Here is a 72089-nt window from a genome sequence, read left to right as displayed (position 1 = left end):
CAATGCACACTGTGCGTGTGCGAACCTGACTTTGTGTATGGCCAGGGGCGGAGTGGCCATCGGGAGCACCGGGATTTTTCCCGGTCGGCCGGTAGGCCAATAATCTCTCGAGAACCAGCCTGCAGACCGGCCTTGGCAGCCGTAGCATCAAATTCATGAGCGGCCTATCGAATTTGAATATACGTCAAATCCTGGTCTCGGGAAAATCTCTAAGTTCTCCGAGAGTTACAAAATTGAGCAGTCCAACTATTTAGAGCACTATTTGTCTCTGTACATCACACCTATGGTGTGTGTCAAACTCAATCCCATCAATCCAACCTTCTGATTTTTGTTTAGCCTCCTATATTGATGTAATTCTTTTTATTCAGACGCTCCATTACTTTCATGACCACAAATATGAATTGGCCAGCGATTTAATTCTTTTTTTTTTGTTGAATGTAGAATAGTCGGAGCAAAGCATCATGGGAAATGCGTATCGTTCTGCCTTTATCAAGTGAACCTAGGGAGATAAATTAGCGGCTATCAGGGAGAGAGAGCAGGTGAAGCGGACCTGATGGAGGGACATAAGAGAAAGGAGAAAGGAGGGGGCAAAAAGGCCAGACTGAAAAAGAGGCGGATGCTGGAGGAAAGTGCATCAAAATGTACAAGAATTACGGATTTATTCAACCAGCCGTCAACTAGGTGCGAGTGAGTTGACAGGACACATTGTTGCGAATTAGCATAACATTTGAGCCAATAAGGGACGCGATTTGTTCCGTATTTCCAGAAGTATATACAAATACACTGTCACTGTCATGTCTGTCACCCACACATCAACTCTAAATCTAACAATAATGATCAAAAGCCGCCCGTTTCTTTCTGTAGTTGATATATGGGAGGTGGAGGGGATGCGGGTTGGGCCAGTTGTGGGCACGTTGTGGGCACGTTATGGGCCGGTGGTGGGCCGGTGCAGTCAGAATTGTCCCGGTGGATTTTTGTGTACCACTCCGCCCCTGTGTATGGCCATTATGTTTCAGCTTTTACACTGGAACAGAATGTGAAATATGCATGAAAGTTTAGGGGGACGGCAACTTTTTCTCAGTGTGTACACATAATCTAAGCAGTAAAAGTCCAAAGTTAAAATAGTAGCCTACAATTTGTACATTTTTACTTTTACCTTCGTTATGAGGCTCTTAATGTAACAAACAAAACTGTAATTCACACCATGCATTCAAGTATTTTTCTAATTCGGATTTTCTAATTATCATTTTTATTAAGTCTAAATCACAGTATAACTCACCTGGTGGAATGAAAAGGGTTCCACGTAGCCCACCATCAGTCACGACCACCCTTTGGACACCTTCCTTCATGAAGCGCCTTTGGTGCGTCTCCTTGGCGAGGACAAGTCCAGCTCTTTCATGACTGACCACCTCAATATCCACCAACAAAGGCCTTGATGCATCCCACCATGTCAATTTATTATGAGGGGTTAATGGTGTCAACGACCAAAATAGTCCCATGGGCTCAACTCCAGTGTAGGTGCCACTCAGAGAGGGAGAGCTGTTCAAATCCACGTCTCCATTTTCAGTAGCCTGGTGCACGGCAGAGGACTGGAAGATTATATCTTTGACATCTTTCACTCTGGCTATCAAAGTCACAGTCTGTTTAGGTAAGAGCCCACGCACTATGACCTGTACTGGCTCATCGAAGTAAGAATAAATTGGTGACATGTGTACTGCAATAGCACAGACAGACATTATCTCCGATTTTCTGGTGACAAGTTCCAAAGGTTAAAAAAGCCAACCAGTAGACTATTACTCCTATCCTGTCAAATTCCCCCCTATTACTCCTATCCTGCCAAATTTGAATAACAAAACCCTATACCTCAGCACATACACATTTTGTATAAATTAACTTTAAAATGGTAGTTCAAAACGAGACAAATTAGCCATCAAACACATACCTCACAATGACAAACTGCATATGTCTATCTGTGCAGCTGTCTGACTGTTATATAATGTATACATTATATAACAGTCAGACATGTGCACAGATAGACCCCTAGTGGTGCCCAAGCACCTGCCCTTTTGCCCTCTACCTTCTGCTGGAAGTAGATTTTTTTTACTTGAAAACTATACTTGAAAAGGAACTATTAAACTATGAAAAACACACTGACTGCCAGTTTCTCACTATTTGATGTATGCTCTTTCTCTTAATGATGGTCAATACGTAGTAACTAAAGAAGCACTATTTCGATAGTTTATAGATCTTCTCAGTATTTTCAAAGTGCACGAGCTGTGCAAGAAAGGTGCGCGTTTATCATAGACCCATGCACATGAATGACTGGCGATTTAACTAGCGAGATTCAAAGTAATGTAGAGGCAAATCTTTTTCACACACTTCACGTAGAGCATAAACCCTTGAATACTCCATGAAATTGGTTGCGAAATGTAAAAGGTTATCGTGATTTGTATCCAGATAAACCGCAGCTCCTGGCAACTTGCGGTTGTTTGACACGTTTGACAGACCTCTGACGTCAGAGAGCTCCTGTAACAATATGGCGGCGCCGGCGACGCGTTTCGCCGAGAAGCAGTGGAGGCGGCGTCTACGTATACATGTCTATGGTGTTGAGCATAGTCAGATATCATAAATAGGTGGTGGGCTGGACCCCCGAATTGTGAATTTAAAACTTACCGTCCAGCTGTGAAGCCCATTTTTTTAAGGATGGATTCATAAAAATACACCAAACTGTATTTGCTTTGTTTCCACCTTCGTTTCGTGCACATTTGGCGAACATATCGTTGTAAAGACTCTGTTTTTTGATCGGGCGAATTTTCAGGGCAACTATTTGAGACCGTGCGTTTCAATGACAACAAGACGTAAGCAACCTCGGGTGTCGCTGTCTGGAGAAATAATTCTTGCTGAACCTTACCAAATACTCTTCTCTCCAGGGGAGATTGCAATTGGAGTGACATATTTGAGATAAGGCACATTATCTATAATATGTAATACATTATTACTGAATGTTAAAACACCATTTTCTCTACTTTAAGTCTTGGAGTAGGTGATGTTGCCTACATTTGCGTTTCCAATCATTTTCTATGGTTAAAAAGTAAAACCCCCTTACCTGTTCTAAAATCAGCGCAAAGCACGGACTCGCGGGGCTTATTGCTTTTCTAAAACTGTTAATTTGATATGGTTTCATAAGGCATAGCCTTAGTTCAGACCAGAGCCAACTTAATCTATTGATAAAAACACAAGCACACAAAATTCACTTGACAAAATTTAATTTATTTATTAAATGGGAACTTGCATTATCATACATTAAGAAAGTAATTGACGTTTTAACCATAAGGCTATGCCTACTCTAACATGATGGGTGGTCTTATCCCTTAAACAATGTAACAACATGAATTCATAACATGTATTGCATACACGTGGGAATGCTAGCAGTAGCAAAATGGGACAAAATTAAGTGCTGTATGCATTTAGTGCCTGGAGAAAAAACACCTGTAGTACAATTTTCAAATATAAGTTGGTCAAAGTTCCTGCAGTGTGCCCATTCATGGCTGAACCTGCAACCCTGCAAAGAGGGGAAGTGGCCCGAAATGCCCTAGAGGCTTTAAATCTGGAAGAAGACCAGGAATTGCCAGCTAATATGGCAATAGGATACCACCGAAAATGCTACATGCTGTTCACCAAAGCACACATTGAAAGAGCACGAAAGAAGAAAGAAAAGGCAGCCAAGGACAGTGAAGGTTTGTACTCAGAGTATGATTTCCTTTTCGCCTGTATTCAGTGGCGGACCTACCATTAAGGCGAACTAGGCAACTGCCTTAGGCCCCCACCCAGCAGAAAGCCGTCGACGAGTTGCCCACCCAGACACCGATGGGCCGATGGGATGGCCCAAGTATATAACCAACCGGCCCTCCCGCAGATGTTGTCGGTCGCGACAGTTTTCCTTGCTTCACAGAATACATTATATACCTCTAATGATAACCAATAGGAATCGCTGTCTGCTATTTATACTACTCCTAGTGACCTGTAACGCGGTCTGTATTCCTTTATTTGTAGGCTACCACTGTCACTTTTCATAGGTTGTACAGTGTGAATGTTCGCTTTTTGCCCTAACACTGAGTTCTTTTCTTTGTGAAGACTTATTTAGCTTTTGTTAGCCCATACTTTCGAGATCAGTCAATAAATATAGTTGGTTTTGACTTATATGTTGCCCCCTTCTTTACGTTGTTACTGGACATATTGTATGTGTCCTGTAAAGCTATGTTGCATCATACAACATTTGAGACATGTGGATAATGAAAAAGTGGGATAATTTAATGTGGAGCCAAATCATGTTTGCTTATGAAGGCTCCTGAATGTAACTTTCTTCCATATAACTAGCTACTGTAGCTATGTAGGTAGAGGGGAAATATTTTGATTGTGTGCTGCCATCTACTATACAAAAAGGTATTGCTGTATGAGTTAATCAGCCTACAAAAAAATTGATATTGCTTAATGTAGGATACTAGCCCAGAGTTAAGCATATTCATCTAGCAAACTACCTACCTTGGAGTGTTACAATAGCCAGTATCATTTTATTCCATGTGTCCATCCAGGCAAATTTGTGGATCCAAATGTTATTAAAAAACATATATAATGTTATTTCTTTGTAATCATCCAAAATTATGTTTAGTGTATGGGTATTTTGCATACATTGAGTGGGCAACGCGCCGTATATTAAGTGGGCCGCTCTGACAGACAACTCCCGGGCCACTTTTTCCCCCCAGTCCGCCCCTGCTTTGAGGTGGCCCTTTTTCTTTTGCATTAAAAGGACGGATGAAGAGGGCCCCTGGCTATGTTCGCCTTAGGCCCCCAAATGACTAGGTCCGCCACTGCCTGTATTATATGAGGTCTGTGTACCAAACAGGGTTTGAGCAAGTAACTCAATACATTGACATGACAGAGAAATGGTGTAGATGAAACTCCTTCATTACTGAGACATTAAGGTCCATGGCTTCCACACTGACACTGCTTGATCACCTCAGGGTGGAGGTTTCTGGATTTCCCCACTCAGCTGCAATGTTTTTGTTCCTGAACGTAAAGGACTTTGTTAAAAATATACTATAATATAGCAGGGGATTACAACAGGGGTGAGGAACAATTCATTTTAAATGTCATTTCAATTTTTTTATAAAGCCCCAAGGGCCGTACTATGGATACAAAAGGATTTTCCCCCAGCACTTTAGGCCTATATTGAACGTGGTCACCTTTACAACAGACCCCACCTTCACTAGATCCCCTAAAAATAACTTTGTTGTATTGCAACTGCAATTTCAAACATTGCTTTACAAACCATGTCATATTAAATGTGAAACTGCATCACAGTAAATGCATTATGTTGGCATGAGTTTGTTGTCTACATGTTGTCTGTGTTGCCATGTGGTTTACTCCCAGCTGGTTGCCTCATATGCATGAAAAAAAAAAAACAATTAAAATATGAAATAGGGTTTATCCTTTTTTTTTCTAACATGAATCTTTTTACAACCTACCTTGTTGTAGGCAAAAAGTAAAGTGAGCCCCCAGTGGTTAAATGATGTAACATTTCTGCACCACCTGAGGAAGGTGACCTGAATGTCCAATGAAAGTCCCATGGAAGATTATCTGATTGTGACCTGCACAACGGGACTGCACAGCTGGTACCGGCAACCTTCTGAACAGACAACATTTTCATAATTTTGGCCCAGTAATCTACCACAATGGGTTTGAAATGAAATAAAACAAGTGCAGACCTTCAGCTTTAATTTGAGGATATTTACATCAAATTTGGAGAAAGGGTTTAGGAATTGCAACAACTTTCATACCTTCATTTCAAGGAACCTAAAGTAATTGGACAATTGACTCAAAAGCTGTCTCATGAGCAGGTGTGGGCTATTCCCTCATTATTTCATTATCAATTGAGCAAGTAAAAGGTCTGGAGTTGATTTCAGGTGTGGCATTTTCATTTGGAAGCTGTTTCTGCGAATCCACAACATGCGGCCATATGAGCTCTCAATGCAAGTGAAACAGGCAATCATTAGACTGTGAAAAAAGAAGAAATCCATCCGAGAGATAGCAGGAACAGTAGGAGTGGCCAAAATCAACATTCCACATGCTTAAGACGATATTTAAGGCAGAAAAACAACAACTGAAGACTGCTGCAGTCAAGGACTGGCAAAGCATCACAAAGGGAAACCCAACGCTTGGTGATGGTTATTTAATTTCAAATCCATTGTGGTAGCCTACAGGGCCAAACTTGTGAAAATGATCACTGTCCAAATATTTCCGGACCTAACTGTATCTCCTCAGTCAACCTCGTGGGGAGGCTGCACAGCAGTTCACTGCCTTCCACAGTCTCTTAAAAAAGCCTCTGATGCCCTTTTTGGAGGCCTTGATTTTCTCTGGAGATTGGAGAAATCACAGAGATGGGTGGATCAGTTTGATCTCTACAGATGTAAAGTATTTAAGGGATACATATGAAAATGGGACATGTTTTGCACCTTCATGGCCATCTGAACCGCTTTCAATGAGCTGTTGTCTGTTGATGGCTCACTACTGATGAGTAAAATGTTCTTTTATTAGCACAAAGAGTATATTATCAACAATCAGAAATCTTAGAAATTAATGGAAACATAACTCAACCTCTTAGAAACCTATAATTTTCATTCACAGAATGGCACATTAAACCATAGTTCTCACTTTTGAAGGTGACTTACGGATCAAATAGGGCTGTTAGCAAAGATTCTTTAGCCTCCATATGTTCTTGCTCAATTTCCCGTTGTAGCCATCCAGCAGCTGCCTTCACTTCCATCATCTAAATTAAGGAAACATTATAGGCCAAACATTGTAACTTCATTTAAAGGTGTCAAACATATATTCTTTAATGTCTAGATTCTTAACAATTCATTGAAACAGTGTCAGCTGTTACAGACGGACTGTATTATAATAATATATATTATAGCGATCACTTTTGCTTACCAGACAGGAAACTGCCATCAACAGTGCCGTTCATTTGACAGGACCTAAGTGTAAAAGAGGAATACAAAATTATCTTTCTGGTCAGTTTCTCTGTTACAGCCTTATTCTAGCAGACTTTGGTATTTTAAAGGATGTGGTTTTTCTATCTGACCTCCATAGGCTTCTCTCTCCAGTAATTATAATTAACCCTCTATGGAACTTGTCATTTATAAATGACGCTAAGAAAAACTGCTTTTAAAAAAACACCTAAACCTTTGACTAATAATATTAACCTAAAAATGTGTCACATGACATCCCCTTCAACCAATAAAATCAAAAGTTGTTACATATCTTGGTGATGTACAGCCGCGGAAAAAATTAAGAGACCACTTCAAAATTATCAGTTTCTCTGGTTTTACTATTTATTGGTATGTGTTAAAGTAAAATGTACATTTTTGTTTTATTCTATAACCTACTGGCAACATTCCTACCAAATTTCAAATAAAAATATTGTCATTTAGATCATTTATTTGCAGAAAAATGACAATTGGTCAAAATAGCAAAAAAGATGCAGTGTCTTTAGATCTCGAAAAATGCAAAGAAAACAAGCTCATATTCATTTTTAAACTACACAATACTAATGCTTTAACTTAGGAAGAGTTCAGAAATCAATATTTGGTGGAATAACCTTGATTTAAAATCACAACTTTCATGTGTCTTGGCATGCTCTCCACCAGACCATAAGGATTGAACCAAAGCCGACTGGAGGGTCTCCTAGTTCGTCTTCTCTGATGAGTCCAATTTCACAGTAGGTGCAAGACTCTGTGGCTTGTAGGCCTCTCCAGGTCTCCGTCTAACCATCAGACGACCATGTGTTGGGCAAAGCTGAAAATTGGACTCATCAGAGAAGACGAACTAGGAGACCCTCCAGTCGGCTTTGGTTCAATCCTTATGGTCTTTTACAAACCTCAGCCAGGCAAAGTACAACGTTGTCCCGGAAGAAAAACTTGCTTCCTTTTGCTCTGACAATGTTCCCCAACTCTGAGAAGTGTTTTTTCCAGCAGGGCAATGCTCCATGCCACACAGCCAGGCCAGTAAAGGTGTGGATGGAGTATCACCAAATCAGGACCCTGTCATGGCCAGCCCAATTTCGAGACCTGAATCCCATAAAAAAAACTCTGAAATGTGATCAAGAGGAAGATGGATGGTCACAAGCCATGAAAAGAAGCCGAGCTGCTTGAATTCTTGCGCCAGGAGTAGCATAAAGTCACCCAACGGCAATGTGAAAGACTGGTGGAGAGCATGCCAAGACACATGAAAGTTGTGATTTTAAATCAAGGTTATTCCACCAAATATTGATTTCTGAACTCTTCCTAAGTTAAAGCATTAGTATTGTGTAGTTTAAAAATGAATATGAGCTTGTTTTCTTTGCATTATTCGAGATCTGACGACACTGCATCTTTTTTGCTATTTTGACCAATTGTCATTTTTCTGCAAATAAATGATCTAAATGACAATATTTTTATTTGAAATTTGGTAGGAATGTTGCCAGTAGGTTATAGAATAAAACAAAAATGTACATTTTACTTTAACACATACCAATAAATAGTAAAACCAGAGAAACTGATAATTTTGAAGTGGTCTCTTAATTTTTTCCGCGGCTGTATGTTGCTATAAGGAAGTATAGCAGAGGAGAGCACATGTGAGTCACATGCCGGAAAAGCACGGTGGTAAGTGCAGTTTTTAAGCAATATGACATAAAACACACCAACCAAAAAAATATTTCTTGGTAGCCTAAACTGTTTTCTTATTGTTTTTGCAATTTTATGTAGAGATATATTGAAATATTTGTGTAAAACCTTGAAAAAGTTCATGTCATGTATAACTAACAAAGTCCTATAAGGGGACAGAAATGTACGCAATTGCTCAGTATAGTTTCCAATTGTTGAGATACACTATCAGACAGTATACACACATTTACACATACTGTATGTCTTTTATGGAAGTTTTAAGTATAAGTTTTATGGAAAGGTGAGAGGGACAGCATTGCCAATTCCTGAGGGAAGTGAAGAAAGTCAGTCAAGCTGTGATGAGGATGAGGTAGTTAGAGTACAAAATGACAGAAGCAGTGATGCTGAGAGTGGTGAGGAAGAACAGGATGAGGATGATATAATAAATAAATGAGCAAAAAATGAGTGCAGGCTCTCTGTGGGCCTAGTGAGGGCTCCTGTGGGCTATGTTAGGGCTGCCCACGCAGGGCCATCACTGAGGGGCCAGCATTTTGCCAATGAGCAAAAGCTCAGGGACCCTGCGTGGGCAGCCCTCAAAGGGCCCTTGTGCCAGCCCTGTGGAGGCTTTCTTGCTGTGGGCCTAGTGAGGGCTCCTGTGGGCTATGTTAGGGCTGCCCACACAGGGCCAGCACTGAGGGGCACGCACTTTGCCAATGAGCAAAAGCTCAGGGGCCCTGCGTGGGCAGCCCTCAAAGCGCCCTTGTGCCAGCCCTAAGGGGGCCCATATGTGGCAGCCCGCACAGGCCCAGCATGGGTTTTCTGGGCAGCTTAAACTCTAGAATCTTTTGTTGGGCTATCCGGTGACAGCCCGCAGTGAACCCAAAGCTGCGGGCCCCGCTTGGGCAAGCCCACACCGGGCCTGTGTAGGACTGGTGTGGGCTGGCCCTAGCCCACAGTGCCCACACCGGGCCTGTGTAGGATTGGTGTGGGCTGGCTCTAGCCCACAGTGCCCACAGCCTGCCTGCATGGGTCCCGTGGAGGCTTGCTTGCTGGGGCCATTACCCACTTTTTAAGGTCAGACCTTTTCTTACCTATACACTTGAGAGAATGCAATGCATCCCACCTAGTGAACATCTCTGTGTTGATGAGCAGATCATTCCATATAAAGGAAAAAGTCATCTCATAATTGATTTTAAATGATGAATTTTGAGATGATTTATGATATGAACTTAAGTGTTTTTTCATTAAAATGTATAAAAAATATATATATGCCTCTGTGTTTTTATCAATGGTATTTTACATTAGGAAAATGTTATTTTTTTTTTTACCCTAATGGACTGTAGTCATTTATAAATGACGGTACCCCAAAATAAAGGTCAAAGGTCAAATGTGGAAAGTGAGCTCCAAATATTTATTCTAGACCTAAACACACTTAAAATCAAAGGTCTGTAAATTTTTTCCATTAATAATCTCCACAAGGCCCATATTAAGTAATGTTTAAAAAAACAGCCAAGATTAATAGTAGCTGATTAGTTTAAGAGATTAGTTGACAATAAAAAAGCAGAAAAACTTATTTCTGTAAACTCTGGCATAAATTGCATTCAATAAACTAGAAAATGCATTTCCTGAAGGAAATACCAGTGCATGAAATGCAAAGGTTAAGAAAGGAAGAAGAAAAGAAAGAAGAGTGAAAGAAGGAAAGAAGAAAGGAAAGAAGAGTGGAAGAAGGAAAGACAAAAGGAAAGAAGAGTGAAGAAAGGAGAGAAGAGCGGAAGAAGGAAAGAAGAGTGAAAGAAGGAAAGAAGAAAAGAAAGAAGAGTGAAGAAAGGAAAGAAGAGTGGAAGAAGGTAAGAAGAAAAGAAAGAAGAGTGAAATAATGAAAGAAGAAAGGAAAGAAGAGTGAAGGAAGGAAAGAAGAGTGGAAGAAGGAAATAAGAAAAGAAAGAAGAGTGAAAGAAGGAAAGAATAAAGGAAAGAAGAGTGTAAGAAGGAAAGAAGAGTGAAGAAAGGAAAGAAAAGTGGAAGAAGGAAAGAAGAGTGGATGAAGGAAAAAAGAAAGGCAAGAAGGGTGGAAGAAGGAAAGAAAAATGGAAGAAGAAAATAAGAAAGGAAAGAAGAGTGGAAGAAGGAAAGAAGAGTGAACAAGAGTGGCTCTGGATGAAGAGATAAAGAGAGAGTGAAAATATTGAAAAAAGGAGATAAAAATGTGAAGAAGAGAGATTGAGTGTGAGAGAAAGTTGAGTGAGAGAGAAAGATGGAGAGATGGAGAGAAAAAAAATAGAGAATGGATGGTGTCTTAATGTTCTAGTTACAGTTAAATTGAGAGGGACAGAGAAGAGGTTCCTTTGATTTGGCACAGGTGTCAGTAAAGCACAGGTGCAAGCCAGTTTAAAGACCCTATTATGATGTCATAATGGCCCAATGTAAGTCAGAAATTTATATTAGTTTTTCTTTAATATCTTAAAAAGTATAAAGTTTAGAAAAGTGAAAAATACATAGCATAAGTGTCGTTTACAAGACCTACGCAACAAAGTTTGAATGAAGTTTCTACGTTAAGAGGTTCGGGCTGAATTAATCGCAGAAAAAGGTAACAAGAAGAAGAAGAAGAAGAAGAAGCCTAGGAATAACAATACAGGGCATTTAATGCACTGTAATAACAATACAGGGCATTTCATGCACTGTAATTACTTCAGTGTGGCCTGCCATTTTTTCAAATCAAATCACCACAAGGTGGCGCCCTTACTCCACAACTGTCACGTTTGACTCACCTTTGACCAATCTCCACGCCGGGAGCTATGAGCTGGGTATCTTTTCGACGAAGACAAACACTTACATTGAAATGTTGTAATTCATATCATACATAGGACATTCACATATAAATGAAAGACTTATGATGTAATGGATTCTGTGTTTTGTTTAGTCTCTTGGGTTTCAGGACTTAAGAGCCAACTGGTATTAACCACGAGGGAAGTAGTCAGGCGTAGGCTAATCCAATATCACGGAGGTAGGCAAAACTCTTCATACCATGGTCAATTGTATCTTTGTGCACTGCATCTGAAATGTTATACAAAGAAAAGCGTAAAATAATGCGTCATGGTATTGCCTCCATCACGAACTTCTTTTCAATGCTTAGACTAGTTTGCTTCGGATAACGTTAGACTGTCAAACTTGTTGAGTTCAATTTAGCATACTGTCCATTAAGTTAGTCTTTATAAAGTTGGTGGGAACAGCATTTAAGAAAATTATTTGACACTCGACACCTGTTCTAAGTAAACCCGGAGAGTTTGGAAATTTGTGTTTGATCAATTATTTCTCTGTTGCAACACTGCTAATTGGCTAGTGTCCAACTTGTAAGATTGTGCCATTGTGGCATTAGCAGCACAGCTGATTATGTGGATAGCGCCCAAGTAAAATTGGCCAAAATGCTCTGCCAATGCTAAACAGTGTATTCTTCTGTTGGTATTGACTTTGTTTTTACTTTCAAATTGTACTTGGCCCCTACCCACATAATCAGCTGCAGGCTGCTCATCCCACAAATGCATGAGCCTTACATGTTAGACATCATTGTAAAGGTAAATAAACAGGCTTTCCAACAATATAAAATACAATGCCAATTAGCATTGTAACAACAAAGATATAATTATAAATGACCAAACACAGATTTCCAAACATATGTCCCAAGTTTAGCACATTGATGTTAGTGGTCGTAACTATTTAACTGAACGTCGTAACTATTTAACTGAACGCGGCTGCTCTCGCCGCTCGCTACATTGTGGAATACATACGAAACAAGTTTTCTGTTTTTGTTTGCTGGTTTTTACAAGTGAATGGATGAAATCACGTATTTAGGAACGTGGCATTTCATGTTTTGCAGGCCTATATTGGACCACAGGGTGGTCTGGCAGGTCTACCACCACTAGACATGGCAGGTCTACCACCACACTACACATTGGGAACCATAGAGGTAGGAAAAGTTAGGAATGCTTTTAATTTTATCTCTGCAGGCTACATGAAATACAGTGATATGCTTATCCATGCTGTACATGCAGTACAAAGGGCCTATGGCAGATGTTAACCCTGATGCTAGCTCTCAGCTGGACAGATAATCCCCCCCCCCCCCCCCCCCCCCCTTAGCCAACCATATAGAAGTGGTCATGTATCAAGTTATAGCCTAAGCTATTTGTATTAACCCTATACGCTATTTATTCGGGAGCATCTTGGAAATCGGACAATCAGACAATTGTTGAGGCTGTTTTAGTCCCATATCAGACTGCTCTCTGAAATCTCTTTGAAGTATTACAGAGTTATGTTAACGTTTAACGTTTAAATGTATCAGTAACTGTACACACACACACACACACACACACACACACACACACACACACACACAATAGGATGTTTTGCACCTGCAGAAACGTTTGGTTTGGTTTGGTTTATAGTGAACACTAGAGGGAGCAAGTGAAGCACTTGGCCACGCTTTACATTGTTTTAAAATAATGATTACGTAGACACACAACTAAATAGTTTACTAGTGAGTTTGTTAGTGTGAACTCTATGTTCAACTATAATACCCAGATTCTGTGAACTGTCAGGTTGGTTAACTGTATTAATGATGTTGTAGTTAACTCAACAAAATGGCTCTGTAGTAAGACCTAGTGTAAACTGTACACTAAGTGTCAATTAGGGTAAGTGCATTAATTATATGGTAGTTACGTCCACTTTAAACTTTGAAAAGAAGTAAGGGAAAACTGCCAGAGAAGTTTGTGTTGTCAATGAAGAATGAAACAGTACTGTTTGTCGAGGTCACATGACCATGTATTACAGACAGTTCTGCATTGGTGGTTCAGTGGTAGAATTCTCGCCTGCCACGCGGGGGCCAGTCGAGAATACTGGACGAGTCCAGCAAGCCAATAGGATCGACGCATTCGCGCTGGGTCCGTTCATTTATTTATTTATTTCTGATTCCCCAAAAGACGGGGTTCGTATCCCGATCGCGGTGTTATTGAATGTGATATTTCTGAGTAAAAAGCATTGAAAATACGTGGAGATTAACAATTAATTACGTTTTTGTAAGTAAAAATATATATTTTTGCAGTTTATAGAATGTAAATGCTACTACATTGAATATGGTGAAATACTACTTCAACATATTTCCAGTGTCTTTGTGGAGATCTTATAATGTTTTATTTCTGAGTAAAAAGCATTGAAAATACTTGGAGATTAACAATTAATTACGTTTTTGTAAGTAAAAATATATATTTTTGCAGTTTATAGAATGTAAATGCTACTACATTGAATATGGTGAAATACTACTTCAACATATTTCCAGTGTCTTTGTGGAGATCTTATAATGTTTTATTTCTGAGTAAAAAGCATTGAAAATACTTGGAGATTAACAATTAATTACGTTTTTGTAAGTAAAAATATATATTTTTGCAGTTTATAGAATGTAAATGCTACTACATTGAATATGGTGAAATACTACTTCAACATATTTCCAGTGTCTTTGTGGAGATCTTATAATGTTTTTTTTATGTCTTCACGTGATTGTAACAGTGTGTTTAATTATCATTAAAATCCTCCATTATTCATGACTCAGAACTTTTTGTCTTTGTGGAAATCTTTTAATGTTTTTTTTTAGTTCTTCACTTGTTTGTAACAGTGTGCTTATCATTAAAATCCTCCTTTCTTATGACTCAGAACCTATTGTTGTAGATGGTGTAATTAAGCTGAGATATAGATATATACATACTATATTGTTTTTATTTAAGCAGGACAAAAAGGCAGTGTGCAATATTTCAAAGAAAGTTCCAGTTTTATTTATGAACATGTGAAATAATGTATATATGACAAATGAAATAATTAGACTGTAAGTAAAGTTTTAGAAATAATATGGATAATTTAAGACAACAATTAGATATGACAATGACACAGTACATACATAGCAGAAACAAACACACAGATGAAACATTTCACCAACCAGGGACATGTCACCTGTGTGTCGGTTTGCCTGTTGCATGTTGCGGTACTTAGATATGTTTAGTTTTGCTGGCAATGAGCATTTTGTTCACACATTCATACATTCAGACATTTGTAAAATAAACAAATAAATAAAAAAAAGAGAACAAACCAAACTAGTTTCTGGTGTGTACATTTTCATGCATTCACACATAAAGAAAAGAAAAACAATATATGTACACTTTGTTTTACAACTATTCATTTGTAGTCTATTTACATACACACAGAAACAAAGAACCTGTACGTCTAGAGACATATACACAAGTCAAATAAGAAACATTAAGAACAAAAATTAAATAAACAATAATGATATCAAATAAAATAAAATGGGTACAAACAGTGGGTATACAGGGAAATCATTTCTTCCTTTCTTCCACAGTTCTTTGTCTCTCAGCCTCATAGAAAGGAGACTGCTGAAACTCGGGCCAGCTCATCTCCTTGGCCAGGCCCTTATCTCTGTACAAAGAGTACACCTTTGATGGGCAGTAAATGTATTTCCCTGCCACTCCAGGGAAGCCCGTGTGAATGTGAGGGCTGTTTGGTCCCTGTTTCAGTTCCAAGCGGCAGAATCTGCAGAGGCGGACTGTTGGTTGTGGGTGTGGGCGTGGGCGTGGGCGTGGGCGCGGGCCTGGGCGTGGTTGTGGGTCTGGTTGTGGGTCTGGTTGTGGGTCTTGTCTCTTCCTCTTTTTCTCCCTCTTATCATCCACCCGTTTTCTGGTCGCCTCCAGCTCCCTCTGAAAGAACTCTGTCTGCGCAAACTCCTCAAAGGACATTTTTGGGTCTGAGAGTCCCTCAGCAGCATAAGTCTGATGCACCTTTCTAGAGCAAAAGAAATAGCGCACAGACCCTTGCTGGTAAAAGTGGTGGACGGTGGATCCATCAGTTTCAAATTCAGACTTGGGCTGTCCACAGGCAAGACAGGTCTTTGTCTGTCTTCTCTGCTGCTGTTGCTGTTGCTGTTGTTGTTGCTGTTGCTGCTGGTACTGCTGCTGCTTCTTCAAAACATCCTCCACTATTTTCTCTATCGACTCTTGTGACAGATGTGTGGGTGGTGCAGGTGGATTCACGGTGGCGGGCTCCATGGTGACCACAGGAACGGTGGTTGTCTCACTCCCCTCTGTCAAAGAGTGCCACAGATGTTGAGTCTCCTCAAGTGATTCCTGGCCCGTGTTCAAAGATGAACTGATGTTCAGCAGTTTGGCCAGGTGCTTCACATAGCGGGAGATGTGTAGCTTGGTTGTGGGATGAAGCAGGCTGTTCGGATCTGTTGCGGCTTGATGGACCATGCTTGCATAATCTTGATCCACAAGATTAAGCATGTCCTTCTCCCCGTGGTACCTCTGCAGCAAGCCGTCGATGGCGGCTCTCATGGGTGCCGTCCAGCGTGTGTGGTCCAACACAAAAACCCGTCCACCTGTCTTGACGGGTCCAGTGCGGGCACTCCTCGGCGAGGACCGCTGTGGCAGGGCATATGAAAGTTCTGAAACACAATAAAGAATAATTAGTTCCTTAGTTAATCATTTAAAATCATTACGATGTAATACAAATATGTGTGCCCCAAACTCTACCCATTGCTACGGGAGGTTCCTGGCTTTCGTCTGTCGTCGGCATCTCGCGCTTTAGACGATGGCCAACAAATGGTGCTGGTCCAGGGGATGGTGCGTCAGGGTGCTGTGACCAGCTGGAGGAGGGTGCTGGTCCGGGAGGTCGTGTGCCAGAGCGCGGCGTCCAGCTGGTGGCGGGTGTCACCTCTGGTGCTTGGGCAGGACCGGGTGACGGAGGCACAAGAGCAGCAGGTTCGGCAGTCTTTTGTGCTCTGTGTTTGGCCCAATCCAGAGGGACTGGACGGCAGCCTGGCTCATGGTACTCCAAGCCAAACTTCTCGCCGGTGTCCCTGTCAGAGAGGTGGAGTGCAGGATACTTCTCTTCTCCAGTCACTCTCCTTGAGGCAGAGTTCAGCTCCGCTGTCAAAGCTGGATCGAAGACAGCAGGGAGGATGACGCCTGGCTGCTTCAGGTCCACCAGCCGTTGAAAGTTCCACCGCGCCACTCCGGTCATGCCCTGGGCCTGGAACAGTTCGGTGGAGACATGAGTCCCCGTGACCCACTGGGCCTGGTGGAAGTGGTACCCCTCCTGCTGCGACGTACCTCTGACAGGGATCCATATGGGAACTTTGGCGCCTTCTCCAGCTACGTGGTTTAGCTGGAGAGTTCCACCATACCTGTACATAATGCCCTCTGTGAGTTCAGGGTCGCTGAGGCAACCACGGAGAATGTGGACTCTCTGGATGCGCCATCTCTTAAGCATGGACCGCTTAAAGAGTCGGACGTTGTTGGGGTCCGTGGCGAGGTGAAAGTGTTTCATCACTTTCTCGACTCTGTCCAGCAGCTCTGCGGGGTGTGGGATTCTGGTTCTGCAGTGCTCTCTAGTGTGTTGCTTCGTGGGATTGGCCGGACGGATCCGGCAGAACTCGTAGGCGTCCCGGAGTCGCTTCAAGTCCTCCTGATCCACCACAGAGAAGGCAGCAGAGAGGAGCTGGCAGAACGTGCTATACAGGCTGTGGTGTTCGGAGACGCACTCACGTGTAAAACGCCTCATGCAGTGGAACAGGTCCAGTTTTACAACAATGCTGCCATTGAAATGAGAGCGTGAGGCACAGGTGTTTGCCAGCGGTCCAGCGGTGGCTTCAGCAACAATGGGAGGGGTTGTCTTCCACGCTTCCCAGTGCAAATGCTCATCAGGAATGCAGTCTGGGATTTTGAACGGAGCACAGCAGTCCCTGCAAGGCACAAAGATAACAAAGATACATAAGCATTACTGTCAGGACTGTCTTGCACTTTTATTTGTGAAGTTCACCTGTGTCTTTTTATCTAGTTTGCCCTTGTGCATGTAAACCCTCCCCTCAGTCTCTGTTGGTCATTGTTTCGTGTGGCATGTTTCGTGTTGTATGCATGCGTCATGTTACATGTTACTATTGTGGTTGGTTTCATAGTCCTGTCCTTTTTTGTAAGTCTTAAGTTTGATTTAAATGTGCATTTTGGGTACTGCACAGAAGAAAACCCTGGCTATTCTTTTTTCAACAAAGTTATTTTGTTAATTAGACATGGCATTGGCAATTTGAGTGACAGTGAAAAAAGAATATTGCTGTTCTCACCTGTCCATCCAGTGGTAGCCTGCCTTTTCCACTCCCGCGTCACTGTACCTCTTGGCCATTCCCTGGTACATCGGCTCCAAGGACCTCTCAGTCTCAGCCTGAACCATCACCCAGGAAACAATCAGCCAGTTCTCGTTCATGACTGCATAACTGGACATGACTCCAGATGCCAACGTCACTTTGCGCGCAACCTTCCTGGTGTGATCAGACCTGAAGGTCTGCCCGAAGGTGCCCTGGAGGAGTTTGGAAATGGCCGGCTCTTGACGTCTGTACTCGTTGATAAGGCAGTCAGTCAGGTAAAAACCAGACACAGAGACTCCACACCAGCCATCGGGATCGTCGTAAGATCCGAAAGCACGAGGCTGGTTCTCCCTCCTCAGGAACTGCCCGATGGTCCTCTGTCCGTGCACGCCAGCCTCAGCATCCCAGACACCCTCTATGGCTTGTAGGTAGGCCAGGTGAGCTCGCTCATACTTGAGATGCAGGAGCTCGTTCACTTGGTTTGCCATGTCGTTGGGCGACTTCCCAGTGCGCCTCAGCTCGTGCATCACTGACTTGCAGATGGCCTTCTTGTAAGTCACAAGCGCGGGCAGAAGGTTCAAGAAGCGCTTGGGCAACATCTCAAGCCATGGCGGACTGTCAGCAAACCAGTACTTGCCACAAGCCTTGCAGGAGAGTCGTGAGGACAACATGTAGTATTGACCACTGGTGCCAACAATCACACGAGGCCTGCCCACACCAGCTGAGACCACCTGCGGATGAGGACAGCCGTGATGACATGGCAGGACGTAACAGTTTCTCATCCTGGCCATGATGTCAGCCTCAGGCTTCCAAATGAAGAAAGGATGGAGCCGAAAGAAGTTGGGGGATGGGAGCTCAGCCGTCGTCTCAATTAGCTCAGGTTGTGGGGGTAGACGCCACAGGGAAATTGTGCTGCCGGGGTTACGCACTGGCCGAGACCCAGGCCACAGCCCGAGATCCTTTAGCTCTGTCTTCATCCACATCTTCTGCTGTTGTGAACAGTTCCAGTGGAGGACATCCTGGTCCTGCCTCAGCAGAGGCACACGAACAGGTAGAGAGCCAAGAACAGGTCGAGGTACAGGAACAGGGGCCTGAGCTGAGGGAACTAAGATTTTAAGAAGGAAAACAGATAGAACAAAAAGGTTATTACTGCCCTGTTATTCATTATTGATTTAATGGTAAGATATTAGATAGAAAATAAAGCAGTGTTAAGACAACATCTTAGTGTCAGGAGTTCATAAAATAGAGTTTGTCTACATGCACTTACCATCTTCAGCACTGTCCTCGAAAGTAAGCACTTTGCGTGCAGCGGTGTGAGCAGCGCTTGTGCTGGGACCTAAAAAAGAGTGAAGTCTTTCTGTTATGCATTTGTACAGGCTATAAGCATGAAAAAGAAAATGACACTGAGTTAAATCAGCCATGCATTAAGCAGAAAGCATACCTTGAGTTGACTCTGTCTCCTGCACCAGGAATGCCAGCTGTGGTGGAAGGGCAACAGGTGTCCTCTTCTTCACACTCTGAGAGGCTGGAGCTGTGGGAAAGTATACAGTCAAAATGAAACAATTAATATTTTCTAAATGAACACAACATTTGATAACACAAACAGGATAAGAGTGTTTTTACCATCAACTGGTGATGCCCGCAGTTGACCAGTTGTATCAGGGGGGGGTTTGGACAGCGTCGCCGATGGGACTACAACAGAGAACATAATTTGTCATTTGAGAATTCACAATCTACAAAAGTTTCAGTGTTAGTAGGAACTAAAACAGCCATACGTATACTTCTCCTGCTTCTCATAGCTTCACAAATGTAAAATGTCTAATTCCCACACTCCAATTTTCCTAATTGCTACTCAGTAGTCTAAGCAGGAGAAGTAATATGACTCAATGAACAAGCATGCATTCAAGTCTAAGTAGTATCCAACGCTGTTTCATATTTTTTTTTTTTTAACTAACACATGCAAGGAGAACAAAAATGACTACTTACCCTCATCGTGGATGGAATCAATTCATCATAGAAGGGATTCATGTCCCTTACGGCGGTTATCAATTCATCATGGCAGGGATTCATGTCCCTTCACACACACACACACCTTTCTCTTTCTGTCTCACACACACATACACACACACGCACAGACACAGGACGGTTATCAATTCATCATGGCAGGGATTCATGGCCCTTGAGACAGTTAGTATACAACCATATTGTTAGAGGAACATGGCCGGAACATGGCCAGAACACAAACATGGTAAGAATTGAAATGAAGATTCAGTTTTGGAGGGCAATTCATCATGTAAAAGAATCATACTCCAGCCCTGAAACCTTTTATGTAAAAACCTGTCTTTGCTCTTGGAGACACTCCTGGTATGGCAGCTGCTGCTGCTGCTGCTGGCACCGCAACTGGTTACACACAGACACAGAGAAATACAATGGGAAAACATAAGATACAAAATTGACTGCTATCATTAGTTCTGACATTTGAGACGTGTAATAATAGCGTACTAACAGCTCTGCAGTTGTAGCTTAGATGGTGTGAGGCTCAGCATCGCCTCCTCCAGCTCTTCATCGTCATCCATCGCTGGTGGCACAGACAAGGAAAAGAGTGAATGAAAACATCAATCAATTTGTCTGTAGGACTAAAATGAACTAGAATCAACAACCTTTGTCAAATGTCGTTGTCAAAAAGTGACTTACTCAGGGGGTTGGTAGGGGCTCTTGAGGCAGGCTCAGCAGGTGTGGATTTCTGCCTCTTCCGTAGGTACTGCTGCAGCTTGTCCATCCGTGTCCCTGGGAGGCATCTCTTCCTGATGATGAATCCTGCGTAGCCATCAGCTCTGCTGTCCCAGATCTCCTTCCAGGTGCTCTTGGCCCGGTCGCCAAAGCCAACCAGCTGGTCGTCCTCTGATGTGGCTGTCACCACACCCTCTCCCCTGGCCTCGTAGGCGAGGAGAGACTGGATCTCTGCAAAACTCAGAGCATAATTCACAAAGGACAGTAGACTATCCTTGCTATGCCCCTCGGCCTTGAAAACACCTGCAGCCTCCTCCTTACGCATACTCTTGACAAGGTAACATGTATAGCCAACATCATTCTCCAAAAGCCACCTGAAAGCCTTCCCTTTATACTTGCCAAACTGCAGGATGTAGTCTCCTAGCACCTCCGTCCTGTCTGAGGCATCACCCCCTCTCTGACGAACCGCAGCCAGGGCATTCTGCTGCACGAGGTCCTCTCTCATCGGGGCAGACCTGTCCTGACGAGTGGGGTCATCCTTGATCCGTCTGGCTTCTGCAGAGGGTTCCTGTAAGAGAAATCCACCTGGTCCCTTGCGGAACACAACACTGAGCTTACCTGGGAAGAACACCACCCTCTGCATCTTGACCTACCATAAGGTAAAAACATAAGTTTGGGTTATCTTCTATGAACTTCAGTCAAATAGTTCAGAGGGTAAAGACAATAGTTTCTCACACCTCTGAGTCTGGGAGGAAGTACAGTGTGTGCGTGTGTGTGTGGGGGGGCTTGCAGTGAAATAGTTCACAGGGTCAAGAGTCAAGACAATAGTTTCTCACACCTTTTTGATGGCGTGCATGCGAAAACAACAGGGGGGTGGGACGGTCTTTGCAGCAGGAGTTGGAGAGCAGTTAAGTGTGTGTGAGAGAGAGGGGGGGTAGGAGAAGTGTTGCCTAGATCAGAGTCTTATCACACTTGATTAATACAGTAGGCAGACCTCTACTGCTTGTCTGAAAGTCTACTCTGGCACTACTAGTTCTGCCAAATGAATTTGAACATATTAATATCACATTTGTATTTTAAAAAGAGAGATGGTATCAATCCCTTAGTAGTACAGCTGTTTTAGTTGATGCAATATGTAGCCTAACTAGTCAGACATCTTAGGAGTCACAGATCCATGGTGTAAAGATGAGTTAACATCACGACATCAAAACCAGATACACAAAAATACGAAATACAATCATGTTATCACGTAATTTCAACACACATCTGTAGCGCCAGTCTCTTAGCAAGTGAGCAATGCTGAGGTAGGCTATAGTTAACTTGTCAACACACGATTGATATAAACGGACTGACAAGACTATTTAACGTCACGTCATGAAAACTATGCATATAACTATATAATGTCCATATAACTATATCATGTCCATTCATACTTTAACGTGTTATTTCACCACAAATCTTCTGCGTTACCCTGCGGGTGATGCTAGGTAGGCAACCGCTGACGAATATATAATATTAAGCAACAACCTAAAAAACACACACAATATCAACAAATAGCATGATGTTCATTCATTGTTTAGCCCATTATTACCCCAAACTTAATTCCGGGCAGTTCTATCGCATCAACCAAGCGAGTTAGCAGCGAACTAATGTCATCACAAAGCAGGCTAACTTTTATGAAAATAAAACAACGTGTCTTACCTTTGACGAATGAAAATGAACACTGAAGTCAATAAACGCGAAAATGTAGTGATGATCTGGTCACTTGTACCGTCTCTTGTGATATCTGGCGATTCATAATTACCCCAAACTTAATTCCGGGCAGTTCTATCGCATCAACCAAGCGAATTAGCAGCGAACTAATGTTATCACAAAGCAGTCTAACTTTTTTGAAAATAAAGCAACGTGTCTTACCTTTGACGAATGAAAACGAACACTGAAGTCAATAAATGCGAAAATGTAGCGATGATCTGGTCACTTGTACCGTCTCTTGTGATATCTGGCGATTCTCCGGTGACTTGTCTATGACCGTCTCCCGTTAGAGGTTTGCCTGAAGTCAAAACTAAATTTGAGCACCGCGGGTCTATAGAAAAAGTCGGAACAGCGCCACAACCCCAAGAGTGGCCAAAAGAATATGACATGCACACAGCACTATCATTGAAATGCATGTTAACTATAGAAAAAGTCGGAACAGCGCCACAACCCCAAGAGTGGCCAAAAGAATATGACATGCACACAGCACTATCATTGAAATGCATGTTAAAAGGCGTTTAGGTCGGTTTAGGTAAACTTTTCTCGACGGCCGCGCGGGAGGCCCGGGTTCGATTCCCGGCCAATGCAACTTACAATTTTATTGAGTCTCTGGAGACTTGTCCCGTCTCCTGTCAGAAGTGTGCCTGAAGTAAAATTTCAAAGACAGCGCGTCTTTAAAAAAAACTCGGAACAGCGCCAAAAAGTTGTTGTGGCCAAAATAATATTACATCCGTAGTGGTTTTCACTACCATTGGAAATGCATGGGAAAGCGTTTAGGTCCGTTTAGCTCAATTATTCTCGGCTCTCCGGGGAGGGCCCGGGTTCGATTCCCGGCCAATGCAACTTACATTTTTTAATCAAGATTAGTATCTAGTTCTATGTTAAGCAAGGGCTGTGAGGTTAAGGGCAGTTGTAATTTGTACTGATCACTTTGCCATATTTGACATCAATAGACATACGGAAATGCACAGAGCAGATATAAACAGAAATGTAAAAATAATGCATATTATGCACAGGATTTTTTCAGGAATGTAAATCCTTTTTTCACCACTGTAGTTTTAGTTTGACGCAGTCTGATTTGATGGGTAATAATCAGTCTAATTTGCCAGTGAATCCCTAGCTCCATCTGTGGTTCTATATGTTATGGAAACACTTGCCCATGTGTGTATCACTTCTCTGGATTACTGTAATGTTTAAATTGGATTTATTCTGCAGTCTCTCCATTGCATGTGCTTCAAAATGCAGACACTTCAATTTTAACTGAAATAAGACTGACTTATTGAGACTGATTACCTGGAAAATGTTCTGTTTCTGTTTTATAACTTTAGGTTTTGCAACTGAACTTGTTTTTTGTGTTTTGATATACGTTGTCTTTTTAGTCTGTTCACTTGTGTTTAGCTCAGAGGAAACACTGTTAGGTGGGCTTTCATTTTATCTCTGCAGGCTACATGAAATATGATATATCAATGACACGTGTGAAATGTTAAATATGAATTGAATGAACGCCCAAAATTCAATTAAGTGTCAGACGTCACGCTTGTCCATGCTGTCCTTGCAGTAGTACAAAGGTCTATGGTAATGGCGGGTGATATGTTGAAAACTGATTTGCCTGTCTGAGCCATTGCTGTTTTTCTACTGCTCTGGCCTACCATATAGTAGTGGTCTAGCATGTTAGAAGTTGATTTGAGCAACATAGGAAAAAAATCACTGGACAATTGTTTATTTCACTTCCCGATCAGGCTACTCTTTGAAATTTCGAATGTCTGCTCAGGAGATGGCGGCACAAGAGCAGCATTTTTCACCTTAATGCAAAGCACCCGATAGATTTACTACGATTTACTATCGAGTGGCAACATTGTGTTTCGCATATATTCCTTGCTTGACGGCGAGAGAGCACGAAAAAAATAAACAATTCCATTAAACAATTCCATTAAACAAGTGTCTAAAATAGGCTACTATATAGGCTATTGCTATAGGCTGCTGCTGTCTAAAATGATAACTGGTAAATGTATAGGATTCGACGGACGTCAGTAAAGTTGCATTAGTGCTGTTTTTGTGCGTTATCATTGGAGTGGATATGCTTTTCTGTGGACAGCTACCAACTCAAACTACTGCCCAGGAATGATTGGTGCTATTTATGTTGCAAGCCACAGATTTAATTCATTATTTAAATTATTTTAATCATTATATTGACCTATTTGAACCTATTTGTTTGCATGTCTGAAGCATCACCCATTTTAATTAGGCCTAGCTGAGTGGTCTTGTTTGCATGTTCCATCACTTGTTTTGAGTACATGCTATTCTTCTGACTTGACAGTCTTCTATCCTTCCTTCCATCTTATTACAAAAAAATCCGTTTATGTCTTCCACTCCATCCATTGATCACTTTAACATCTCAATTCTACATACTTTATTCCATACTTTTACTGCTTTCAACTCCACTATATAAAACAAATCATGTTGCCCACTCTTGTGACATGGGGAGACGTGAGATCAACCCACCCACATCTGAATGACCCCTTGGTTGAGAATGAGTATGCTGCTGTTTAGTAATTAATGGCATCATACTTTCGAATTCCCGTACTGGGACCTGTATTGCTTCTCTCTTCGTTCTTCCTGTAAACATTTGTATCCTGTCATTTGCCAACCCAGCATACTTTCTGTCCCTGTCCTTCCAAAATTCCAGAATGTTCTCCTTAAACTGACACATATTTGTTTCTTGTAACCTTTCCGTCTCCCTGTCCAGCTCTTCTACATCTTCCTCCTAACTTTCTTATCTACTTTCTTATTTCTTACCTTATCTCCTTCCCAGAATACTTTGGCTGTCGTATCTGCTTTCTCTCCTGGTTTCACATATCCAGGGCCCTTGTAATGAGGTGTTGACTCGGCAGAAGGAGAGATTTGTAACAATTTCTCCATTTTTGCCCTCATTCTGGTTTAATCCTGATTGGATTTAGCTAAATGGTTGTAGCTTTCTTCACCCTCATCCTCCCACTGTCTCACACTCTGGCCTTGCTCTGTTGATGCAGGGAGCACCCCCCCCCCCCACACACACACACACACATTTTCTCTATCTCTCAAGTCCAAAGAAAAAAGTGAGCTGTAGCTTGACGCAGGTAGTATCATACGCAGATGTGCACTGCTTAGCCTACTGTTGTTAAAGTAGGATCACATACTTTGCAGCTACTGCTAATAGATAACACGGTTTCTTCTGCCCCCATTTTTGTTAGCTGCTTGAAAGGCTTCAACATCATTCTATTGTTTCGAAACACACTTTCTTTTCCTGTCGGCTTCCATGGCTTTACTGGAGGCACTTCTCCAACAACCCTGCACATTTCCTCTGCTGGTTGCGGTGCTGTTGTTGCTGTTTGTCTGTCTTCACTCCTCTGGTGTCAGCAACACAGAGAAAGGGAAGGAACCTCCAGGACCCAGACCACTGCCCATCCTGGGTAACCTGCTGCTGCTCGATCTGAAGAAGCCCTATGATTCACTTTGTGAGGTTAGCACAAATGTCACTATGGTGTGCCTGTATGTTAATCTTGTGTATACGTTCTCACATCATTTGGATAATATCCACGCCAGTGTGTTTATTGTCATGTACAGGCACTGGACTATAACACTGATGGTTAGTGTGTTTTTACTGATGCTTACTGCTTTCATTCCCTGCAGCTCTCCAAGATGTATGGGTCTGTCTTTACCATTTACTTTGGTCCTAAGAAAGTGGTCGTCTTAACAGGATACACAACTGTTAAGCAAGCGCTAGTGAACCATGCAGAGGAGTTTGGGGACAGAGATATCACCCCTATGATTCATGATATCAACAAAGGGCTCGGTAAGGCTTTAGTCCTCTGTGTTACAGCTGAGGCTTTTAGAGATTGTTTGCTTTTCTTCAAATTGTGAAGAAAATGAGTGAACTGGCTGAAAAAAATCATGCGTTAGTGAATTTGAGACGTTTATGCCAGAGAGGACAACAAAGTAATTAGCCAAGATGGACCTGAAGTACAATATAGTGTATAAAAGAGAGATTTTCAAATACTGTAGAAACACTAATGTTTACAAATGTTAAAATTGGGCACCAAAAAAACCCTGAAATCCCTGCATGTCTGTCTCACTCCTTGCACACAGATGCAAAAGGTCACTTGTTGTGGTTTTGCATTTATTTATATGCCCTTAGTCTGGCTGCACTCTTCTGACACGGTTTAAAGTGTAACTACGTACATGCTAAGTTTTCTGTTATGTACAAACAATGTATTGTTTGTGTGTGTTCCCATTCTCTGTTGTTTTTTTTCACGTTAATGTTAGATGCAGGCATCTTATTTTCCAACGGAGAGAACTGGAAAGAGATGAGACGTTTTGCCCTCACAAACTTGAGAACATTTGGAATGGGCAAGAGAAGGAGTGAGGAGAAGATTATAGAAGAGACTCGACGCCTGATTGAAGTATTTGGAAAATGTGAAGGTTATTAATATTCGTTATTAATATTCTTAATTTTAGCAGTGTTTTTTGGGACGGATATATTCATCTTTCAACATTACTGTGTAACCAACCCAGTTGTAATTTATATGTTTGATAGATCAATCCTTTCACCCCTCAATGCTCTTGAACTGCCTTAACGTGTCCATAACTCCAACAGCGAATTCAAGTTTACCATTTAAATAATGACCAAAAAACATGGCTCTCGGATATACACAGTTTGATATGTATATTTAAGACAGAAGAGGACTGGAATATAGATGTAAAAAAAAAAATACTATAAAGCAGAAGCAGAACAATGAAAAGCTGTAGTGTGCCAGTGTGGCTACTATTTACTGTTAAAGAAACAGTACCATTCCACGATTTCCTGTCTGTCCTGTTTTTCCAGTTTCCTGTTAAAATAGATTTTGTGCAGAAATGTATAGGTTGCAATTTTGGAAGGGTAATAGTCCCTTGAGTTGTAAGTGACCACACTACTGTTGTCCTCATTAAACACTAGCTGATGACAACACGATTTTTTCTATTTCAGCTGTTTGTGTTAACCCTGTTACAAGTAGGCTCTCAGAATGTGTTCTGTTTTTTGCTAAATGGATTCTCTTTCTCTTTTCTCTTTCTTTATTTAAAATAGTTGCTCTCGGAGATACACATTTGAAACTGTCACAACCTTAGCTGCACGCTCCTCTGTTTCTGTTCCTGCTCTTGCTCCATATGCTACTCCAGCCCGGTCATCCTCTCCTGTGTTTAGTATTTCCCTCACAACTTCGTTTTTCCTCGATGTTTGCTTTCCTCGATGTTTGATTCACCTGTAGCCATGGTGTTAATTGAGTTTAGTTCTCACCTGTAGCCTTTGTGTTAATTAAGTTTAGTTCTCGCCTGTAGCCAATGTGTTAATTGAGCTCCTATGTAAGACTTTTCCTTTGTCTTTGTGTGTAATTGTTTGTGATCAGTAAGCTGTCCTGTGAACTTTGCCTTGTTTGCCCATCGTGGCACTCTGATTTATTTAAGTAAAACACGCCTTGAGTGTTTGCATCCTATTTTCTTGTTTCAAGTCTCCAGTTTGTGACAGAAACATTTAAGCAGATAACTAGTATATAGATTTAATGAAGAAACAAACTAAACCATACGCTTTGCTGAGTGCTATTGAATGGTAAATAAACGTTACTTTGTGTCCAAATCCATGATTTCCTGTGTATTGCAGTGTAATTAAATAATTAAAATAGTGTCTGCTGTGAAAATACATGTTGCTCACAAATATATACTGTATATTTTTCAAATATTCGTTTAACAAAGTACTTTATAGTTTACAGTGTTTTTGTTTAACATTTATTAAGGTACGGCATTTGACACGACCCAGCCGGTGAACTATGCCGTCTCCAATATCATCTGTGCTATTGTGTATGGCAGCAGATTTGAGTATGATGACCCCAAGTTTATGGCCATGGTCGACAGAGCCAATGAGAACGTTCGGCTTGCTGGCTCTGCATCTGTACAGGTAACTTCGACAACATTACAATGGTCTTTTCCTGCTTGTTCTTATGCTCTAGGTTAGAACATTCTGTAAAATATTGTCTCATTCAGACTCTGAAGATCATTTAACTGAACTCCTCCTCATGAAGATGTCATTCCTTGATCTCGCCTCAGAGTCCGCCTTCCTTCAAAGCATCATGATAACAACTTTTCTTTGGAAGCATCATGATAGACACTTAACTGTATGTGGTGTTTCCTGTAGCTGTACAACATGTTTCCACGGTTAAAACCATGGCTGAAGGATGTTGCTCGAGTCGTGAAGGATGTTGGAGAAAATCTTAAAGAGATGCGGAGTTGTATCAAGAACCTGCAGGAGACACTGAACCCACAGGACAGCCGAGGCTTCGTAGACTCTTTCCTCATACACCAGCAGAATGCACAGGTAAAGCATCATCCATTTTTAAGTATTATCAACAAATCTAAGAGTACTGTGATTTGGAAAGTGACACACTGACAAGATTATTGTTTTGAAGAACAGTTTTCAGGGACACATCTTGACATTGCTGTGGTGGTGTATCGTTCAAGTTATCAGTGTATTCATAGCGTGGTTCTAGTTCAATAACTGTATGGCAGACTGCTGTTTGATACAATGAAAACACACTTTAATATAAAACATAGTGGTAAGGTCTATTATGCATTCGAGCAAGGACACCGGATTTTCATGTTTTTCACTTGTGATAAAGCAGAGATTTCGAAAGGCACAGACGTTACACAGCATACAGGTATAAGTAATGGTCTAATTGATTCTGATTGATTACCAGTCTATTGGTCTGATTGATTAACACTGTGAGTTCAGTGAGTTCACCCCATGCAATATCACTTTAAGCAACATTATGTAACAATTTTCCCTTAAAAATAACAGCTTCAAAATCACTGACTTGTAATACGGTGAATGGCGTCTGTGCCATTGCCACAACATGCCTGGTACTGTACTACGTAACTTTGGTGGACAGGGCACAATGTCTCTTGTGAGAACTACAAAACGCTTTATGGCACCCCCTCACACAACAACAACTAGACCCTTCTGGTAGCTATAAGAAGAAGCTAAGGAAGATGTCAGAGGAAGAGAGAATGAGAGAGTAACCGAGCAACATACGTACATCCAACCTTCTATGACTTGTAGGACTGTCTATCAAGAGGGTGAAAACTAACACACTCTTCACATGCCCAAACACACTTAGCTCCCTGCCTGCACAGATACGGTCAGGACTCATGGCAACTCATGGCGGTAAAGGTGATTTTGTGGCAATGTTTGACTTCATGTGTTTCCAAGTCACCAATGGGAAGCATCAAGCTCGTCAGCACACTCATCTCTATGTACGTTTCCGCCTGAATCCTCCAGAAATCAGGCCAAAAGGACTCTGTGTTCAATGAGGAGAACCTGCTGTTCTGTGTGGCCAACCTATTTGCGGCTGGCACTGACACCACGGGGACTACACTGCGCTGGGCACTGTTGCTGATGGCCAAGTACCCCCACATACAGGGTATGAGGAGAATTCAGCACAAAGCTGACTATCTATGCTATTGCATTCTACTGCATTAGATTGTTATTCATGGATATAGGATTCACCTGAGTGACAACATTAAAGTTTTAAATACACCTGATGTCCGAGAGAAGAGTTTGAGAGACCAAAAGATAAATAGTCTCGGCTTCTGCAAGGATTTTCAAAAAGTGCCTGATAATTGCTTGTGGCCTTCTTTAAGGTGCAGTTCTTGATTTATAATCCGTTACACTCTTCATCAAATTCAGCTAAACTTTCCTCACGTTTCTCTTGGTGTCTGTCCAGTGTCTGTGCTCAAAAACTGTAGTGCGTACATTTCAAACAACCATTTGCTTGAATCAAGGACTGTGCCTTAACATCTCACTCCTTGGTTTGTTCCCTCATCAAATGTAGACCGAGTGCAGGAGGACATTGACAGGGTGATCGGAGACCGACAGCCTGTGGTGGAGGACAGGAAGAGCCTGCCCTACACTGACGCCGTGATCCACGAGATCCAGAGAGTAGCCAACATTGTGCCTTTAAATATTGCCCACACCACAAGCTGTGATGTGCATTTCCAGGGTTTCTTCATCCAAAAGGTACAGTTGTGGCTTGTTGATGTTACATGTTGATGTTTGTTGGTTAATATAGTGAAGATGTATACTGTGTTTTCACGACTATTAACCACACTGTATATTAACCGCTTAAAAGTATTTATGTAAATTATAAAACAAACCTGTGTATTGACAGCACCCAGGTATTAACCGCAGTTTATTCAACATTACCTCATTGCGTCACGTTAAAGTAAATGCCATTTGGTTGTGAATATGTATAGCGATTGGAATAGAACACCCTATAGGCACGATTAGCTCTTCTAAACTCCCACCCATCCTCCTCCCCAAATTCTACACCTCTCTATTCATGCCTCATAATTCCCTTGTCTTCCTCTCTCCATCCTCTCTAGTCTCCTCCATCTTACTGTGAAAATCAACACTTTCATAGTTTAACACTAACATGAACTTATTTTAACAGTTTGTGTGTTAGTGATGTCTTCCTCTCTCCATCCTCTTCCCCCAGGGCACTGCTGTGATTCCTCTGCTCACCTCAGTACTGAGAGACGAATCTGAATGGGAGCAGCCTTACATGTTCCACCCAGAACACTTCCTGGATGACCAGGGGCAGTTTGTCAAGAGAGACGCTTTTCTGGCATTCTCTGCAGGTATCCATTTTCATAGCTGTTCACATTTATTGTTTGTTTGTTATGAGCACAGAGTTAGAGAAGCCAGAGGAGTGGACAACCTACAGTATACAACCAAAGTGAGTCCATCCCTGTCAGTTGATTCAAAATTGGAATTTTGAATTAACGGTTATCATCAATGCGCTAAAGAATGTTTCATCGCGGAGTGATTTATTATTAGCTGTGAAAAGTCCAAGAGTTGGTATGTTGACGGAAAATCCAACTCATGGAACGTCTCTCGTCCAATCAGAAACAGCGAAATAACGCGATAGAACCCAATTGTTTTATAATACAGTATACCCATTTGCCATAACACGGCACAGAATGTCCTCCCACAACATCACCATTAACGTCATGAGTTGATTTGTGGAGTGGCATATCTGACCGTATCTGTGCAGGCAGGGAGTTAAGTGTGTTTGGGCATGGGAAGAGTGTGCTAGTTCTTACATTCTTGATGGACAACAAATATCGTTCATATTGGGTATCATGACATTTGGGCACGTTTAGCCGGCACCTAGTTCAACTTAGAAAACCTACAGTATACAACCAAAGTGAGTCCACCCCTGTCAGTTGATTCAAAATTGTAACACCTTACAGCAGTTGAATTACTGCGAAGTTAGACAGTAAGTTATTTAAATGTGAAGTGTGTGTTAGTTCTCAGCCTCTTGATAGAAATAGGCACTGTGGGGAGGTTTGCTGAGCTTCACAATAATAAGCGTAATTTAAGTAATTAGATTAATTTCTGATTAAGGCTTTGAATAGTATTATGTACAGGTATGTAAGGTGCAGTAGCCAAGTTTGTGTAAGTGTGCAAGTACGACACAAATTTGTGTAAGTCTGCAAGTACGACACAAGTTTGTGTAAGTGTGCAAGTAGGACACAAGCTTGTGTAAGTGTGCAAGTAGGACACAAGTTTATGTGTGTGTTCAAGTAGGACACAAGGTTGTGTGTGTGTGTGCTAAATGGAAACCTTCTCCTTGCTCTCAGGACGCAGGGCGTGTCTGGGAGAGAGTCTGGCCAGGATGGAACTCTTCCTCTTCTTCACCGCGCTGCTCCAACGCTTCCGATTCACTCCTCCTCCTGGTGTCTCTGAGGATGAGCTGGACCTCACACCGATCTTAGGAATTACCCTCAACCCCACCCCCCATAAGCTGTGTGCTGTGAGCCGCTCCTGACTTCCTTGATGTTCTGAAATGCCATCTGTGTGAACAACATATGCAGCTGAACACATTATTCCTCTAAGGGAGGACATGGTAAACTCTTACTTGTCGTCCAATTTGTGGACCTAAAAGTGTCTCCAAATGTTCAAAATCGATTGGTTCATTACTGTTTATTTGAAATATGGTTATTGAGAGTTAGGACTTTGTGCAGTGTGTTTTTGTAAAATGCTTCTCAGTGCATTATTTGACAGTAAGGTTTTGTCCAAAGAAATTATTAGATTTTTTTTTTTTTTTTTTTGCTGCTGTCAGAGGATTGGTAAACTGCAATGGGATGACGTTCCAAATAAAACTTTTAAATTGCGTGATTCTCTGTGATAAACTGTCCTGCCTTAGCTGCCTTGACATACTGTATGATTAGAAATGAGGCTCAGGCGACTTGTTTTTAATAGTAGTTGCAGACACAAAAATGTTACTGATTCATGCAGACATTAGAGCCTTGCTTTGCATTGTGGGTGCCCACTGTCTAAATGCTTCCTGAAGAACTCCTGGACCCTCCCCCATAAGTCCACCTGAGCATGTATATTCGCTCTAGTCTCTCCTCCAAACATCACCACTTCACCTGCGGCTGCATGTACCCCAGAGGGGTAGAAGGGCATGTAGGGGACGTCCACAAAGTGACCTGCTTTGGGGTACCTCACCACCTCAAAGTTCTCCTTGCCATGCGCTTTGAGTCGCTGGCCAGCCAGCTCAGCGAAAAAGACACTGTCCCAGTTCTTGTCGTCTTCAGATGCTACAACCAGGAAGTGGCTGTCTGCACGCTCGATGGGGATCACAGAGGATAGGTTCTCTTCGGCCATGGGATTCGGCATGGCCTTGGTGATGTCCATAAGTCCTTGCTCTGTGCGGATCATTTTCTCTCGGTCAGGCAAGAGTGGAGGGAGAAGAGTGCCTTTGTACTTGAGGGGAAACAAGGTGTTGGCACAGCAACCGTTAATGGAGACAACCGCTTTGACTCCTGGTAGATATGATGCCATTGACAGGGCTACATCCCCACTCTTGGAGATGGAGATAACTCCCACTCCAGGGCCTTTCATCTGGAATAAAATGGAGAAGCAAGACATTTCAGTTTCAGTTTGTTTATTTGATCAAGAGGGACAGTGTACATTAATAAACATTAAAATGTAAATGCACCCAATTAAACCTAAAAGGCTAGTTTCCATTGGCAGTCCCCCTGCCAGAGTGAAAAAAGGTAAAACAAAAAAAAGGCTTTAACATATATATCAAACATAACAATGACAAAAAATCTAAAATAAAATAAGATAAAGTAAAAGGTTAAACTGGATTTTGAACATTAAACAGCAGTTCTTAAATGTGATCAGGTTGTCCCAACTTAAAAGTCTGTACTTATGGAGGACTGAACAGTGATGTGATTTAGGTTTTTTTGTCAAGTATTTAGACAGCATTGTACAGCACTATACTATTAACATTTCCATATTACTATGAATATGTATATAGCTCATCAAATGAATCATAGTCATGTGCATACACTTCACATGATGGCAGATTTGATACTAACTTTGGGTTGTTACAGCAAGAAGCGTACTCTAGCGATGGGCAAATGAAGCTTTGTGAAGCACTGAACCATTTAGGCACATTGTTTCAAAAATTGGTTCATTACTTGAAGCTTCAGTAACAGTGACCTCTCCTGGTGATAACTAAATTAGACCAACTAAACAGTGGCAAGAGGCTTAAAAACAATGACAATCTAGTGTGCACGCACCAAATCCCCCCCCCACACACACACACACACACTCACACACACCACTGTGTATGTGTGTTTATACACACATGCGCCCGTATACAAAGATTCTGATATTATTTATTTTTTTGCAAATAAAGATTCATTCTTTTTTGTATATTGTGTTATTGGGGAGAGAGTCATTGGGGAAATGAGTTGTACATAGGGATTCGGATGTGCTGGGAAAATATGGCACAAGTTCGGTGTGCTTGTGTAACCAGTTATGTTGGATAGGGAACAGCCAAAGATTTTGATTTAAAAACATTTTTTTCTACACGTTTTGGACTGAGCCTGTTGATACAGTCTACTTTCATATAGCCTAAATATTTAACAGCCAGCACACCTTAACATGAGTGAACAGAATAAATTGTTCCCACATGTCAGAGCGACCTCTCTTCCTAGATGCTTCCATAATGATGATAAATCAAAACGAACGTAATGACTGTCACAGTATGAGAAGAACCAAATACAATGTTGGGCGCTGAAGCTTTTATGCTTTGGCGACGCTACAATTCAGTCTCGAGACAAGGGCAACTGACTGGTTCGTGTGTGGCGCTGTGAACCACTCAGGTGGTTCATTCGGAGAAAAAAGCGATTGCTGTTTCGTACGTAATATGTCACGGGTTTTTTGTTTGTTTTTGGTTTGGTCCATTTGGAGTGGACTTCTGTTATTGTTCTCGTAACAAGAAATTAATAAATGATGTTGCATGAGGCACATTGTCTATTTTCCACTTCTAGTCAAGTGAAGGCAAAGGTTAACCAGGACGAGAAACTGAAGAGGTGAATTAATGTCTTAAAGTTTAAACGATCTAGCAGGCGAGGTTGTTTTCGTTATGTGGTGGGGGAAAAAAATCGTGATGTCATTCTCATGGTCGACTTTTCTACAGGCTAATTTTAAACTCCACCTCCGGACTTTCACCCCTAACAACTAGACAGCCATCAACTTATTATTCTTCACCGCAACCGCTAAGACGCATTGGATATCTTTGGGGTAATCTACATTTCAGTTGGTGAAGGGCACACAGAATGACACATATTTGCAATGTGAAGAAGCAAAGGAAATATTTGTCGTGAGTGGAGCGAACTGTTTATTGCAAACCAAGGACTCGTTTTCTTCAGAAGGTGATCTAAGGTAAGCTGCGCTCTTGATATCCCTTCGGACAGGCTGATTCTGCCAAAAATCTCGAAGAAGTGTACAGTGATAGGGCTCAAATACACATACGCGTTTTTTTAAAACGGGACGCGAGCAAATGCATTGATTCCTATGGTACGGCGCGTTTAGCAGGTGCGCCCCTTCTCCACCACGCGTTGCGTCTTTGAAGCGTTTTTTAGGTGCGCTTAAAAGTTTAACTATTCTCAACTTTCCAGCGCAAGGCAGGGAAGCACACCGCTCGTCAATGTCACACTCGGCCCAGGCAGCCAATCAGATCAAGCAACAGGCGGGCTTAACTACTTTATCACTTATTTCCTGTTTTGATGCTGGAAGATGTGGTATGATTAAGCAATATAGCACGAGTGGAAGTGGGATTATCCCTTACCTACCCCACTCCCACGAGTATTGCTTTTATAAAACAATTCTACAGTTTACAAATTAACATTTAAACACGAAAAATAGTTCAATTTTTAATGTCAGAATTTTGAATGAACGGTTTTCATCAATGCGCTTTCATCGCGGAGTGATTATTATTAGCTGTGAAAAGTCTGATTTGGCCTCCGCACTTTGCCAGCTTTCCAGCGCAAGGCAGGGAAGCGCACCGCTTCTGTTTTGGCCGCCGCACTTTGCCAAGGCGTTACTGAAGCGTTTCTGCCTGAAAAAAGACGCGTATGCAGTGGTGGTTCTACATAGAATTACGCCCCGGGCGAGACCCCCTCCGAGCGCAGCCCCCCCCCCCCCCCCCCCACACAGGAAAAAAAAAATCGTATTTTTTTTTTATTATTATAAGTATATAAGTGAAAGACACACTTTAATTTCTCAATTGACCTATCGCTAAGCCCGGTCTCCCTTATATTAGTTACTGTTGCTAACTCGAACAAACTAGAGGAGCTGACTAGAGTTCACAAAATGACATCCCAAGAGGCTCTATGCAACATTTTGATACAGAAGTACCTGATTGCGAAAGGGACTTCATTATGCAATGGAGGGATATGTACAAAATGTAAAACTAGATATGATGGATGACGAGCTTAAATTGGAGGCGAGAATTTACAGATCACATCCCATACCAGCATTGTTCAGGCACTGCAGTGAAAGATTAGCCTATATTAATTTTCTTTCAGTTCATTTAAAACTCATCTGGAGAGAGGCACTGAGATGTATACCTGACAGGGCAATGTCCTAGCGTAGCTGCTAGGTAAGTTATCTGACAGTGTCAAACATCGACAATTCTGTTAAACAATCAAAATGCTAAGTTTAATAATGGTTTAACAATCGATGTGCTCATTTTAGTAGCTAATGGATTCAAATGACAACGTGAACGTTTGCCGAAAACACACGCAGTCAGATAATTGACCGATCGCGAAACTCCTCCCTAGAACGGCCCTTGTCCAATCATACCTTAGCAACCGCTGCTAAGAGAAGAAGGTCCGACAACTTTGAGGTCTGAGCAGCATGGTTAAACAGTGTGCCTACGGGACTTGTAGGTATGACATGAGGTACCCTGAGAGATTAGAGGGATACGTCGTTTTTTTCCGCTTCCCCAAAGCCCAAAACACAGGCGCAAAGGTGCCAGCTGTGGATTAAACAGTGTGGTCACCCCACACCCAACTCAATATATCGCAAAATGCACATATCTCTGCTCCAAAGTAAATGAACTGCTTGCTGCCAGCTAGCTATCGCTAGGTATGATGGCTAACTATCTAGTTGAGAAAAATTCCCCAAACAGTTATGGTTCATGAATACTTGTATTATTACCACTAAAATAACATAACTAGTCTCTCCAACTAAAGTGTTCATGTTGCATTTCAATGAAGAGGTCGTAGGGTTTCTATTTTTTTTTTTTATTGAGACCTGTATGCCTTTGCTTCAATTATTGTTGTGTCCACTTCGTTGTTGATCTTAATATTTTGGATATATCCTTCCACTGCATATTGCAGTCCCTTTTGGCTTGATCTGGAGGATACCGCGCAGGTATTACTCCAAAAATCATCACTCATACTGACAGTTATAGCGCTCGTACCCGTACTTGACATGGCTTTTAGGTGGACAGTTCCGTGAATTGTGTCGGACGTAGCAACAATAACTAGGGGGCGGAGCCCTGGCGATCGGCCAATTAACACCATAACGATGACTGTCAAGCTAGCTAGCGAATAGCTTACGTTAGCTAGTTTTAACCAGAGATAACTTGCCTAAGCCTAGCATAACATCAGTGGTGAAAGTATGACGGTACTCACAATGACAAAAATGTGAATAATGAGTATGCCTATGACCATGTAGGCTTAGTTTATTACTTTAGCAGAGGGAAATTCCAACCTAACAAGTTCCATTTGGGACACCCAGAGTTAAACTGTCCCCCGCGCCCCCTCACACTGGATCTGTGCAAGCAAGGCTTAGGCACCTTCTTAGGGAGCAGTGGCGCCTGCAGCCGCAGGGGGCGCTAATTCGCCAATTCCCCACACAGTGATATGATAGATAGACAATAGAAAACCGCTTCGCGGCCCAGATGATTTTTATTAAAACATTTTTAGTGCTCGTGCCGCCCTCCAGGTGTCATGAAAAAGTGCCGCCCCGGGCGGCTGCCCGGTTCGCCCGTGCCTAAAACCGCCACTGCGCGTATGTGTATCTGAGCCCTTAGACCTGACCTGACCTGACCTTTCCAGGCCTAGGCCTGCAGTGACCTGACCTACCTTGGCCTGTTTTCCCACTCAAGGACTCTGGTTTCTGAACAAGACATTTCAAGGATTGTATCTATTCTTTCTAATAAACCTATACTGAACTGAAATTATCTTACAGTAGACAGCCGTCTGTGGAGCTCTACTGGGACATACACATGGCTTTACTGGAGGGACTTCTCCAGGCCCCCGGCTCATTCCCTCTACTGGTTGCTGTGCTATTGTTGCTGTTTGTCTGGCTTTACCCCTCCGGTGTTAGCAACCCAGAGAAAGGGAAGGAACCTCCAGGACCTAGACCACTTCCTGTCCTGGGTAACCTGCTGATGCTGGATTTGAAAAGACCCTACAGGACACTTTGTGAGGTGAGGGCTAATGTTGTTCTTTTGTGAAATATACAGTATGTTCTGATTTTTTATTTATAATTTGTTCATTCCTGTATTACTTAGAGTCACTCTCCTGGTATTTTCAAACCCATAAAACCCTCATGGCTGTTCCTGATAATCACATATTTATTTTAAAAAAATTGATGAAAAAATCCCTTCATTGCCTCAAAATGCTTTAACAGAGCTCTACACCTTTGGCCCTTTAGTATTCAAGGATCTATGAATAGGCACATTAGTCCCGCCTCTATCTCTCTGCCTTCCGCTTGACTGTATTATCATACAGCTAATAATGTGTTGCTAATGTTAGATAAACTTGGGTCCCGATTGCTAGCTCTTACTTAGCTAGATTAAATCGATAGACATTCTGATGTGCCGTTAAGGAGAAACATTTTGACCACCACTAATAGTCTCTGAATAAAGCCATCTAGTTCATGATTAGTAATATTGTAGTATATGTACAGTATATGTGTACTGATAAAGTCTTCTAGTTTAAGATAAGTCATATTGTACTATATGTATGTGTATACTGACATTACCCCCCTGAGGCATGCGAGCTATGAAACCCATGCTATCTGATTCCATGTTTTTGAGACTGTCATTGGTACACTGCAGATCCATAGTGGAAATACTCAGCCATGGCATTGACTGCTTATTTCGTGCATGATATGTTATGTATCATATTAAAAAAAAAACACCATATGTTAACGAAATGTAAGACTTGATTTTCAGACCTTCATTACTTCATTAGACACAGAGCTCATTACTGCATAGGTTTGGCATAGTGATGTATACAAAGTGAATGCTACAGGTTAGATGGTGTTGACCATTTTGTCATCAGTGTTAATACCGTAGTATGGACATTTTAAATCGCGAGACATATTTTGAGTGCTATGGCTTGAAATGAATATAATCCAGAAAAATGACAGTGAAAAAGTATGGTAGTAAGTACTCCCTCGTGTTCCACTTAAATTTTTAAGAACAGCCCTTTAATATTTAGATACAGCCCTCAAAGTGTCATCCATTTTTGTGCTTGGACTTTGAATGTCAGGGTTGGCCATTTCATAGATATTTATGGAAATAGCATTTTTTTGCCATAGGTCTAATAAGGTTGTTAGTGATACACCTGCATAGGCATATAATGCACATACAACACCTTATGAAGCACAATCAAATTGACTGTTGACTGATGTTTACCACTTTCATGCCCTGCAGCTCTCCAAGAAGTATGGGTCTGTCTTTACCATTTACTTTGGTCCTAAGAAAGTGGTCGTCTTAGCAGGATACAAGACTGTTAAACAGGCGCTTGTGAACCATGCAGAGGAGTTTGGGGAGAGAGACATCACCCCTTTATTTCATGATATCAACAAAGGACACGGTAAGGCAGAGCATTGAATGGTCATTTTTGAGAGTTTGACTGACTAGAAATCTGGTAGATTACACTCCTTTCATTTTAGAATTTGTTAAATGTTCTTTATCTGAGAAGAATTTTGTCCAACAAAAGGCTATTACAGACTTTTTTTTATCTCACCTCTTAAAGATGCAGTTGGTGATTTGGTTTTGGTTCACAAAATGTTGTTGATATTTGTGCTCAACAGCCAATCAAATTACACCCCTCCTTTCCATGCCCCTGAGGCACGGATTGATTGGCTGGGATTGTTTATGGCTCGGTGCGAGTGTTTCATTACACACATAATTTCTTCCAATATGTTTGTATCCCATTTACAGAGCCATTACTGTGTATGAATAATAGTTTTTTTTAGCACAAACACTGAATGGACAACCAGAGGACTGTGAGGAGGAACCTGCTGAATTTGACAAAAAGTTTATGGGATAAGAATCGTGGTCTGTACCTTTAATCCAATCAGGTGGCTAGTAAAGTAAACTAAACCAACATTGCAATCAAAGTGAAACACATTGATTGGGGGTTACAAATGTGTCATTTATGATGGATATTTTCATTGTTATTTGATTGTTTTATGATCTCATGTCATTTTTGATACATGAAACTGTCAGTCCGCCTAGACCAAAACTCAATACAAGTTCTATGTCCCACCCCTTATCACCACCTGAGACTTTACAGAGACAGATTGAGGATAGATTAGGTTGGGAGCAAGTCTTGGCATGGCAGGGGTGTGAGAATTGGCTGATAACCCTTTGTTTAAAAAAAACACAAAAAACTTGAGTAAAACAAAGCAAGGCAAAACCCCCTTGATGTGGGGATTGTAAGTGATAAGAACAGTGGGTCTCAATCCAATACACACACACACACACACACACACACACACACACACACACACACACACACACACACACACACACACACAGTAAGAGATGATAAAGGATCAAATCCACTTTGTTAAGCAACTGTGTATAAGAAAATCATCCAATTAGTTGATGGTAGAAGATGGACAGAACGTTTTGAAAAATTACACAAAAAAGGTTACCTAAATTCTGAACAAAAAGCCTTACATTCTCAGTTGAGAAAACGACATAGATGGAGGTTACAATAAAAATACTGAAACACAGCACACCTAAATTAAGAGAGGCAATCTTGAAATGATTCAATTTATTCCTGTCTTCAGGCCCGCTTTCCAGAACAATGGAAGGTGAGCCACCACAAACCTGTTGACTAATTTCAAGATTGCCTCTCTTAATTTAGGTTTGCTGTGTTTCAGCATTTGATTGTAACCTCCAGCTATGCCACATGATTTTTTGTTCTTCAGGGATTTTCTTTTTGTATTAAATTGTTGAATGTTATAGTGATATCTAATTGATTAAGCCTGTCTTTTTCTCAACTGAGAATTTAAGGCTTTTTGTGCAGAATTTAGGTTACCTTTTTTGTATACTTTTTCAAAATGTTCTGTCCATCTTCTACCATCAACTAATGGGATGACTTTTCCCTTTTTTTTTGTTCTATCAAAGTGTTCTATTTCAGTGGCTCCAGAATGTGTTGTGTACACAGTTGCTTAACAAAGTGGTTTTGACACCTTTATCATCTCTTACTGTGTGTGTGTGTGTGTGTGTGTGTGTGTGTGTGTGTGTATTGGATTGAGACCCACTGCTCTTATCACTTACAATCCCCACATCAAGGGGTTTTTGCCTGGCTTTGTTTTAATCAAGTTTTTTTGTTGTTTTTTAAACAAAGGGTCTTTCAGCCAATTCCCACACCCCTGCCATGCCAAGACTTGCTCCCAACCTAATCTATCCTCAAACTGTCTCTGTAAATTCTCAGGTGGTGACATAGGGGTGGGACATAGAACTTGTATTGAGTTTTGGTCTAGGCAGACTGACAGTTTCATATATCAAAAATGACAAGAGATCATAAAACAATCAAATAGCAATGGAAACATCCATCATAAATGACACATTTCTAACCCCAAATTAATCATTTTTTGACATAAAGTCCCTGTTATAAACTAGTAACACATTTAAGTATCTAAACACTTGTGTACCATGTGTCATATTACAGACACCATTTTTGGAAGCATTTCAGGGAAATACCTACTTCTCCTACTTGGGTATATCATTATATCACTTCCTGGCTATGGCTAAGAAATTATAAAAAAAACCTTCAAAAACATGAATTTCACTCACAACCCTGTCTTAATATTTTGTTTAGGGATCCTGTTTGCCAATGGAGAGAGCTGGAAGGAGATGAGGCGTTTTTCCCTCATAAACATGCGGGACTTTGGGATGGGCAAGAGAGGGAGTGAGGAAAAGATTATAGAAGAGACTCAACGCCTGATTGAGGTGTTTGAAAAATGTGAAGGTAAGGTGATGACTGTGAGGTGATATTATATCCTCCTGGGAACCAAGAAAAAAAAAATTTCATCCAATTTCTCTTTTTCTGTGATTTCCTTACTAGTAAGGGTTAAAAATAATATCAACTACAGATAACACAAGTCTATGGGTTGGTTCTCAGGAGGGTACGTTTGATCGAATGTGATCTTGAGTTCTCAAAGAATGTACGTTTTTCTTCATTGTTAAGGTGAACCCTTTGACACGACGCAGCCGGTGAACTATGCTGTCTCCAATATCATCTGTGCCATTGTGTACGGCAGCAGGTTTGATTACGATGACCCCAAGTTTCAGGCCATGGTCAAACGATCCAACGAAAACATTCAGCTTACCGGCTCTCCGTCAGTTCAGGTATTTCCTATCCAGATTAGACCATTGTCCTGCCTCCATTAATCTTCACTATTGTATTCTTTTTATGGCTTTCCAGTCGACTGTGATTTGAGATGCAGGCTGGCCTCCGAGGTCTTCACTCTATTTACACGTCTCTCAGTTAGCAAAGCATGCAGGAAAAAAAACTGTGTGGAAGCTATTAATATGCACCAGTCAAGGGGATACTATGTGCACAGATGAATGTAACAGAGCATGATAAATCCAACACAGTGGAGTTTTTATCTACTTTAGTAATTAGGTTTATTCACAAAAAGAAAGGGTCAAATAGTGCTATTTATGAACATCTCCATGCTCATCTGAGTTGTGTTTTACTTGAGAAAGCATGTGCCAGAGAGACTTTGCTGTCACAGTTACTTTAGTCAATACTAAACAAGAATTACAAGTTAATACAAGTTAATACTTCTTATGTAATATTTATTTTTGTACTTTTGCTACCTGACCCTTACATAAAGAGTGTAAAAGGTCAGAATAGGTTTCTTTGTTTGAAAATAAGTATGCGTGAAATTTGCCATGCATACAGTATATCATTGAACATTATTGTCAATAACCTCACACACAGAAGCTTCATGCCTTAAATGTGTCTTGTAAATTCATGGGTTCTAAGACATACAGTATGTGTAACGCGTGTTGTGTCTATAGCGTCAGTGTAATGTGTGTTGTGTCTATAGCGTCTGTGTAACATGTGTTGTGTCTGTGTAACATGTGTTGTGTCTATAGCGTCTGTATAACGTGTGTTGTGTTTGTGTTACGTCTGTGTAACATGTGTTGTGTCTGTATCTGTAGCTCTACAACATGTTCCCCTGGTTAAAGCCCTGGGTGAAGAACTTGAAGCAAATGTTGAAGAACAAAGAGGTGCACGTTAAGGAGATGAAGAGGATTATCAACGGTCTCCAAGAGACACTGAACCCTCAGGAGCTGCGGGGCTTTGTGGACTCGTTCCTCGTCCGCAAGCAGAGTGCCGAGGTGAGCCATCGTCCAGGCCAACACATCCAGAGACATCACCTGGCAATTCCTGCTGCTGGTTCAGACCTGACCAGGGCATACCAGTTCCCAGTGAGAAGCGATAAATCCTCTCTGGGAGAGAGAGGCTTACAGCTGGCTCGATGCAAGTGGGACCTTGCACAGCAGAGAGCTTTTGACCTCTTTGCAAAGAATCTTACAAAGAATCACGTGCTCTTGAGCCTTTGAGAGGTTTGCCAAGGGCAAATGCTGTGTGCAGACAGACATTAAGCTCACACACGAGAACTAAATTCAAATGGAATTCATATGTATGAAATCCATAGGAGTGGTTGATGAGGAGTACTAACATGTTATATGCAATAATGTATGACAGCGGTGTGGTGTGCAGTAGTTTTATGAATGTGTTGCCTAACTTGATTTAATTATAAACAGATGTGCAGTACTTTTGCACAGGAATGCAATTCCATTAGTGGTTATGTTTCAGTGGTACATTTACATGAGGTTTGAAGGCTTATTATTCGTTGTTCAGGACAGATGTTATATTTTTGTTTATGCTAATTAATATTTGCTCAAAACTGATAAAGAAATGACCTTTCAACCCCTTAGGAATCTGGCCAGAAGGAGTCCCTGTACCATGAGAAGAACCTGATATGCTGCGTGACCAACCTGTTTGCAGCCGGCACAGACACCTCGGGGACTACACTACGCTGGGCACTGCTGCTGATGGCCAAGTACCCCAATGTTCAGGGTGAGTGGGTCATTTACTAAGCCAAACAATTGTGCTTGTTAATAGGCAGCTACTTGGCATCACTTGATAAATAATCATACTTTGGGAAAATGAGTCGGATCTTATTTTAAATGCCAGGCCACTGGTGAATAAGGTGATGTTTGTTTTTGTTTATTTCACTTACATAGACAAAGTCCATGAGGAGATTGACAGAGTGATTGGTGGACGTCAGCCTGCAGCTGGCGACAGGAAGAGCCTGCCCTACACTGACGCAGTGATCCACGAGATCCAGAGAGTAGCCAACATTGTGCCTTTAAACCTTCCCCACACCACAAGCTGTGATGCTTACTTCCAGGACTTCTTCATCAAAAAGGTTTGATTTCATTGATATCATCTGAATCCATATTCAACCAAAACCCTTTACAAGTTAACAAACAAGGGAACAATAAATGTTGTTATTTTCAAAGTCCCTTACATGGCAGTAATGTGCTGTAGTTAGTATAAGCTGCATCTGTCACTAATTTAGGAACGTAAACATTAATTATAGTTCTGGGGAGTTACATATTTTATACCAGGAACACTGGTTAAGTAATTCTTCAGTGGAGGCACCGCGCTAGTTAACAATAGGTACATTTATCAAACTTTGAGCTTTCTAGCTCTAACTGGTAGACAGGAAGTTCAGTCACATCATCCTTCAGCTGGAAACCCAGGATCCTGTTTATGCTATACGAGTGTGACCTCAGTGTGTTAGAACATCGGGAAAAAGGGCTTACATACACAATCGATCACGACTTAGCTATACCAATTTCATTGCATCTTAGTGTGAAAATCAACACTTTCATATTTGAACACTAAAATTAACTTAAAGTAAATAGTAAACACTCCTTATGTCCATATTGATTAATTATGCCCCCCAAACTGTCATTAGTTGTCAGGTGCTCAATCACACCTAAGTCTTGTAAACCTGTGGGGTGTCATTCATTCTGTTATAGCAAAATTTAACATGATATACACATAACCCACATGGTCTTATGGTTACGATACCGGCCTATTCAATCAGGTGATCTGGGTTCAATTCACAGTGTGGGCAGAATAAAGCAGGCATCAGTAGCTTTTCTTTTTTTTGTTTCACAATCACACATGCAAACACACACACTCACACACACACACACACACACACACACACACACACACACACACACACACACACACACGCACACACACACACACACACATACCTCAGTGTTATCAGCCTGGGGATGTCGCAGCTAGAGGTGTCTGGGTCCTTTTGCAAACATTAAATAAACACATTAGGTTTAACTGATGCAGGGAACTGTATGGGAACAAGGACTTTAACCCCAATTTACACAGACAGAGGGGGTTGTTTGTTTTGAGGGGGTTTGGGTCATTGAGGAGGGACTATTGACAGTTGTGGAGACGTACTCTGAAATATGTACTCGGAAGGTGAGAGCAATATCACACCTCTCTCCCAGTTCAAGACTAAGGGCCTGATTTACTAACAGGATTGCGCCCATTTCTGGCGTAATATAGCGGTCGTAAACATAAAAAGGTATTTACTAAGGGGGCGCATTTGAGTAGAGTCGCATATTAACGCTTTGGGGGTGTGTACCTGCCACCAAGTGGGATGGCACGAAACGTGGGTGGTAACGTGCTATTTAATGGGAGGAGTGCGCCTAATGATGTATTGCGTGGAATTTACTAAACTGCCTGGCGAGCGCACGTCCCTGATTTGCGGGCTAAATTCTCCGGCTCATAAAAGCACGTCTTAACAGAAAGCGCATTTTCATTGAGTCTGAAAATTGATATGGCAGCAGTTATAAGAGCAAGGAGAAGACAGAGACAGCGCACAGAAATATTTTTTTCAACTCGTATAACACATTTTCAGTTAAGCGAACCACAAATCATTAGATGGTACAGGTTAACCAGCCACGCAATACTTCAATTACTGGACCAGATCAGAGAGACATCCAACCCTCCACCCAGCGATCACATTCCATTCCATCAGTTGTTAAAACTAATTTGCAAATATTGGCCTCCGGATAATTTCAACCAGTTTGTGGAAAAGTGAATTCCCCTTTCCACCGTCAACATTAACATTGACTTATAACTCACTTCACTCTCGTTGCTTGCAGGAGCGAGAGAGAGAGAGGCATTGAACTTGCGCACACACACACACCCACACACACACACAGAGCGAGTTCGGCTCTGAACGCAATTGTGGACTTTGAAATCGCAAACTTTCCGAACGTAATCGGAACCATTGATTGCACCCACGTCCATATATATTGTAGTGAACCCGTGTCCCTTGTAGAAATTATTAATCTCGCCATGTACACATCTATATTGTTATAATAAACAGTTTATGCATTAATGTCACCAATAGCATATTCTTTATAATCGTGTTCTTTTAAACATCTCGCTGTAGGTGATGGCGGGCAGAACAACAATATAGCAGCGCACACATTGAATCAGGTTCAGTGATTGAGCGAACGTGAACCAATATATATATATCTCCACCTCGCTGAACCTTCATTTTCTCTTCCTAAATAAATACCACGGAAAATGCGCAAAAAACACCGTGCGTTAATGTGCAACAGCACTTTAAGCAGCGGTCGCAGTGTTAGTAAATCAGGCCCTATATAGGGCGGAGTAAACACAGATTGCCCAGCGCGGTCTGGTTTGATAAATACCAAGTAAAATGCGCAAAAACACCGTGCGTTAATTTGCGAACGCAGATTAAGCAGCGCTCGCATATTAGTAAATCAGGCCCTAAGTATATTCACCTAGAAATTGCCTTCATCAGAGGTCTTCAACAGGGGGTCCGTGACCCCCAGGGGGTCCGCGGAGGTACTGCAGGGGGGTCGCGAAATCTTTGGTTGATAAGACATTTTTTTTTAATATTTCTAAAAAATAAAAATAATAAAAAAAATTCAACCAATTTTTTTTTCCACAAATTTAAATGTCTTCCGAATCAGAATTGTATTTATTCCCTTTAAATTTACATTTACATAAATCCAACATAACGCATAATTGATCGAGAATCGTTATCTTTCAGTCCAATCGACACATTCAGCTACCCACAGGAGCTCTCTCAAGCTGGGCACCGGTTCACTCACAACACCTTTCATGCAAAAACGACAGCACAGGCACTAGCCAATCAGATCACGTTTCTGCTCAAGTCTAAAGAGCGCGAAGATCATAAATAAAAGATGGCGGACCAAACTCCATAGCTGGTCTTGTTTGTAACTATAAATTGTTAGTTTGACATTTTTTTGCTTAGATTTAAAAAAAAAAAAAATGAAGAGAAATAGACACTGTACAAGGTCAAAATACGTTAATTGTAACTGGAAAATAAGTCTGAGAGGATTTGCGAGGTGTATGAGCCCCCTACCTAATGTTAGCATGTTACTTCCTACAATCTTAACAACTTGCTAGTGGTGTGATTGGTTTGTTGACCTGTCAATCTCACTATAACATCTATGTTGTCAACACAACTCCATGCGCCAGACTCCTCCTCCGTCATCCGTTGGATCGTGTCAGTCAGGAGTTATTGAAAAGAAGATCTCACTAATGTGGGAGGATGTGTGCCATCGACAGATGCTTGAGGATTCACTGTCCCTTTTTTATGTATGATGAAACAAAAACATATATCTGTGAATTATTTTAATAAGTTGTTATTAATTGTTAGCGTTGTTAGAGTTGTTTGCAAGATGTAGGTTTATAAATGGCAGTGGCACGGCCACCCTGTACCTTTCATGTTGTTAAATGTTAAATTAAATTCAATGTTAAAAAATGTTAAGTTAAATTCGTTGTCCAAAAATGTTAAATTCAATGTTAAAAAATAAAAATGTGAATAAATATATTAGCCTTTATTTGAATAGCTTAGTATTGAATACACAATAACAGGGTAGCTATGTTTATTTGGCACTAGGCCCAGTATATTATAAACTAAATGTTATGCGATTTATATAGTAGGGGGTCCCTGCTCATCTCGCCATCAGTTTGGGGGTCCCTGGCCTGAAAAACGTTGAAGACCCCTGGCCTACATGATAGTAAAATACAAATAAAACTAACATTTATAACTAGGTATAAGAACATTGACTTATTGACTATGGCATTTCCATGACAGTTTGGGGGGCATAAACTGAAATATGTCTGGGGACATAAACAACCCTTTTTGACAACCTTCTTCCTCAAACTCTCACTAACCGCCGCTGCCACGCCCCCGTTCCCTGATCGCAAATATATATATTTCCTTCGGAGGGGCAACTTCAGTCAAGGAGGGCAAACGGGCAGTTGCCCGAGCAACCTTAGCCCACTCCTGTGCACGTCCCTCTTCCTCAGAGTAAAAAAACATCTACTTGCTGTCTCTAAGGAAAAATTGGGGTCTAAAGGGCTTGTTCCCATACAGCTCTCTGCATCAGTTTAAAAGGATTGTGTTGTGTTTTAACAAATGTTTGACAAAAGGACACACAAAGGACACCTCTGGCTCCCCGACATTCCCCAGTCTGGCAAGACTTAGCTGTGACTGTGGGCCTGCCAACTAATGACAGCTTGGTTGATAGAGAAATCCTAATACGAGTCAGTCAAAAATTACAAGAGACATTAATCAATCAAATATTACTCTGTATATCGATCATATTGACATTATAATGAATCAATATGGACATAAAGTAAATAGTAAAACACTACTAACTTATTTAAACGGTAAGTGTGTGAAGAATCCAAAAACTGTTACTAGTCTAAAGGCGCTCACATGCTTATCCGATCGTGCTCTCCGATCTCACGAGGCACGCCTTTAAACGCCCTCCTTGAAGTGGGACCACACCTTTGAGCACCTCGGAGAGCCATCCGAGGGTGTCGGATGGCCTCTGGAGCACCGCTTGAATTTTCTCACTATCCGATCCGACTATCCGATCCGAGCTGTCCGACACCCCTAGCTAAAATGACGTTTCCTGTTTCGTTCCCTATGACAGCACCTCCGTTTTTAAAAAATCTCTGAGAGATCGCTGGGAACCTGGGGCTGGAGGTCCAGGAGTGCATTAGGAGTTTGGAGGAAGACCAGGGACAAGTTTGTAAAAATGAAAAAAACTATGAAGGGCACCAGCGGCGATGCAGGAGGAAAACCGACATCTCCCTTCTTCCTTGCTCTATCGTGGCTCTCGCCGCATATAAAGCATAGGGAGACGTCGTCTAATTACAGCAATAATAAAAACATTTCTTGGTTTTCGAACAGCCTCTTTGTGTTTGAGTTAGCAGAGCATGCAGTGTAAATGATTAAATTGTAAAATAACCTGAATTGTAGACGTAAAAAAGCAGAACTGTTTGTGTGGTATAATAATAGAAAATGTTCGGCAATAACCGCGAGCTTGGTCATTGTCCTTAGTAATTCACTTCACAACAACAGCCTCTGATCATTAACTGAAAATACACGGATAAAAACAAACGATTTCTTATTTTATAGTTTGTTGTTGATGATGTAATGGCCTTGTAACATCATAATAAACCGTTGGTAATCTCCACAGCCCCTCATAGAACCATGCAGGTAGAGGTGAGTCGTACAATCATCAGATTAGAAAGGGCGTGTCTCTCGTGAAGTCGTACGAGGTGAATTGGATAACCATGCAAATGCCTTAACTGTTCTAGCAGGTCTGTCTGCGGTCATCCTCGTGGCACCTCCAAAGTGCCATGTTCCTTCAGATACTTGATGTGGAAGTCACGCACTCTATCCAACAGCACTTTTAACTTTTCTTGAGAATATTCATTCTGAAAAGACACACACAAAGCACACAAATTCTTACAATCTTTATTGACCAAGTATCCAGTCAATTGGACGAGTGATGCTGGTGGTTCCACTAGTCAGCATTTTAGTATTTAGTGACATGGCATTGAGATGTATTCTGCAGTGCTTACTTAAAGTTTCTGATTAATCCTGTGATTTTTTCCCTCACATGATTTGGGGGTTATTGCATGTTAGTTTGGCTATTGCTTGTAATTTTATAAAATGTGACCGTGTATCACACTATATAGTGCTTTCTTTGCATTTTTTATTTTATTTTGAGATATTATATTTTATAGTACAGTTTCAAATGGGACAGTGCTAAACATGTTACTATTGTAGATCTCCATCCTTCCTGTGTAATTATTACGATGACTTCCTCTCTCAACCCCCTTTTTCCCCACTTTCATATTTTAACACTAACATGAACTTATTTTAACGGTTAGTGTGTTAGTGATGTCTTCCTCTCTCCATCCTCTTCCTCCAGGGCACTGCTGTGATTCCTCTGCTCACCTCAGTACTGAGAGACGAATCTGAATGGGAGCAGCCCTACATGTTCCACCCAGAACACTTCCTGGATGACCAGGGGCAGTTTGTCAAGAGAGACGCCTTTCTTGCATTCTCTGCAGGTAATCCATTTTCATAGCTGTTCACATTTACTGTTTGTTTGTTATGGGCACAGAGTTAGGCCCAATTAACACTGACGCTAAATTGCCTGAATCAGGAGAGAAATGTCTCCAGATCGACCTTTTGTGTACACAAACAGGGAGGATTGGGTCACATTGGGCATACTTTTGAATCAGGGTTCCAAAGTGTGCAGATTCAAACCTGTCCACGGATTGGTGTTCGCCAAGGCCAGACTAACCTGATATACACACTGACCGGAACGGATTCGGGTTTAGTCAATCGCGGCCAGACAAAGCTGTGCTGCGCTGTCCTGCGGCCACACACACCCATTGAAACTGGTGAATCTGCTGTAGTACATATGCCAGGCCTGTTGGTAGCGCTGTGAAGGGTGCTACCGGAAACGGAGAAGAAGCTCTTACGCGAGCCTCGAAGCCTGCATTCTATCAACGAATGTGACGAGATGAGGTTACTAAAATATTCTGCATGTCTACTCAGTTTTACAGTGCTACCCAAGCAAAGGTTTGAAAAGAACTTCAAGCTTCAGACTTTCTGTTAGGGAAACAGCTTTCTATCTGCCAAGCAAATGGCAGGCTCATGACAACACGTGGGATAATTACGTCATCAGATTCGCGGATTCAAACCCGATTTGCGTCAGACAGGCTCTGATAGCAGTGCAGATTGCAACCTACCCACTCTGGACAGCGGATTCTAACCGCGACGGTAAGAGACGCTCCAAATGGCAGATTTGTCTGGCCGGGAGGCCAGTTTGTCATGGTTCCGTCACGGTTAGTATGAAAATCAGGTTAGTCTGGCCTTGCTCTAAACCCTTATCCGCACACTTTATAATCTGATGATGCAATTGCCCCACGTGATCACCTCGCAAACCTCAGCCTGAACCCTCATTAACCCCACTGCGTCACTTCATTACAACGACAACGATGGTGGACACCAGGCTCGTGCACGTGCTGCAGCTGCTAAAAGTCTGCAAGGCTTACTAGATAGATAAAAGCCCTATACACTTTATGTCAAAAATGATTAATTACCCTGTCAATAGGCAGAGTAATATTCTTTATAGACTTTAATTTAACCTTAAAGACAGTAAGTAGACAGCTGTGTTTTACTGTAAGGAAAAAGGTTGTCATAAGGGGGGTGATTTATACCCCCAGACATATTTCAGTGTTTGTCTACACAGCTGCCCCACACACACACACACACACACACAGCCTTACAGTACTGATTGAATCTTGTAACAGCTCTTGGCTGTGTCGTGATCACGTCATCAATCTCTGTGAGGGTAAAAAAAAAAATGCCGAGTTCAAATAGTGTTAAATAAAATTAAAAAAAATCTTGAAATGTATTAGCAACAGAATCATTCTTACAAAGTAGCTTGGACCCTGTTATGGAACCTCCTACAGCCGCGGAAAAAATTAAGAGACCACTTCAAAATTATCAGTTTCTCTGGTTTTACTATTTATTGGTATGTGTTAAAGTAAAATGTACATTTTTGTTTTATTCTATAACCTACTGGCAACATTCCTACCAAATTTCAAATAAAAATATTGTCATTTAGGTCATTTATTTGCAGAAAAATGACAATTGGTCAAAATAGCAAAAAAGATGCAGTGTCTTCAGATCTCGAATAATGCAAAGAGAACAAGCTCATATTCATTTTTAAACTACACAATACTAATGCTTACTCTTAGGAAGAGTTCAGAAATCAATATTTGGTGGAAAAACCTTGATTTAAAATCACAACTTTCATGTGTCTTGGCATGCTCTCCACCAGTCTTTCACATTGCCGTTGGGTGACTTTATGCTACTCCTGGCGCAAGAATTAAAGCAGCTCGGCTTCTTTTCATGGCTTGTGACCATCCATCTTCCTCTTGATCACATTTCAGAGGTTTTTTATGGGATTCAGGTCTCGAAATTGGGCTGGCCATGACAGGGTCCTGATCTGGTGGTACTCCATCCACACCTTTACTGGCCTGGCTGTGTGGCATGGAGCATTGCCCTGCTGGAAAAAACATTTCTCAGAGTTGGGGAACATTGTCAGAGCTAAAGGAAGCAAGTTTTTCTTCCGGGACAACGTTGTACTTTGCCTGGCTGAGGTTTGTAAAAGACCATAAGGATTGAAAAAAGCGGACTGGAGGGTCTTCTAGTTCGTCTTCTCTGATGAGTCCAATTTTCAGCTTTGCCCAACACATGGTCGTCTGATGGTTAGACGGAGACCTGGAGAGGCCTACAAGCCAGAGAGTCTTGCACCTACTGTGAAATCGGACTCATCAGAGAAGACGAACTTAGAAGAACCTCCAGTCCGCTTTTTCAATCATTATGGTCTTTTACAAACCTCAGCCAGGCAAAGTACAACGTTGTCCCGGAAGAAAAACTTGCTTCCTTTTGCTCTGACAATGTTCCCCAACTCTGAGAAGTGTTTTTTCCAGCAGGGCAATGCTCCATGCCACACAGCCAGGCCAGTAAAGGTGTGGATGGAGTACCACCAGATCAGGACCCTGTCATGGCCAGCCCAATTTCGAGACCTGAATCCCATTAAAAACCTCTGAAATGTGATCAAGAGGAAGATGGATGGTCACAAGCCATGAAAAGAAGCCGAGCTGCTTGAATTCTTGCGCCAGGAGTAGCATAAAGTCACCCGACGGCAATGTGAAAGACTGGTGGAGAGCATGCCAAGACACATGAAAGTTGTGATTTTAAATCAAGGTTATTCCACCAAATATTGATTTCTGAACTCTTCCTAAGTGTAAGCATTAGTATTGTGTAGTTTAAAAATGAATATGAGCTTGTTTTCTTTGCATTATTCGAGATCTGAAGACACTGCATCAATTTTGCTATTTTGACCAATTGTCATTTTTCTGCAAATAAATGATCTAAATGACAATATTTTTATTTGAAATTTGGTAGGAATGTTGCCAGTAGGTTATAGAATAAAACTAAAATTTACATTTTACTTTAACACATACCAATAAATAGTAAAACCAGAGAAACTGATAATTTTGAAGTGGTCTCTTAATTTTTTCCGCGGCTGTATATCCAACTAGAAATCTTCAAAGCCATCTAATAAGCAAAACATATGCCTGTATTAAACGTAAAACGAGAAAAACATGAGAAGGGCTAACTTGTCTCTAACATGTGGTAAAAATGAGAAGTTAAATGTTCTTACCCATTGTTACAAAACCATAACGTAACGAAATGGTAACATAACATAAAGAAGCCAAAGAGAACTGGTGACGGTGAAAGTAAATATGTTTATTAACCAAAAACCAGGAGTTAACGGAAGGAGAAGGTGGTGATGAAAATAATAAGTAACAAAAGAGAAAACAAACACTCACACTGTCTGCTGGAAATAAAAGGGAGGTATAAGCTGCTCGCGTTAAATAAAAAGACACGGGAATGTGGTGAGTCTTCCGGGTAAACTGCCTTCTACTCTAGACTAACCTGATCTGAAAGCGTGCCAAAAGCCCACCACCAAACACCACCAACCTCCAATGCACATAAAGCAGAAGGTTTACTCGGAATTAAACTGCGAGTAAACGAAACTCTGGTAATGATGATTACAATAAAGCAGGGCTCCAGCGGAGCGCCGTGCAGCAGGCCCAACGAAAACCGGAAGCGTAGAAGGGGTGTGGCTGGACGAACGGGGGAGAGCCGAAGAGCCAGAGAGCCGGAGACGGAGAGACAGCCATGAAACGCGCAAGGGGCGTATTTTATAGGCCAAGGCCCGCCCACAAATGCGTCCCAATCGGACACCAGGTCACCTGTAGAGGGGGACAGATAGAAACAAGCGCACAGACGGGCACAATACGGCTCCCCACGTAACACCCCCACCCTTAAGAAAATAAATTGGGGCTTAAGCTAACAATAGCCATTAAACATAGCATTCACAATGCATACAATATTTACAAGACATTTTATATAGCTATACATACACGAGTATACAAAGAACACAAAACCATTCATTCAGCAGCGTCTCTCACCCACTACTGAACGGCTTATCATTCCGTAGTGTCTCACTCACTACTGAACTGTGCATCACCCAGCAGTGTCTCTCACACACTACTGAGCCGTAGGAAAACAAAGAAAAGGGTTAAATGCAATCATCCAAAATCATTTGACTAGAATTGGTTTTGTTTTTAACTAAAGACACAATTTATTTAACAATAACCAATACATTAAAACCCTTGAAAAGGCCCGTGTGGAAGCGCGCCATAAGGATGATGCTTAATTGGGCGCAAGGCGCCAACATCATTGTCACGTACGACAATATTTAGCAACATCACGGTCATACCTGGCACATAGAAAGAACGAGTGACTCGCCCAGGTACAACAATTTAATAGGGAACTCTACACTCATCTTGCGCCGGGGCCGTAAGAGGTCTCCACTCGCGCATTAAGACACCATCTCGAGAAAAATAGCCATGAGGCCATCGCTCAAAGTCCTCGTCGGACATAACTGCAGAAAAGAGCGTAGGAAGAGAAGGGTAATTTTGAAGTTCCTGTACAAGATGCTCTCGGCTCAGCCAATTTAGGAGCATCGGAAAGAGATGGCGACAAATGTAACAAGAGGTCGCCACCAAAGAGTGAAGGTTGGACAAGAAAAGTCTCAATGAGAACAATTACATCTCAAACCTTGAACTAGTACACTATTTCTAGTACAAGGCTGATCACTAAAGGCAACACACTTTGCAAAAACGAATCCATCCAATATGAACGGTGCGAAAATGTTGTCACGCTTAGTGTCGTTCACAAAAGGCAAAACAGCAATAAACAAATCAGATCCAGGAACCCATTAACTTGTATATTGTTGTGCCTGGTTCTTGCGTTTTAACGAAAAGCACTCGGCAAGAACATGACCACGCTTCTTACAGTAGCTGCACGTTGGGGTTCCTCTGAAACCCAAAGGCGGACGCTTCTCGAGAGAAGGAGCGGTAGAGTCGGAAACTTCATATAAATCCGGGGAAATTGAAACATTTTGCAGAGAATGAGTGAGAGCAGGCATACGGTTGTGCATGAGTACATACTCGTCCGCAAGCACGGCAGCACTAGCAGGTGTCAAATCTTTATGCTCACTTATATAAGTTGCGACTGATTGTGGCAGACAGTTTTTAAAGTCCTCAAGAACCATGAGATCACGAAGAGCTTGGAATGAGGTCACTTCTTGAGAGCCTAGCCAACGATCATAGAGCATCTCTTTCTCTCTAACAAACTCTACATGTGCGAGGGATTCAGGCTTACGATAATTTCGAAACTTTTGTCTATAAGCCTCCGGCACGAGCGCGTAAATAAGCAAGACGGACTGTTTCACCTTCTCATAATCCACCGCGTCTTCCATGCTCAACGAGGAGTACGCCTCCTGCGCCTTGCCTACAAAGACACATTGGAGAGTCATGGGCCAAGCTTCTTTGGGCCATTTAAGCGTTGTTGCAACACGCTCAAAGTGCGCAAAGAACTTATCCACCTCATCTTCTCTGAAGGGAGGGACAACACGAATGTTTCGCGTCACGTCAAAACTTTCTGGCCTAAGTAGTACACCAGCCTCACGGGCCTTCAACTCCATATCTTTGATACGTAACGCTTGTGCGTATTCCATATCTTAATTTGCACTCCTGTTCTCTTCGCTCACGGTCTCTAAATGTCTGCCTATCAGCCTCCAACTTATTTTTCTCACGTTCCCACGCAATTTCTTTTTCCCGCAGCTCTAAACGTTTCCACTCTAAAGCAGTCTTTGTAGTAGACGGGCCAGGAGAGCGAATGGTCTTACCGGCTTCGGGCTCATCAGGGCTCTCACCTCCCAACAATCCCAGACCACGCAAGTCTGCAGTGAGTTTCTCCTGCAGCTCAGCTAGCCTAGGAGAACCACGAACTTCCAGTTTGAAGTGGGCAGCGATTCGGACCAGATCATCGCGTTTAGCCGTCAATAATGCCTCCAGAGTCGGAGACAACACAAACGCATCTATATCAAACATTACTATACACGATATCTATCGCCGCCACAGCAAAGGCAATAAATAAATAAAAAACACTGGCCGTACCCTTCGTAAGTCAGTAAGACTATGGCAAATTAGACAATCACAAGGCAGCTGTGCGGAGCAGCGCGCCCACAACGAAAAAGATTTTTCCACCAAGGGAAAATCAGAGGCAACGTTTCCAACTAAACCGGCGAGCCCCCACTTATGTTACAAAACCATAACGTAACGAAATGGTAACATAACATAAAGAAGCCAAAGAGAACTGGTGACGGTGAAAGTAAATATGTTTATTAACCAAAAACCAGGAGTTAACGGAAGGAGAAGGTGGTGATGAAAATAATAAGTAACAAAAGAGAAAACAAACACTCACACTGTCTGCTGGAAATAAAAGGGAGGTATAAGCTGCTCGCGTTAAATAAAAAGACACGGGAATGTGGTGAGTCTTCCGGGTAAACTGCCTTCTACTCTAGACTAACCTGATCTGAAAGCGTGCCAAAAGCCCACCACCAAACACCACCAACCTCCAATGCACATAAAGCAGAAGGTTTACTCGGAATTAAACTGCGAGTAAACGAAACTCTGGTAATGATGATTACAATAAAGCAGGGCTCCAGCGGAGCGCCGTGCAGCAGGCCCAACGAAAACCGGAAGCGTAGAAGGGGTGTGGCTGGACGAACGGGGGAGAGCCGAAGAGCCAGAGAGCCGGAGACGGAGAGACAGCCATGAAACGCGCAAGGGGCGTATTTTATAGGCCAAGGCCCGCCCACAAATGCGTCCCAATCGGACACCAGGTCACCTGTAGAGGGGGCAGATAGAAACAAGCGCACAGACGGGCACAATACGGCTCCCCACGTAACACCCATAGTGAAGCAGGCCATTTGGTTTTGCAGGTATTCAACGAGTCTTGACAGTTCTTGACAGTTCTTGAATTGATAAGTTGTCAGTCGTTGTTAAAATGCATCAGTTGAACCATGGCTATTTATGCTCAAAAACCTGCGCCAAAAGGGGGTTCTTTTAGCTATGTTAACAATGTTTGTAAACTCAATAAATATCCTTGAGGGTAACAGTTTCAGTCCAGTAAATGGCATGGGAAGCCTATGTGTGTGTTATGATTGGGTCTTTTTGTGTGTCCCTCCCCCCCCTAGGGCGAAGGGCGTGTCTGGGAGAGAGTCTGGCCAGGATGGAACTCTTCCTCTTCTTCACAGCTCTTCTCCAACACTTCAGTTTCACTCCTCCTCCTGGTGTCTCTGAGGACGATCTGGACCTCACACCAGCGGTGGGGCTCACTCTCAACCCCTCCCCCCACAAACTGTGTGCAGTTAGGAGGTCTTAAGGTCACATGCTTCAACTACAGGAGGTGGCAAGAACACAAACTATATTGGCATGCACAGCATTGCTGAATTCATGTTAGCTACATTGATGAAATGATGAAAATGTCCCCAACATTTCTTTAATAATGATTAGGGCTGTGAAATTATTACAATTTGTAATCAAATTAATAAAAGGTTTCTGTGGATTAATCATGATTAATCATGACAAAAAGATTCATGACAAAAAAATGGATATACATTTAACACATTTTCTTTTTTTATTCATAAAAAAATAAAAACAATGGTGCTGCAACTCAGCAGTTATTTAGCAGTTCTCTTCGCTATTCCATATGGAACATTGACATATCTTCATCCTAAACATAATTAGGGCTTCTTAGGTATTGGTAGGTCCATTTTCTTTTCTATTTAAATCAAACTGAAATTATTTGGGCTGCTTAGCCATTGTTTTTATAGGATGGTGGAACATTTTTCTCTTTTTTGTCAAACAACCATTAACCACACCATGACACAATCAAATGCTTCTAGAGGCCCTTAGCTAGTCTTCCTTCCTTCCTTCCTTCCTTCCTTGAGTCAAACTAACTTGTTCGTACATTCTCTGACAGTAAAGCTGACCGCTTCTTTTGCACAATGTATCCTGCGACTGAGAACAGTCTATCACACGGAACCGTGGATGAAGGAGTGGCTAGATATTTGCGAGCCCTGAATGCTGAAAGCTTAGGCATCTTAAGAGAAAACCCCAATACACAGGATTCTCCCAACTCAATACATCGACAAACACCAGTAAATGAGGTATCTAGCGATAGATAGCGAACTACGCTAACAAAGCAATCTAGTTGAGAGAACACCCCCAAACAGTTATGGTTCATGTCAACTATTATTACCACTATGAGTACATAACTAGTCTCTCCAACACATTTGTGAATGTTAAAATCAAAATGTTAATGTTACCGTCTATAAAATTGCACACTGAGCTATCCTAGCTAGCGATAGCAAACGCCAACAAGTTGCCAGGAGCTTATTTGAATCTATGTAGCATTTTGTGAATGGGCAACCTACTCCAGAGTATCCCAAGGTATGCATAAGGCACAACCTGAGAGCAATAACCTGGCAATCTGATACAAAGCCATAGCATTACATCACGATCATCATTTTACAAGCAACGTATCACTTCAGTGACTGAAATACTTTCAGCAACAAGCACGCACATCCCTTGAACAGTAATGTTACTAGCCGCTATCTTGCTCCACACTGCTTTGTTAGTATGCGTATGCGTTAAATGCGTAAAAAAAAAAATAACGCATTAATCCTGTAATTTAATGCGTTAACGCGTTATTTTTCACAGCTTTCATAATGATAACTTGCTGTGAATTTCATTATGGTCAGAATGCAGATCAGAAATGTTTTGTTCTGAATAAAACTGTTAAGTTCTGATATCCTCAGAGAAGGATCATAATGTGTGACATGCCTTGCATGGATGGGTAAAATCATGTTTTCACATTAAGGGATTGGTATTGTTTCATGCTGCAATATGAGTTATTACCTCCGCCAAGGAGGTTATGTTTTCGCCCCTGTATGTTTGTTTGTTTGTTTGTCTGTTTGTTTGTTTGTTTGTCAGCAGGATTACGCAGAAACGCATGGACCGATTTCCATCAAACTTTGTGGGGAGATTGGGTAATATAATGGCAATAATTGATTAGATTTTCAGATGTCAAGGTCAAAGGTCAAGGTCACAAGGCGGAGGTTTGCATTCTCTGAATGCTCCCATTCTTGTTGAATTTGTTTTCTATTTGTATACAGAGTGGAAATGCACTTCAACAATAATAATGGTAATACGGGGGGAAAGTCCTTTCAATCTTCGTGGCCAAAACATTGATATAAATAAGGTTGGATGTAAGCAACAGCCTTGTCAAACTCCTTTTGTCTGGTCAAAACAATGTGATATTCTGTTGTTTATTTTTACACAGCATTTATTGTTTTTTATACATGTATTTAATTATGTCATACATTTTGTCTCCAATTCCACTAACAATTAATTTTAACATAAGTCCGTCATGCCATACTGTCATGACATACTGAGTGGAAAGCTTTATTAAAGTATTTTCATTTTGTACATGTTGCTCTTACAAGTGTATATATGGTCAGTTGTTCTGTTGTTTTCTGCCTTGTGAGATACCTCTAAATTTGTCAGGCTTAAATCTGTCACCTTTTTTATGATTGGTGTTATGTGGCTCACCTTCGTTTGTTCTGGAAAGTGTCCTGGAGACAGGATTAAATTGATTAATTTCAAGATTGCCTCTCTTGTTGTGTTTCAGCATTTGATTGTACACTCTACGCCACATGATTTTTTTTTATCTTGAGGGATTTTAATTTTGGATTCAAATTTAGTAATGTTATAGTGGTGGCACCTAGTTGATTTTTACCATCAACTAATGGGATTACTTTTTTGTTGTTGTTCTTTCAAAGTTATTCCAGTGGCCACAGAATGTGTTGTGTATACACAGTTGTTTAACAAAGTGGATTTGACACTTTACTCATACTGTGTGTGTTTGTGTGTGTTCATGTTTGTATTTTGACACTTGGGGGACATAGACTGAAACATCACTGGTGGGTTTAACCGCACCACTCTCATCATTACTGTATGTGTCAAGCCCTAGCTTTTATATCAAACAAGACAGTTTTATACCATTAGAAAAACCTGACCAATGGAACACCACACCTACATCAGTCAGTTTTTTGTTACTGCAATAAATCTCATGTCAAAGACAGATGGGGTTAGGGGGTTAGGGAACTTATTATGGGTTGAGGGGGAGTTATGGTCTTGCATTGTTTATACAAGTGTTTTAAAACAACAGGGGTAACAATCAAAACTCCCACACCCTTACTAACCCATAACATAACAGGACTTAACTGGCTCTGTGAAATTACATGGTGGGGGCCTTGAGGCCAGAGGGAGAGAGAGAGTGAAAGTGACTTTATGGCAGAGGTGGTGTAGACACACACACTTTGAATTCCACCTCTGCATTTGACCCATCCAGTGTAGTGACACACACAGCACACAGTGAACACACAGTGAAGTTATTGACACTAACCAGGAGCAGTGAGCAGTGTTAGTAGCCTTGCTCAAGGGCACTTCAGGGCAAGAGAGAGCGTAGGGTTGAATTATGACCCCTGTCAAATAATATAAGGTAGTCAATCATAAATGACAAGAGGTCATAAATCAGTCAAATCTGTACATGTCTAATAACAGGGGTCTTAAATCTTGACATTAAGTTGAGGATATACTACTCATATACAGGATACATTCACTAAAAAGACATCTCAAAAAGTACACACTCATCTTTTAAAGTGTGTATGTTTATGTGTGTGTGTGTGTGTGTGTGTGTGTGTGTGTGTGTGTGTGTGTGTGTGTTTGCATGTGTGATTGTGAAAAAAAAGACAAGCTTCTGATGCCTTCTTTATTCTGCCCACACTGGGAATTGAACCCAGATCACCTGATTGAATAAGACTTAAGCCAGTATCATTACCATTAGAGCATGTGGGTTATGTGTATATCATATATCATGTTAAAGTTTGGTATAATAGAATGAATGACATCCTACAGGCTGACCAGACTTAGGTGTGATTGAAAGCCTCAAAACTAATGACAATTTTTTTTGGGGGGGGGGGGGCATACACTGAAATAGGTCTGGGGACATAAACCATCTTTTTTGACAATCTTCATCCTCAGAATAAAAAAACATCTACTTGCTGTCTCTAAGGATAAATTGGGGTCTTAAGGGCTTGTGCCCATACAGCTCTCTGCATAGGTTTAAAATTATTGTGTTGTGTTTTAAAACAGCACAACGGATCAATAGCTATTCGCTAAAGGTATGCTAGCAGCTAAAACTAACGAAATCTCTTGAAATGTGCTGACTTTTACATTATGACAAACTAGTTACTCAACGACTGTCCTTACACAGTCAAACATCAAGCAAGTGCAACACAAGACCAAAAAGTAAAAGTACTACATCAACAATCCTACTTAAGTAAAAAATAAAAAGTACTCACTTTTAAATTTACTTTAAAAGTAAAAGTACTCACGCAATGGGTTGTCTCTCAGTGTCTAGGCTGTGCCATTTTGATAAAGAAATAGTGACTGGTAATAAATGCCTCTACATATGTCACTACTAGTAATAATTATAAGCAACAACATTTGTTAATTGGAAAGGTTGGTGTACTTATTGCGCCTATTGTCTGTAATACTGTTCACATTCTATCTTACAATTCTGCGGATGACAATTTATCTACCAGGGATTATTTGCAAAGTTAATACCATTAAGCCAAACCAATAAAGACACAATTTTATACCTTTTATTTCATTGTAAATGTGTAAAAAATGGAAATATGAAACATGAAAAACAAGTGGAGTTGTTAAACTGGTCAATGAAGAGTTTTATGCTCTAAAAACATATTGAGTAAACCAAGACTAGGCATTAAGTTTGCATGCCAGGCAATAATCAGTCAATAAAAAAGGCAAATCTTCACGTTAGCTTGACATTGCTAAACTACCAGCTTTATCTTACCACTACATTAAATATATAATCAAGGTACAATCGTGTTATTTTGATGCTATTGCTGTATGTCAACAGGTATTTTGCTAGATAACAGTATAAATCTCATGTCAAAGACAGATGGGGTTAGGAGGCTTATTATGGGTTGAGGGGGAGTTATGGTCTTGCATTGTTTATACAAGTGTTTTAAAACAACAGGGGTAACAATCAAAGCTCCCACACCCTTACTAACCCATAACATAACAGGACTTAACTTGCTCTGTGAAATTACATGGTGGGGGCCTTGAGGCCAGAGGGAGAGAGAGAGTGAAAGTGACTTTATGGCAGAGGTGGTGTAGACACACACACTTTGAATTCCACCTCTGCATTTGACCCATCCAGTGTAGTGACACACACAGCACACAGTGAACACACAGTGAAGTTATTGACACTAACCAGGAGCAGTGAGCAGTGTTAGTAGCCTTGCTCAAGGGCACTTCAGGGCAAGAGAGAGCGTAGGGTTGAATTATGACCCCTGTCAAATAATATAAGGTAGTCAATCATAAATGACAAGAGGTCATAAATCAGTCAAATCTGTACATGTCTAATAACAGGGGTCTTAAATCTTGACATTAAGTTGAGGATATACTACTCATATACAGGATACATTCACTAAAAAGACATCTCAAAAAGTACACACTCATCTTTTAAAGTGTGTATGTTGTGTGTGTGTGTGTGTGTGTGTGTGTGTGTGTGTGTGTGTGTGTGTGTGTGTGTGTGTGTGTGTGTGTGTGTTTGCATTCTGTGATTGTGAAAAAAAAGACAAGCTTCTGATGCCTTCTTTATTCTGCCCACACTGGGAATTGAACCCAGATCACCTGATCGAATAAGACTTAAGCCAGTATCATTACCATTAGAGCATGTGGGTTATGTGTATATCATATATCATGTTAAAGTTTGCTATAATAGAATGAACAAGAATGGGAGCATTCAGAAAATGCAAACCTCTGCCTTGTGACCATGACCTTTGACCTTGAAATCTGAAAATCTAATCAATTATTGCCATTATATTGCCCAATCTCCCCGCAAAGTTTGATGGAAATCGGTCCATGCGTTTCTGCGTAATCCTGCTGACAAACAAACAAACAAACAGACAAACAAACATACAGGGGTGAAAACATTACCTCCTTGGCGGAGGTAATGACACCCAACAGGTCGACCAGACTTAGGTGTGATTGAGAGCCTCACAACTAATGATAGTTTTTTTTTTGTCTGGGGACATAAACCATCCTTTTTGACAATCTTCATCCTCAGAGTAAAAAGCATCTACTTGCTGTCTCTAAGGATAAATTGGAGTCTAAAGGGCTTGTTCCCATACAGCTCTCAGTTAAAAATGATTGTGTTGTGTTTTAACATATGTTTGACAAAAGGACACAGACACCTCTGGCGCCCCACATCCCCCCGTCTGAGAAGACTCAGCTGTGACTGGGGGCCTGTCAACTCATGCCGGCTTGGTAGATAGAGAGAACCTAAGACTAGTCAGTCAAAAATGACAAGAGACATTAATCACTCAAATATCACTCGGTATATCGATCATAATGACAACAATATTAATCAATTTGGACCTATAGTAAATAGTAACACTAGTGATGAAGAACCAACGATCTCACTGACTGTAACGAGATGGAGGGTAAGAGAGTGAGGAGAGTGCTCACAAAGTACCTTGACCCTTAGGAAAGACTGTTTTCATTTTATGGTTTTTCATTTTGTGCACTCTTCAAAAGCGACTTGAAGTTTATTGCACCTGCCATTTAATGCCAACGGCTGCTAGTACCTTTTTTTATTGGACGTACAAATGCAATTGCAGAATAACTGTCCATAGGACAGGGAAATGGTAATTAAAGAATCAAGTATCAAATCACAAATTAATGAACTAAAACAAATAACCAGTGTAAAGTGCAGTGCATGGTCACTCTGCATCTTAGTTGACCCCTCAAGGCCAGGTTTTCTGCACTGGGGAGGCCTGTGGACATCAACGTGAGTGACCTGATCAACGTCATTCATGCCTGCTTTGTTCTGCACAGTTTCTGTGAGGTCAGTAAGCAGACTGTGGATGGACAATCTGTGTTGGGAACAATACAAAGTAACCACTCTTTCACGAAGCAACAACTATCTCACAGTTTCTGTGAGGTCAGTAAGCAGACTGTGGATGGACAATCTGTGTTGGGAACACCACAAGGTGACAACGACTTGCAGCCTCCTTCACAATGCAATAGCCATCCAACAATCAGTCTAATATCACTAGCTCCAATACACAAAACCATGTCCGATGGCTCTCAACATAGACCAAAGCCCAGGAGACCAGCCTGGTGGATTTGGCCTGGTGCAATGACTGTGGGCCTATTTGAGATGTGGTATATGCAAACGACAACAAGTAAAAATAAACAAATGACAGCAAAAGCTTCTAGTTCTTCTGTTTTATTGTGAAAATGCAAAAACTGTCCTAATATCACACACACAGGAATTAACGATATAGTGTGCTGTAGCACTTGGCAAAGTTACCTTGATTTGCCAGTTGGAATAACAGAATAATCAGGGATAAGTCATCCTTAATTTTCTTGGTTAATTCATCCATCCTGGTATTCATCTGGGCCAAGTTTTCTGAGTTGCATCTGGTGGCCATCATGTTGGCCTCCATTACGGCCAACATCCGCCTCTTCATGACACGATCCTCCTCCTCTTCCTCACCCAAAACCTTCCTCTTACGCCTGTCCCCTCTGTGGCTGTTCACCTTTGCCTTGGATAAAGCATAACAAATCACATTATGACGCAGACGTTTAAAAGTCCAAAGCTATGTTATAAAGTGTGTACGAGTGCACCTTCACAAAACAAGCATCGGATTAAAAACTGTTTGCACATCACACGGTAAGCGACAAAGCATATAACTAGGTCGCTCAGCTTGAAATCATGAGCCTACCTGGAGAAAATCCCGGCGCTGCTTTACAACTCCAGGTGGAAGATCTGAACGTTCATGTTCAGACTCGGCGGTCTCTGATGACTCCGCAGAGGAGTCTTCCTGGTCACCTGTCTCGATGCCGGTGTCAGTGCACTGCGTAGCAGGCGCGCCACCCCAAAGCTGCTCGCATAGCTCGAAATATAAGCCTACTATGTGCCCATTGCCACTTCGACACCCAGTGTACACAGCCCTCCTATAATTTCTTTTGACCAGTTTAAGCTTCGTTGTGACCTGCCCTTTAGCTATAAAGTAAAGCAAAGAGTCTTTGTTGTGAGGGAAATCCATCTCGGTTGAGCCCAGTGGATATTGCTCCTCAAACAAGCCGGTTATATCCACATATTTGGATTTACAGGTATTCCAGTCGATACCCTGCTTAAATTTATTACATTGGTAATCAAGGCTGATTTGCAACAAGAGTCGCACTTCGTCATCACTCCAAATCAATAGATGATTTGTGTTCGCCATCTTGAGCGTGTTTCTTATCTCGTTCTTGTTGTGTTCGCCGTCGTATTCTTCTTCTGCTGCGGAGTTTGAGTTTGAAAACTCAATAAATACCTTTGAGGGTAACAGTTTCAGTGCACCAAATGGCATGTGAAGCCTATGTGTGTTGATGATTGGGTCTTTTTGTTTGTCCCTCTCCCCCCCCTAGGGCGCAGGGCGTGTCTGGGCGAGGGTCTGGCCAGGATGGAACTCTTCCTCTTCTTCACCTCTCTTCTCCAACACTTAAGTTTCACTCCTCCTCCTGGTGTCTCTAAGGACGACCTGGACCTCACACCAGCTGTGGGGCTCACTCTCAACCCCTCCCCCCACAAACTGTGTGCAGTTAGGAAGTTTTGAGGTCACATGCTTCAACTACAGGAGGTGACAAGAACAAAAGCTATATTGAAATGCCCGGCATAGCAGAATTAATGTTAGCTACATTGATAAAAATGTCCACAGCGTTTATTTAATAGTGATAACTTGCAGTGAATTTCGTTATGCTGAGAATGCACATCAAAAAATGTATTGTTCTGAATCAAACTATTAACTTCTGATATCCTCAGAGAAGGCTCATAATGTCTGACATGCCTTGCATGGACGGGTAAAATCATGTTTTCACATTAATTCACTCTATTGGCTCTTCACAAAGACTAGATTGCAAAGGATTCGTATTGTTTAATGCTGCAATTTGAGTTATTTAATTTTTTTTTTTTATACAGAGTGGAAATGCATATATTTGCATATACTCTCTCTTTCTCTCTCTCTCTATCTCCCTGCATTTCATTGAAAATAAATGGGTTTTATTAGCATGACTGTACAATACAATGTTGCCAAAGCACTTCAAAAATAATAATGTTAATACAAATTCAAATAATAATAATTAATTGGAGATTGTCAGCAAAAAACAGGCAGTTAATTTCTTGATTTCGAAGTTTAAGACCTGGGGGCGAAGTCTTTTCAATCTTTGTAGCCAAAACATTGATATAAATAAGGTTGGACTTAAGCAACAGCCTTGACAAACTCCTTTTGTCTGGTCAAAATAATCTGTTATTCTGTCCTCTAAGAGTGTATGCGGTGTGTATAAGTATGGTAGTTGTTCTGTTGTTTTGAGAAAAAACCTATCTGGGGTGAATTTATGATATTATTGTTCTGGATGAATTGTGTTATTCTGTTGTTCAGATGCCACAGAATCATTTCCCTAAATTTCTGCCTTGTTAGATACCTCTATAGTTGTCAGGATTAAGTTTGTCACCTTTTTTATGAGTTGGTGTGATGTGGCTCAGGGCCTCGTTTCCCGAACGCGCACTTAGCCTAAAAAGCACTTGAAATCGCTCGTAAGAGGATTCCTACGTTGCAAACGGGTTTCCCAACGCCACACTTAGCTTAAGTATCTTTCATTGAGAGGAATTCTACGTGTGGTCAGGACCAGTAGTAACTTCACACTTAGCGATGTAATCCACCAGGGGCGTCGTTCGACCGTCGTTCGGAAGAAACGGGAATTTAAAAAAAAAAAACATGGCTACTTGAAGCGAGGAATATTTTACATGAATAAAGCTATCTACACAACTTTTTATATGTTTATAATGACTCGGTTTGATCGGAAATGTGCTACGCGACCAATGCAGAGTATTTTGGTCTTGACTGAAGCTTTCAAACAGTAGTTTGATGGCACATTTAGCGCTTATGCCACCACTCCATTGGCTTATATGGTAGCTTCTAGCTAGATGGTTGTATATTATGTAGAAGAAATCCAAACGATGTTTCTGTGTATAGCACATCATGAGAATGTCATTGTTTCACCTGCCTATTCCCATCAAAATAGAAATAAAGAATATTGAGTATTTGAAAATAAAGATTAGGCTATACAAAACTAGTGCATTGCCCGTAGGAATTATGCATTCTGTAGTGTTAGCAGACGTAGGGCTGTTGGGTAGTGTAATGGCAAGACATATTTGCACTCCACATAGGTACAGGTTACACTGAAGTATTATTGTGATGCATGTTTCCTTTTCATTAAGAAATGTGTTAATGGTAGCCTTTTTGGAGAGTTACCAACAAATAAAGTTTGAGATTATGTAGTGGATGCAGTTGAATATACTGTAGATGTCAACGTTGCTGTCTAAACTATAAACTAAATGTCATAAAGAAAGACATTATTTAAAATGAAGTTATGGTTGAAATAGGATCACTTCTTTATTGTAAGGGTAAGTGTAGGGCAAGAATGGTCATGCAGTTGGACTCAAATGTAGGTTAATTTTATTGAATGTATGTAGCCTACTGTACTGTATGACTTTGATGATGCTAGCTTTGACAGCCCACTCTCAGACAGATCGTAATAAATGTCCTTACAATGGGAACACAGTTTAAATAGGCTTCTCTGCTGGAGATGGCGTTACTATCCCCGCCCCGAATTTAGTGCACATTGCACGTTCGATGCACGCATAGGCTAGCTAATTTCACAGCAATTAACGTAAACAGGTTAACCTGACGTAAACAGCTCCTAAGAGCTACTTAAGAACTCGTGCACGTTGCGCTCGTGCACCTGACTTTAAGTTGATGGTTGGGAAACGCACGTAAATACAAAGTGCTACTTAGTGTACGATGTCGCGAAAATCCACGTAGGCCGTTAAGATACATCGTTATCGGGAAACGAGGCCCAGTACCTTGACCCTTAGGAAAGACTGTTTTCATTTTATGGTTTTTCATTTTGTGCACTCTTCAAAAGTGTCTTGAGGTTTATTGCTCCTGCCTTTTTAAATGTGTTGTGTAAAACGTATGTTCCCTGAAAATAAACAAATAAACAAATGACTGCAACAGCTGCTAGTACCTTTTTTTATTGGATGTACAAATGCCATCGCAGAATAACTGTCCTTAGGACAGAGAATTGGTAATAAAAGAATCAAGTATCAAATCACAAATGAATTAACTTAAACTGAACAAAAACTGTCCCAGGATCACACAGGAATTAACTATAAAGTGTGCTGCTGCACCTGGGGGTTGCAAAGTTACTTTCATTAAGTTCGCTAAATACCTGAACAATCAGGGATAAGCCATTCTTAATATTGCTGTTTAATTCATTCATCCTGGTATACATTAGGGCCAAGTTTTCTGAGTTGCATCTAGTGGCCACCATGTTGGCCTCCATCAAAGCCAACATCCGCCTCTTCATGTCACGATCCTCCTCCTCACCCGAAACCTTCCTCTTACGCCTGTCCCCTCTGTGGCTGTTCACCTTTGCCTTGGATAAAGCATAACAAATCACATTATTACGCAGACGTTTAAGTCCAAAGCTATGTTATAAAGTGTGTACGAGAGCATCTTCACAAAGTTTGCACATCAGACAGTAAGCGACAAAGCATATAGGGTCGCTAAGCTTGAAATCATGAGCCTACCTGGAGCAAATCCGAGCGCTGCTTTACAACTCCAGGTGGAAGATCTGAACGTTCATGTTCAGACTCGGAGGTCTCTTATGACTCCACAGAGGAGTGCTCCAGGTCACCTGTCTCGATGCCGGTGTCAGTGCACTGCGTAGCAGCCACGCCACCCCAAAGCTGCTCGCATAGCTCGAAATATAAGCCTACTATGTGCGCATGGCTGCCAATTCGACAACCAGCAGACACAGCCCACCTATAATTACTTTCGACGTTTTTAAGCTTCGCTATGACCTGCCCTTTAGCTATAAAGTAAAGCAAAGAGTCTTTGTTGTGAGGGAAATCCTTCTCGGTTGAGCCCAGTGGATATTGCTCCTCAAACAAGCTGGCTATATCCACATATTTGGATTTACAGGTATTCCAGTCGATACCCTGCTTTAATTTATTACATTTGTAATCCAGGCTGACTTGCAACAAGAGTCGCACCTCGTCAGCGCTCCAAATCCACAGATGTTTTGTGTTCGACATCTCGATCGTGTTTCTTTTCTTGTTCTTTTTGTGCTCGTTGTGGTATTCTTCTTCTGCTGCGGAGTTTGAGTTTGAATACTCAATATATGGGCCATTCTACCGAATTCGTGTAATATGCAGTCCCTGAACAATAAAAACTATTTACAAAACAATTAGGTATTTAGGCATAGATATTTAATTAGAAAATGTTATGGTCTATATAAACCCAATGCATTACATGAGATAGTGATAAGCTAAATATATACAAAATCATCATTTATAGGGTACTTTCTATTGGGAAGTAGCTGTCCCCAACCCTGACATCTAAATTTCAATGCCTTTAAATAACACTTTTCAATTTTTTTAGATCTTTTTCAATGATTTAATTTCAAAGATCTTTATGATTGGGTTGAAACAGAACTTGGAATATTTAGATTTATTGTGGGTTTAATTTTTAAATCAATTTACTATACTTAAAAAATCATGTCCCTAGTTTTCATGTCACTACCGAAACACAAGAGTTTTAGTCCATTGGCTGAGCCTGTGTTTTAGCCACGACTCTGCATTTTTGACCATGCAGTGACACTGCATCTCTGTCCCTCATGGTTGAATGGTAAGTAGCTAAATCCCATAGTTTTTATATAAATGTGTTCCAAAGTCTGAAAATCGACGTGTAACCTTAAGAATTGTCACTACCGAAACGCATGTTTTCTTCAATTAAGTAAACCTTTTGGGGTTTCATGGAAAATCTTATGTTTGTATGTGTGTTCACCTTTTCAAAGATGTGTTTGCAAGCCGTGTGCTTGCTAGAATTCTTTATTTATGCTTAAAGTTAGCTAGAATTGTCACTACCGAAACAGTCACTACCGAAACATATGGTAGTGACCTGATGATTTCGGTAGTGACAAAATGAAATGGTAAGTAGTTAAATCCCATAATTTTTAAATAAATGTGTTGTGTGGACTAAAGAGCGGCCCAGAGCACCTTTTGGAAGATTTTGGGAGAGAAATGAACATCCATCCAACAGTGCAGTCACTACCGAAACACTGGATGTCACTACCGAAACAGTGCAGCACTACCGAAAAACAGGATGTTTTGTAAAAAATTAAGTATATTGAGTAATCAACTAAAATGTTATGATACTGATTGGATTAATGTATGTTCAATGTCATCAATCAAGAACTCTGGAATCAATATGATCAGTATTTTGCATTTTACAAAGAAATATTGCACTTAGATTTTGATGAATTCTATAAATTGAACTTGAAAATTTGGTAAATAATTCATTTTTATGGATTTCATTGTAAAAACCTTCAAGAAATATTTGTAAAAATACCCTTCAGAGAAAGGAAGAAAACACAATCTGAACAGGTCAATAATAATACTTTTTTACTATAGTAAATGTGATGTTTCGGTAGTGACAATTTTTGGAAGAGGAAAAACGTTCCAACACATTCTGAAAATACAATATAAAAATTGACTGTTCTTTTGCTAGATATGTGTACTTTAGATATGGTACAATATACATACGGACAAAGTTTTGGGAATAAAACATAAAAAAAATCCAAATATTTCCGACCTGACTTTGCACCAATTCGGTAGAATGGCCCATATATCTTTGAGGTAACAGTTTCAGTCCACTAAATGGCATGGGAAGCCTATGTGTGTGTTATGATTGGGTCTTTTTGTGTGTCCCTCCTCCCCTCCTAGGGCGCAGGGCGTGTCTGGGAGAGGGTCTGGCCAGGATGGAACTCTTCCTCTTCTTCACCACTCTTCTCCAACACTTCAGTTTCACTCCTCCTCCTGGTGTCTCTACATAGGGGATTCAAAGAAATGACAGCAAATGCATCAATACGTCTACAAGGTTGATATTAATTCAATATCCTTTATAATGGCTGGACTTTGGGAACATTTTAATGCTGGTGTCAGTTAGTTTAGTTGAACTTAAATGATCTTTGGTTGAACTTCAATAAGGTTTAGGGAGGTTATGACTGGTTCACTGGTCATGACAGAAAATTATATATATATATATATATAAAAAAGTATCCAAGGAGTTAAGTTATTTCTCAGCAGGTAGAAAAGCTAGGTGGAACTTCATTGAAAGAAAAATGCTAATGCAGTGCTTAAGAATAATTATAGGCCTATTTAATTGACATGGTGTAATTTTTCCTAAGGGTAGATCTGCAAAACATGGAGTATACTGTCCGGAGTAGCGTTTCTCTTTCATTATAGGGTCATTTTTCCATGCGTCATCAATTCCCAAGTCCTCCCTATGGGCCACGCATTGTTGCTCAGTCAGGTGTGGTAC

General features: G+C 41.2%; 4 protein-coding genes across 5 annotated transcripts in view; 2 read left to right on the top strand and 2 right to left on the bottom strand.

Annotated features, from left to right (window-relative positions):
- LOC308366897 (acyl-coenzyme A thioesterase 1-like) overlaps positions 1-1865 on the bottom strand; it is a 6752-nt gene extending 4887 nt beyond the window's left edge. Inside the window, exon 1 of the mRNA XM_080840687.1 lies at positions 1280-1865. Within this exon, the coding sequence (XP_080696813.1) occupies positions 1280-1736 (457 nt within the window). The 5' untranslated portion in view covers positions 1737-1865. The remainder of the gene's footprint in view (positions 1-1279) is intronic.
- A 23804-nt stretch (positions 1866-25669) lies between these two features.
- On the top strand, positions 25670-32267 carry LOC308366896 (cytochrome P450 2K1-like; the record flags this gene model as incomplete). Its single annotated transcript, XM_080840686.1, has 9 exons — positions 25670-25873; positions 26044-26206; positions 26683-26832; positions 28179-28339; positions 28577-28756; positions 29717-29858; positions 30270-30454; positions 30933-31074; positions 32080-32267. 9 exons carry the CDS (start codon positions 25670-25672, stop codon positions 32265-32267), a joined length of 1515 nt encoding a protein of 504 aa, XP_080696812.1.
- Positions 32268-32740: 473 nt separating this feature from the next.
- On the bottom strand, positions 32741-33346 carry LOC308367003 (acyl-coenzyme A thioesterase 6-like; the record flags this gene model as incomplete). The annotated part of the gene is made up of 1 exon (XM_080840825.1): positions 32741-33346. One exon carries the CDS (start codon positions 33344-33346, stop codon positions 32741-32743), a length of 606 nt encoding a protein of 201 aa, XP_080696951.1.
- A 1423-nt stretch (positions 33347-34769) lies between these two features.
- LOC308366893 (cytochrome P450 2K1-like) lies at positions 34770-66260 on the top strand (the record flags this gene model as incomplete). 2 transcript variants are annotated; one of them, XM_080840683.1, is made up of 11 exons in its annotated part: positions 34770-34830; positions 34938-35182; positions 38000-38240; positions 39474-39636; positions 41881-42030; positions 42250-42410; positions 43233-43412; positions 44016-44157; positions 44325-44509; positions 50424-50565; positions 66073-66260. In XM_080840683.1, the coding sequence occupies exons 3-11, from the start codon at positions 38037-38039 to the stop codon at positions 66258-66260; spliced, it is 1515 nt and encodes a 504-aa protein (XP_080696809.1). In that variant the 5' UTR covers positions 34770-34830; positions 34938-35182; positions 38000-38036. The 2 variants fall into 2 exon arrangements, with proteins under 2 accessions (XP_080696809.1, XP_080696808.1); XM_080840682.1 differs by lacking the exon at positions 66073-66260 and adding an exon at positions 57693-60165.
- Positions 66261-72089: the final 5829 nt, after the last annotated feature.

This window comes from Sprattus sprattus, assembly GCF_963457725.1.
Source record: "Sprattus sprattus genome assembly, chromosome: 6".
Taxonomy (NCBI): domain Eukaryota; kingdom Metazoa; phylum Chordata; class Actinopteri; order Clupeiformes; family Clupeidae; genus Sprattus; species Sprattus sprattus.
This window is presented reverse-complemented; position numbering and strand designations above follow the sequence as displayed.